Below are 72,089 nucleotides of genomic sequence, written 5' to 3'. Positions count from 1 at the left end.
ACAATTGCACGTACGCCACCGTTTACGGACGTCTCTCGTCCGTCTTCCCACCGACTTCTTGCGGCTATCTGAGCGTACGCCAGCTTGCACGGACGGGTCCCTATTGTTTTCAATAGAAAACTCAGCTTATGTCACCGCTCGTGAGAGTGAGTGTACGTCCGTGTACGCTGGCATACCCTTCACATATATGGACCTGCAAATCTTGCCTTTGAACTATAATTATGAAAATTAATTAATTGATTGAATTAATTAATGTGCAAAATAGTGGCCATGGGCTTAAAACATTGCTGAAACATCCTTTGTAGGTGTTAGATGTGGTTTATGTTATTGTATCATAAATACAAAACCTATGTTTGTATTAGAGTGAACACGTTGACACATGTCGACTTGTGTAGATTGAGTGTGCTACTGTGTAAAGTCTATGAAAGCACGTAGTGAATGTGTCTAACTGTTTAACAAATACCTACAGCATATATAAGCAGGTCTTAAAAAGATTCTTACCTTAAATTAAACAAACCTTTAAATGTAGAGAAGTATAGAAAGATAAGCTTCCAATGTGTTTGAGTGCTGTGTGTGGCTTGCAGGTAGTGAAATCATGGTTTGGACTTAATAGACTGCAGCATTGCTTATTACATTCAGGTGTATGTGTTTGAGTAGTAATCAGCGTAAATTAGCAAACCCAGGTGCACGCTGGCATGCGGTATCTGTAGGGGTGGTCTGAGATGGCGGTTGGCGGCCGCCTGTTTTGTGTCCGAAATGAACGGTGCTTTAGTCGATCGTGCGGTAGTAGCACCGCTCCTTTTTGGTGCACACCTCCGTGTACGCCCATGTTTACGCCCATTTTCCCTCATTATTTCGGCCGCTCCCCTCAACACGCCCCTATGCCGCCCCCAATGCCCGTACACTCGCGTACAGGTTTTTTCGCACGTAGAGACCCGTCCGTAAGCGTTGTGGAGTGTTCGCGCCTGCGCATTAGCGAATGTACGCATGCGCAGATTATAAAAAACCCCGGGACGTACGCGTACGGCCCGGCCGCACCAACCAGAATAAGGCCCCCAGTGTGTGCTCTGGCACTCCCCACCTGACACTAGACTTGCACTGAATCCTCTCTACTTCTATACTGTGGGCATTGAGGAGTCGGCGGGAAGGGAGCAGCGAGGAGCGAGCGGGTGACAAGGAGCGGGCTGCGGGGAGCTTGAAGCAAGGAGAGAGCAGTAGAGCAAGGAGCTGTAGGGCAGCAGCTGAACAGAAGCAGTCAGCAGACGTCCGCCTGTAGAACTGCACTGGAAATGCCTCAGTGACAATCGCATCTGCCTTAGTGACAGGGGGATGCTACGATATAAGCAGAAAGCACATCCCTGTCACTGAGGCACTTCTATGGGTGCTGCTTATATACCTTTTTTGAATTGGCTTTTACAGCCTGGTACTCTGCCCTGCCCACTGCCCAGCCTGGTACTCTGCCCTGCCCACTGCCCACCACCTGTTTCTGTTACTTTAACATTGAACTTTAACATTGACAGCGGGAGGCACTGCTCTTTGTGCCTCCTAAACCAATTTAAAAAATAATGGGGTAAAAAATGATTATAATAATATAAAGCATACAGTTATGCTCCCTGTGCGTTCGCAAGGGAAACCCATCTTTTGCGTCTGTGCATGCACAGACGCAGTTCTGCGCATCTGCAGACGCAGGGTGTGAGTGGGCACTGTGAACTACATGTACTCTGTCCCACTCGCACCTAGCAGTGCAGCAGGGGGGCATGGGGCGGCGGCAGGGGACACAGCCCATGGGAACACCCTGTGATACATGGGCGCTCCCATGCAAATCGGCTGTGATGCGGGAGGCAGGCAGCTGACATCCGCAGCACTTTACAGATTATAGTTGAACATTCACAGCAGTCCCTGCCCCAGTGGAGTTTACAATCTATATTCCCAATCACATGTACACACACACACACACACACACACACACACACACTCTAGGGTTAATTTTTGTTGGAAGCCAATTAACCTACCAGTATATGTTTGGCTTGTGTGAGTGCCCGCAGAAAACCCACGCAAGCACGGGGAGAATATATCAACTCTGCACCATTAGGGCCCTGGTTGGGAATTGACCCCATGACCTCAGTTCTGTGAGGCAGCAATGCTACCATTACACCGTCCGTGATGCCTGTTATGTCATACAGACAGAGGGGCAGTCTTCATTTCTGGATACCAAACGCAATGTGACATAAGAGAAAGTGAAGGGTGGCTTGGGAGAAAGTGGGCATGGTTGTATGAACAAGTACATGGTGTACAAATAAGAGGTGTGCCTGCATATGTCAGAGGCTAGCTAACAGTGGGGCAGATGTATTAAGCCTTAACAAGAGATAAATATAAAGGTGATAAAGAGAGATAAACGTCCAGCCAATCAGCTCCTTACTGACTTTTTTCAAACACAGCCTGTAACTGTCACAGCCTCCCGGACCGCGGTGATCACTTACCGGGTCCGGGGGCGTGGGTGGCGCGGGCGCTCCCTCCGGGGTCAGCGGCAATGGCGGCAGGGCTGGGGCGGCGTGCAGGGCTGGCCGCGTCAGTGTGCTGGAGTCCCCGCTTCCAGCAGTGGTTTCCCGGCGGTGCCGAGGAAACAGGAAGCGGGGCTCTGTCGGGCAGGCGGGCGTGCGCTCACTAGGGGCGCGCGCGCCGCTCTCATGAACTTTTAAAGGGACAGACAGGAAATTAGGGGGTTTTGCCTGCAGGGATAAAAGGAAGTCCCTGACAGGCAAACCCCGCCAGAGTATAGGCTCACACCTACTCCAGCGTTATTGTGCCTTAGTGCTTGTCCCTATTGCTACTATTTGATCCGGCTTGTTACTGACTACTCTTCCGCTTAACCCCTTGTACTCCGCCTGTGACCTCCCGTGTATGACCCCAGCTCGCTCTCGACTACTCTCCCGTCTCATCCCAGTGTACCGCAATCAGTGTCTCCCGTGTATGACCCGGCTTGTTTTGGACCTTCGTTGCCTCTCCCCTGGGCTCCTAACTGACCGTATAATACCGACCCGGCTAGACGACCGCTCCTCCATATTGCCTATCTCCCCGCCACCAGCTCATAAAGGGAAACCTAACCAGAGGACCGTGACCGACGTGTCGAGTGCCGCAGAAGCCCAAATCCCAATTGGAGGGGTCACTGGCAGAAAACCCTCGGCACGGTTAGACTCCACACCTCTGCGTTAGGTCGAGCCAATTCCCGAGCTGAATAGGCAGGGATCCTAGTAAACTTGTGACAGAATACTCTGGCCCTTAAATATGGATCCAGCGGCCGGTCCGTCTCCGAAGGAGCTTCTGGAACATCTGCTTACCAGGGTGAACAAACAGGAACAGGATCAGGCACAGATCATGCAGTGTCTGCAGACCCTGATGCAACGAATAGAAGCCCCCCCGGCGCCGCCGCCTCCGGCACCACTTCCTCCGGTGGTCGCAGCAAGTGCACCTTTGATTCGCATTCCGAATCCTGCCAAATTCGATGGAAATCCCAAAGAGTGTCGGGGATTTCTAAATCAGTGCCTCATCCAATTCGAAATACAGGCGGCATCCTTCCCGTCAGATAGGGCGAAGGTGGCCTACATGATTTCGCTACTCACAGGTCAAGCCCTGTCCTGGGCCTCTCCACTCTGGGAGAAGGATCACGCGGTGATTAATAACATCACTGAATTCATCACCGAGTTCCGTAAAGTGTTTGACGAGCCAGGTCGGGTGACGTCCGCCGCTTCGGCCATCCTCCGGCTGAGGCAGGGAACCCAGACTGTGGGACAATACACGGTTCAGTTCAGGACCCTCGCATCCGAGCTAGGGTGGAACGAGGAGGCCCTGATAGCTACCTTCACACAGGGGCTATCCGAGAAAATTAAGGATGAGTTGGCAGGTCGAGAGCCGTCGACTTCTTTGGACGACCTCATTTCTTTATGTACACGTGTGGACCTCCGTTACCAAGAGAGGGACAAGGAGAGGGAACAGTCCCGGAAGTACAGTTTCAAGTTGGCACCTCGATTTATTCCTCCAAGTAGCCCACCGTCGGCATCGGCCTCCGGGGCAAGTCAACAGTCAGAGGAACCCATGCAGATTGGGAAAGCTCGCCTTCCTTTCGCAGAAAGGGAGCGAAGATTCAAGAATCGACTGTGTCTGTACTGCGGGGAGTCAGGTCATCTCCTCTCCGCTTGCCCCAAGCGTCCGGGAAACGACAAGGCCTAACTGATTGTAAGGGGGTCAGGTTAGGCACATTATCGTATACCTCTTCTCAAGTATCCGCAATTGGGTTTACCATCGATGTAACCCTAACTTATAGAAACTCTTCCTTGATCCTCAAGGCATTTCTAGATTCCGGCGCAGATGGTAACTTCATCACCGCAGATACCGCCAAGCGCTTAGGAGTTCCGTGTCACGGACTGAAGAATCCCCTACACCAGTGGTTCCCAAACTTTTTTGAATCACGGCACCCTAGAGTATCAGAATTTTTTTCACGGCACCCCTAGGCCAAAAGTTAGATACCATGAGCTTTAGAAAAAAATATTAAATTAAATAAGTTGCGCTTATATGTCATCCTTAGGTCCAGTTATGTGGTGATAAACATGATTCACTTCTGTTTACCCACATATTTTATCACAAGCACTGATTTTCCTTATTACATTAACTATATATAATTTGAATTTGTCCTGGACCACCAACCCAGGTCACCCCTGCAACTACTCCGTGGCACCCCTGGGAGCCACGGCACACAGTTTGGGAACCACTGCCCTACACATCATCGGAATAGATGGTAATAGACTGCCCTTTTCAAACATCTGTTCCAATACTGCAGCTGTACAGATGAGAGTAGGGATTCTCCATCAAGAGTCCATCCCCTTCTTCGTGCTTCCATCAGCAGAGAACCCTGTAATATTGGGGTTGCCATGGCTACAGTTGCATTCACCTGTTCTGGACTGGAAGCATCCTCAAGTATTGGCATGGGGGCAGGAATGTCAGGGGCGATGTCTTGAACAGATTAAACGTCATTCATGTTCTATATCCTCCTCTAAACTTGGAACCAGCCCCAAGCTTCCAATCGCTTACCAAGCCTTTGCGGATGTGTTCAGCAAGAAGGAAGCAGAGAAGCTACCAGCCCATAGAATTTGGGATTGTGCCATAGATTTAGTTCCTGGGAAATGTCCTCCTCGAGGTCGAGTGTTTCCATTGTCCATGGCAGAGTCTCAGTCAGTTTCCGAGTATATTAAGGATAATCTGGAGCGGGGTTTTATCAGGGAATCTAAGTCACCAGCGGGAGCGGGTCTGTTCTTTGTTAAAAAGAAAGACGGGGGTCTCAGGCCCTGTATTGATTATAGGGGTCTCAATGCCATCACGGTGAAGGATCGTTTCCCCCTTCCCCTCATCTCCGAACTCTTTGACAGGATCAAAGGGGCTCATTTTTTCACGAAACTCGATCTCCGCGGGGCATATAACTTGATCCGCATTAGGTCAGGAGACGAGTGGAAAACAGCCTTCAATACGCGAGACGGACACTTCGAGTATTTGGTGATGCCGTTCGGCCTGAGCAACGCCCCGGCAGTTTTCCAAAGATACATGAATCATATCTTCCAAGATCTTTTAAACAAGTTTGTAATTGTCTACCTGGACGACATCTTAATTTTTTCAAGAAACCTTCATGTACATCAGCAGCATGTTCAAGAAGTTCTAACTCGCCTTCGTAGGCACAGGTTGTACTGCAAACTGGAGAAATGCTCATTCGAACAACAAGAGATGCCTTTCTTGGGATTCATTGTTACTGGGTCAGAATTACGGATGGATCCAAAGAAGTTGTCTGCAATCTCTGACTGGCCACAACCAGTAGGGTTAAAGTCCATTCAACGTTTTTTGGGTTTTTGCAACTTCTACAGACAGTTCATAAAGGGTTATTCTTCTGTAGTAGCACCTATAACCAAGCTCACTCGCAAAGGCGAGAATACCAAAGAGTGGTCCGCTGAGGCTAAGCAGGCCTTTTCATTGCTCAAGCAACTCTTTCTTTCGGCACCCATTTTAAGGCAGCCCAACCCTGACAAACCCTTCTTTGTGGAGGTAGATGCATCTTCAGTAGGCGTAGGGGCAGTTCTTTCCCAAAAGGATGAGGCTAACAAATGGTACGCCTGTGGTTTCTTCTCCAAGAAGTTCCAACCTGCAGAAAGAAATTATGCTGTAGGGGACAAGGAGCTGTTAGCTATTAAACTAGCCTTACAGGAATGGCGTCATATATTGGAGGGCGCAAAATTCCCAGTAACAGTCTATACGGATCACAGAAACCTAATGTACCTCAAGACGGCTCATTGCCTAAATTATAGACAGGCTCGATGGTCCTTATTTTTTGACCGATTCGATCTGGTGCTAACTTATCGTCCAGGAGACAAGAACGTCAAGGCTGATGCACTTTCACGAGTATTTGGGCCAGCATCCTCAGAGGAGGTAGATGACCAGAAACCCATTCTAAAGTCTTCCTGTTTCATTGCATCCTCCAAAAAGTTCAAAATCCCCGTAGGGAAGACGTTTGTGCCATTAAAGTCTCGAACCAAACTGCTAAGTTGGTTCCACTCCTCTCAATTCACCGGACACGCCGGTGTCAAAAAGACTACTGAAGTCATTTGTCGCAGTTACTGGTGGCCTTCAGTCAAAACAGACGTTAAGAACTTTGTAGCTGCTTGCGATACTTGTGCTCAACACAAGTCCATACCTCGAGCTCCAGCTGGCTTACTTCAGCCCCTTCCAGTCCCAACTCACCCCTGGGTTGATATTTCGATGGACTTCATCACTGAACTCCCTGTTAGCCAAGGTTTTAATACTGTCTGGGTGGTGGTGGATCGTTTTTCCAAGGCGGCTCACTTCATTCCTCTCAAGGGCCTTCCATCTGCTTCTCAGCTGGCCGACAGTTTTATAAAAAATATCTTCAGACTACATGGATTCCCTCAAAGTATTGTGTCAGATAGGGGAGTCCAATTCACTTCCAAATTTTGGCGAGCTCTATGTTCTTCTTTTCATATCAAACTCAACCTCTCTTCGGCTTACCATCCCCAGAGCAATGGGCAGACCGAGAGGGTTAACCAGGATCTTGAAAAGTTTTTAAGGATGTACATATCAGCCAATCAAGACGATTGGGTGTCTTTGCTTCCCTGGGCAGAATTTGCCCACAACAATCTGTACCACGAGTCCACCGGTCAGTCTCCATTCTTCATTCAAAATGGATTCCATCCCAACCTTCCTGAAATTTTTCCCAAGTCTTCCAGTACTCTGCCAGCTGTCCAACACACGGTTGAGAAGTTTTTGAATATATGGTCTGAGGTAAGAAGAAACCTCACTAAAACCTCTGACCGCTACACACGTTTTGCCAATTACAAAAGGAAAGCGGCTCCTCAATTTAAACCCGGAGATAGGGTATGGCTCTCCACAAAACATTTAAGGCTCAAAGTCCCGTCTATGAAATTAGCTCAAAGGTTCATCGGTCCCTTTCATGTCCTTCAAGTAATTAACCCAGTGGCTGTAAGGCTCAAACTTCCCAGTTCTCTTAAGATTCCCAATGTCTTTCATGTATCACTCCTAAAGCCACTTATTCTCAACAAGTTTTCCTCTTTCAAACGCCCTCATACGCCTCTCCTTGTGGATGGTCAGGAGGAATATGAGGTAAAGCAGATTCTGGATTCAAGAATTTCCCGGGGTCGTGTTCAGTTCCTCATCGACTGGAAAGGATTCGGTCCTGAAGAGCGCTGCTGGGTTAAGGCCTCTGAGATTCACGCTCCACAGTTACTCCGCAAGTTCCATCAGAAATACCCCAAAAAACCTTTCATAGGGTGTTCGGTGCCCACCCCTAGGGTGGGGGGTAATGTCACAGCCTCCCGGACCGCGGTGATCACTTACCGGGTCCGGGGGCGTGGGTGGCGCGGGCGCTCCCTCCGGGGTCAGCGGCAATGGCGGCAGGGCTGGGGCGGCGTGCAGGGCTGGCCGCGTCAGTGTGCTGGAGTCCCCGCTTCCAGCAGTGGTTTCCCGGCGGTGCCGAGGAAACAGGAAGCGGGGCTCTGTCGGGCAGGCGGGCGCGCGCTCACTAGGGGCGCGCGCGCCGCTTTCATGAACTTTTAAAGGGACAGACAGGAAATTAGGGGGTTTTGCCTGCAGGGATAAAAGGAAGTCCCTGACAGGCAAACCCCGCCAGAGTATAGGCTCACACCTACTCCAGCGTTATTGTGCCTTAGTGCTTGTCCCTATTGCTACTATTTGATCCGGCTTGTTACTGACTACTCTTCCGCTTAACCCCTTGTACTCCGCCTGTGACCTCCCGTGTATGACCCCAGCTCGCTCTCGACTACTCTCCCGTCTCATCCCAGTGTACCGCAATCAGTGTCTCCCGTGTATGACCCGGCTTGTTTTGGACCTTCGTTGCCTCTCCCCTGGGCTCCTAACTGACCGTATAATACCGACCCGGCTAGACGACCGCTCCTCCATATTGCCTATCTCCCCGCCACCAGCTCATAAAGGGAAACCTAACCAGAGGACCGTGACCGACGTGTCGAGTGCCGCAGAAGCCCAAATCCCAATTGGAGGGGTCACTGGCAGAAAACCCTCGGCACGGTTAGACTCCACACCTCTGCGTTAGGTCGAGCCAATTCCCGAGCTGAATAGGCAGGGATCCTAGTAAACTTGTGACAGTAACACAGCAGTTAGCAGGTGATTGGCTGGATGTTTATCTCTCTCTATCACCTGTACATTTATCTCTTGTTAAGGCTTAATGCATCTGCCCCAGTGTCCTGAGTTTGTATGAGCAAGCCATGTAAGGTACAGTATGTAATATTATACTACTACCATAGGCGAATCTAGAATTATGGTAATGGGTGGTCCCAGATCTGGATATAAAAGCAGGGGGTCCTTTGCGCGGCGTAGCCGCGCGTCAAAAAGGGGGTGTGGCCTCATGGGAAGGAGGCGTGGCATCACAAAAAGGGGTGTGGTATTACACTTTAGACCATACACAGTAATGCCCATTACACATTTTAGCAAACTCCGTAATACCCATTACACATAAAGCCACACGCCATAATGCCAATTACACATAAGGCCACACACCATAATGCCCATTACACATTGTGCCACACATCATGATGCCCATTACATACTATATAACAAACCGTAATGCCCATTACATATTTGCCACATAAGTGCTGCTTACCTACGTGCTCCTTGCTAGGGGGTTCTTGCTTGATGGCACCATAGTACCCATTACACATGATGCCGCACACCATAGTACCCATTACACATGATGCCGCACACCATAGTACCCATAACACATGATGCCGCGCACCATAGTACCCATTACACATGATGCTGCACACATAATGCCCCTTCCACATGATGCTGCACACCGTCATGCCCCTTACACATTAAGCCGCACATTATGCGTAATGCCCCCACATACTGCCACTTGTAGCATCCCTTAAGCAATGCCCCCAAAAGTGCCACTTACTGTAAATTTTTATATGAGCCTTCGCTGCTGCTGCAGGGAGAGATGGAGAGCGGTGCAGCTGCATCTATGGGGAGAGGAGCAGAGCGCAGCGCAGAGCACGCTCCCACTCCCCTCCTAGTGTCCCCTCTAGCCGAGTGGACATTTGAAATATTGTGCGCGCTGTTGTTATGCGTGACGTCGGGGGAGCATGCCGGGCGTGGGCACCACATGATTAAAGGGGGGGCGGGCTGAGGTGAAAGCGGGGAGAAGAATTGGAGCGGAAGCTGCAGGGGTGACAGTCATTGACAGCTGGGCAGAGAGCAGGGGGCTGCCCAGCTGTATTCAGAGCACTGCAGGTCACGGCTGTTTGAAATAATACCCCTTTCACAACAGAAAATGCAGGGATTTACCCGGGTATATTGTCTCAGGATCATGCAGGGACATTCCCAGGCTGACCCCTTATACACCAGCCTAGTCCCTGCATTTTCTGGTGTGAGGGGGAGAGACTCTCCCTACCCCCCTTTAACCAACCAGCTCTATCTTCTGAACCAAATGACCCATTTACATGAGACCAGTATCATATTGAAGAACTTTTGAGTTGGCTTCGAATGATTTTGGTCCCGTGAATCTGGGCTGTTTGGTTCCAGAGAAATCTGCCCTCAAAGAACATAAACATGTCATGAAATTACATTTAAGAAATGAAAAAAAAAAAAAAACGGTTTAACCTCAATATCCCTGGAACCAATTTACCCATATGGATCCAGCCTGGTATCAGATTGAAGGCCCAGCGATTTGGGTTCGACTGAGATCAACCTCGAGCTTCAGTGATGCCGAAGGGGGAACTGTCAGCCGTTGAACTGGGTGGGGGTCGGAATTAAGGGGTCCCATGTTATCCTATAGGGAAAACGTTCCAGATTTGCCTGGCAGTATCTCCGGTTCCCAGGGGGCTAGAGACACGGGGCTGGACTCGTTGGAAAGCCCCATCCCTCAGCTACAAAATGGGCTAATGGGTGGTCCTGTGCACCCCCGGATCACCCCCTAGATTCGCCTATGACTACTACTAATGCCATGCAGGGGCTTATTGATGGAAGGGGCTTATTGATGAAATTTTACATTTACTGAGCATATTTCTAGAATATTAATATGAATTACATTACTCTATATTTTAGCTGATTGACATGGGACATATCTGGCTTTGTAATATAACGCTCTTCATCACTTTAAAGTGTGAGTTTTATAGCAGTTGCATATGATGAGGCTCCATTGAACCAGTATTATGTGTTATCATCCGAGGGTTATGGGGGAATGGGGTGGAACCGAGGGACTGATTCAGACCGTTTGTAACGTGCCGAATTCAACCCTGTCCTCGATGATCGGAGTTTGCGCATGCGCAGACCCCGGGAGCGAACAATCTCATCGAGTTTCACACTCGCCAGGCTATTCACTCCAGAAAGGGCGGGAAGTGGGTGGTCAGGGGGTGGAAGCAGGGAACGCCCAGTGTTTTATGGGCACCCGCCCCGAATCCAGTGGTCATATCAATAAAAGTCAGTTTAGACTGGGGCGGTGTTCACCTGTTCACTACACAGACTAGTGAACAGGTCTAAATCAGGCCCTGAGTTCCACCATCTGTAGTGGTGAGGTGGAACTAGATCAACCTCCACCATGGCCCTGCACAGTATTTCTACCAAAAAAGCATTATAGTGTGCAGGGGGTGCCAAAAAGTCTACCAATGGCCCTGGCTCTGCCTAACAGAGGAAAGGGAGGGGGAGGTATAAGGCGGCAGAGGGAAATGAGTTCCACCCCCTTTCCAGGACCACTTTAAACCATGTTTATCATTTAGCATAAGTGATCATTTTTTGCTTTTGATTCATGTTTCCATAGACAGTTTAGTAACTATGAGCACTCTGGAGAGAGACTTTGGGGGTATTCAATCCCCCGCCACTATTTCCGACGGGGGAAATAGCGACAGGGCCCTATTCACTGCCGTCTTTCCCAACAGCATTGAACAGGGATCTCGGCAGGACGGACCCGACTTTAGAAGCAGTCAGGCCCATTCTGCCGAGAACAGCTGTGGATTGTTGAGCTCCCAGCCGCAACTTGATGATCCACGGCCATATCTCAAAGCCATGCCCCGTTTTTGGCATTCAGCAGGCGGGACATGAATCCCACCTGCAGATTCTTAGTCGAGTCGGCCGAGAATGGGACAAGGTCACGGCTGTCGGGACAGCCCGACAGTCATGACCTGGGATTGAATATCCCCCTTATTTTTATGTCTGCACTGCCCTCTGGATTCTAGTAATAGCTTCTAAAAGGTTCTCTCTGTGGTACCAAATCTACTTTAGTACAACTGATTGCAATATGACCATTTTATGTTACATAAAGGGCTCTGTGTTGGTACAACATATTACTGTATAACTGCTGTGCTTTATGAACCAATAGTTCCTTTGATTGCTGCTGTATTTACCTCTTGAACAATAAGACAGAGATATCTAGAGCCAAGCAGTTGATTTCCGATGCCCATTTGGACAACCATGGGGCAGATTTACTAAAACCGCTAAAAATTCTTTCTATCGTTTTCTAATATGCAGTGCAGAAATGATTGTTTGAATCTGATTGGTTGCTATGGGCAACACTACTACTTTTCATTTTTAGAAGTTTTAGTAAAAATTTGCAACTATGTATCTATTAAACCTTTACAAGTTAAACAAGTCATGGTTTACCTTAATGTTGCATGATGTATTTTATATATACAGAATGCTACCTCTTGTATCATAGAGCCACTTGGCATTTGTTGTGTTTATGCAATTTTACTTCAAATTATAATTTAGATATACCCCTACTTTCTCAGATATTTGATTCGGCACAACTGTTATTTGAAATGAACCGTAGTTGTGAACATATAATAGCGTGGCACCAATTTGGCTGATCCTGGAGAAGTTTGGATCATGAGAGTTAGGGGTAAATCGTATATGCAGAATTAACTGATTCAGCGGTGATGCCGTTGCATTTGCAGCTGAGTTTTTTTGCATGCTAATGAGCAGGGGTGCTTTGCAGGGGTTGGGCTGCATCGCAATTGACAGTTCAAATAGCAAGCCAGTCCAATTGCTAGTAGACCTTGGCTGGCGATGTTTGGGGTGGCAGTTGGAATTTTAGACTGCTCTGGAGCCACCACTGCTAATGATGCAGCGGTATGTACAGAGACTAAAGGCCTATATGACCCATTGCTAGCATATAAAGACCATCAGTCCACTATGGGTGCTCAGAATGTCTGTCTATTACAACTGCGTACAAATTTGCAGGGTCAGATACTCTTTCAAAAGCCTTCTTGGCATACCTGGATTTTTATGACCACTCCTATTACCTTGTTCCAAACCTGTCACTCACTTTGTGACCAACATCTCCAATCACTTGCCAATCATGCGCAGTGCAAATCTGGTGCATGTGCTGTACAAAATATGTTTTTTAACCGCACAAACATCGGCATTGCATCTCTATCTGAATCAGGCTTCCTACCATAAAATGCCACTGAATCATAGACATGAATTTTTTTTTCTGTTTGTTTATTAAACAGCTTTAAGTAATAAAAATAATATTAATATACAAATATAATAGAAAATATAATACAACTTATTTTGTGCTCTAAAGTCTGGGAGAGCCATGAAAAAACATAAATCAGCACGGTAGTGACATTCAGTTTAGTGGCAGATAGAACAGTTCTCTAGAATGGAGGCAGTGCTCAAAATGTCTATGAAGACTCCAACGTTCTTTCCAGATATTTGGCTTGGCACTTTTAACACATCTCATGAACTCTGGAAACCTGGCTAGGCGTTTGACGTCCATGTCTTCATGTAGAGCCTAGTCTTTGGTAGTGTGCATTACATTTTATCATTGGAGGAATACCATACACATTCTTTATCCAGATGCATAGTGCTTTGGAACATGAAAACAAGAGTTCTGCAATGTTCTGGATTATTAGTCCATTAGCTATGCATACCAAATCAGCATTAGCAAGCTAGTTGCGAAATTATCCAGTGGTCAAGTAATGTGAAGCTGTATGGTGATCTCCAAAGAACCATATGTGTCTCTAAAGTCATTTCACTTCTTACTTCTACAAGTCCAGGATGCAAAAGAGACAAGCCAGCTTCTCTCTGTTTAATTTAAATGTGGAGGTAACCGGTGTCTCTTAGCTGCACCCACATGCTTCAACTATCATATCGGGAATGTCAGTCTTGACAATGTTGTTGTTTTTGTCGAAGTATAGTATGGACAGAGGTCTTCTCTTGGTGGGGACACAACAGGAACTTCCTGTTGTCTGGATATTGTTGGCTTTTATGAGATTTAAGACTGTAGTGTGAACTGAGGCAGCCATGCCAGGGGCACCAGCCACATGCATAGGACACAGACCCATGCAGTAATTTATTTGGTATCCGTCAGGACTTATAATCCAATCATTCCATCCAATTTCTTTAAATTTGATATAATAGTCTTTCCTGCAGCAAAGGTTAGAGTTTTGATCGCAGTTGAGGCTTCTCTTTGCCGCATGGTGGCTCTGCTCCCGGACCTTTGCTTGTGCTACAAGAAATGGCTGATGGGAGTCATTGGTGTTGACCATGACTGGCATATCCTTGCAGCCCTCACAATTAAGTTCTAGTCTTAAACTTTTATTTCCTTCATCAAAAAAAGTCTGCAGCATTTGTTTTAACGGAAGTGTTTGCCAACCAGTCCATCTCGGCTCTAGGTATTTTTCACAGATTAAAGTACGTTCACTATTGGTTCCTTGGACCAAATATAATCTAACAGTTTGATTGGCTTGATTTGTTCTGTTGGACTTAAAGAAGACCCAGAGGTGGGCTTGGAGAACATGAACATTTTGTTCTTTATCTCTGGCAAACTGGAATGACAATGTTGTGCTGGATTCATTGTTATATTCTGTAAGAAACAAAGAGAGAAGTTGTTTAGAATTAACATTTATATATCCAAATATCCATCCATATATCCAAGCTTCACATATTGATAGCACGGTTCCATTTCCAAAATGTTTGTCCCAAATTAAATATACACAGTTTTCTTTGTTTTTAATATTATTTATTTAACAATCGCAGGGGTTTGTGTTAGAGGGAAAGAGGTTTGGGGATGACCTAATGCCTCATAAGTATTAGCCACACCCCCAAGAACACAAACCACATGTACTGCATCTAAAAGGGATGTGTCTATGCCCCGTTTCAGTGCAGGTGTATCCACTTCCCGATTCAGAACAGGTGCAATAGCACAAAGCTGATGCATGATCTCACACGTCATGTGACTTTCAATCCAATGCTATATTATGACATGTACAGTAGGAGGGCCAAATGTAATAAGGTGTGAAAAGTGAAAGTGAGAGATATTGGGAGAGTTTTCCCATTTTGTTTTTAAAGCGGCACTCATTTACACAGGAAAAAAAAAAACAACAGATTGATTTTGCCATGTAATTGATTGCCGCTTTAACAAAAAATGGAAATACTCTCCAAAAATCTCTCACTTTCTGATTCTCACACCCCATTACATTTGGCCTATAACGTATTTGAAACTCTACCTGTGAAATTAACTTATGTCTTTTGAATTTTGTGATATTCTATCACATGGATATTTTTGAGTGGGTCTCACACTTTCAATTTAGTTAAACTAATGATTCAGCTATTGTTCCAATTGTTTCTTTCTATAATGTATGAGAAGTACAGCTCCTTAAACCTTGTAGTACAGTACGTAGGCACCTCATTTGTCCATTAGATGTCACTGCTGTTTCTTTGGGTACCAAACAAAAATGTATGAAACTACTTCTATTACTGGATTCAAAGTTTTCTATGTATAATTAAATGTAAGCGTTTGAATTATATTTCAAGCATGTTCTACATAAAAAGTGTGGCCATAAAGCCTTATAGCAGAAACATGCACCCATTGGCTCTTCAGATATTTGTTGAACTACAAGTCTCAACTGGCTTTGTGGTCATACAACAGCTGGAGAGCCTTCTGCTAAAGATGTGCAATTAAGTAATATCTTCTCATGCTGCCCATACACTTGTGAGATATTGTATACAATTCTGGCCAATAAATCGAATGATTGTATGCATTTTTAAGGGACTTTTCATTGCGATGTGCGGGCACGCCGTCCAATGTCGCGGTGACAGATATTATGTGCTGCACATAATATCTATGGAATTGTAGGAGCAGTTGCATGTAGTTTTGAACCACATGCAATCGCTTGAATACAATCCGGGGGTGGGGGGTGGAGGGGACGCATTCAGCGGTGTGGGGTTTGGGGAGAGTGGGCCCTAGGGACCGCTGGCGGCATACCTGCATTTCGTATCGGGGTGGAGGAGTAATGTAGGGCTAGAAGTAGCGCTTGCGGGCGGCGGGAGTCAGTGGTGGCAGGAGAATTGTTTGAAATACTGGGCTGCCCTGTGATTGATTGATTGAGAGAGCTCAGCCAATCACAGGGCAGCCCAGTGTTTTAAACAAATCTTCTGCCACCACTGACTCCCGCCGCCCGCAAGCGCTACTGCTAGCATACACTACTCCGCTGCCCCCTCCCGCCCTCTTCCAGCACCCGATGTGTCATCGGAAGATGGAATGCGACATTGTGTGCTGACTTTTGCACCCAAAATGTGATCAGATTCGATGGACATCGTACTTCGATGTCCCATCGAATCCCATCGCATAAGTGTATGGGCATCATAAGTTGTACGTATAGTGTAGGAGCTGCAGCCAGAACGTCTGCATGTCCTAGTCCTATGACCTGCACAGGGCACTGTTATGTCTGGATGTCTGGTGTCACAAGTCACTGTTCCATCTGATATGAATAGACTCAATGCTTCAGGTTAGCAGTTCATGCAGGCAGCATGGATGAGCACTGATTGACAGAACTAATACTATTATAACTGGGGTGCATTTAATACAGCAAATGTTTCTTCATATCTTCATATTCTAGTGATTATTTCCATGCAATGAATATTAAACATATAATAATATTAATAGCAATATAAATGTAATAACTAATGACGGGTTACTACATTAATAGTACCATGAGCAAATCTCTATATTCCATTAATGTACATTTGTTCAGTGATTTTGCAACATCATTAGCTAAAGAAACCATTGATTTTTAAGATGTAGATAAATTATCGATAGTATAGAATTGTATAAAACATACAATAGAACACACTCTTACCTGACTCTGCAAAACTTATTATCTCATAGCTTTGTTGCTCATTATCTTTATTGCTGTCCCAGTTTGAAGAACCAAACAGTCCTTCCATTCGTGGCTTTGCTAAATGCAGTCTGCGCAGAGCATTGACCACGGCACCCCTAGGAATGGGGTGTGTAATGTTTGGTCTCTCCTTCAGGTGTAGCTTCTGTAATATCTGTTGCTTGGCCACCTCCACCATCACTGCTTTGTCTTGGAGGCCACAAGATGGACATTCACTTTTTCTGCCCCCACCTTGGGTTGATGCAGCCCAAGTTGCACCTAGCAGGGTTAGCAAATAAAAACAGATGCCTTCTTTGTGGGATCGAGAAGCCTTCATAGCAAATGTCTTCAAACGTAAAGGCGTAGAAAAGGAGAAAGTTGTAAGGATGATGTGTGTGTTAGGTAGCTTTCACTAACACTTTCTTCAACTCCTCCGCAGCTGTGTGTCCTGCACTGCTAGCATCCTCCTTTTAATAGAGATCTGGTCCAGCATTAGCTGTCATGTGGCTACTGAGTCTGGGATTAACTCCAAGACACCCCCTGTCAGATGATAGGTCAAAGATGCAGAATCACAATAAGTATAACTCCAGGTGGATCCGAGAGGTTGGTCTTAGGTGAGGTTTGTCTCTTATTCTAACCTCACTGTCCTGTGATGATGAAGCCAAAGAGAGAGAAATGTCAGTTGTTGCAAACTTTAAGTTCTAGCATGCTTATATGCTATGTAGAGGTTTGCAGTAGATATACTGAAAAAGTCCCCAGTCTGAAAGACAAAATTCCTTCCTTGTTTTGCAGCTATTATAGCTGGACAGGTAATGAAAATCACTTTTGAATTCCACTAAGCCTCTCCCTGTTGTAACACTGCCCTATATACTGCAGCTGGGAATTATATTCTCCACCTCCTCCTCTGAATCTCTCATAAAGCTCCTGTACACGATGGGTGTTAAATGTTATGTGCCCTTTTGGCAGAGTCAGGCATTTGGAAAACACAGCCTTCTCTTATCATAGATTGATTGCTTCACCCCTCCACTCTTATTTACACCCTCCCTCCTTTTTCAAAACCAATAGCCACGTGGAGAACAAGGTACTTGTCCCTGGACAGGGCTGTGGAATCCAGATTGATATAGATAAGACAAGAAAAAAAAAGGGATTTAATTCCTTTTAACTATAAATATGAATATACAAGTGATATCTCTCTGCCCTAGAAACACATACTTGCCTACTTTTGAAAACTAGTTTCAGGGAGATTGTAGTTGGTAATAGAATTTTGCAAAGCCCCCCATTGAGGGGGCGTGTCATGCTCCCCCAAAGGGCGTGTCTAGTTCCATATATGGAGAGATTTGTGAAAAGAGATTGTGAATGTGGCACCTAGAAGCGCGGGTGTGTACTGCTACATCTGAGAGGAATATTTTAAAATGACTTATATCCAAATGTAGATGAGCCCCAGAGCAGTTAGTAAGAGATACTATACTTGGTAAAGTGCTGGGGAATGGTGCTGATGATTCAATGTAAATGTATCTCTCTCTCATTCCTTTTTTCCCAAAAAATGTAACAGTGTAATGTGGGCTAGGTGAAATGAGGGAGATTGCTAGACTAATGAGGGAGAGAGGGAGATGCTGCTATTTCAGGGAGTCTCCTGCAGAATGCAGGAGGGTAGGCAAATTTGTAGTAACAGCCATTCTCAACTCCCCTTTATATTGACACCATGCAGACTCCTCAGGTGCAGTAAGTTATGTGTGCTTGTTGCTAGGCAAAAAGCTCCTCATTATTGTTATTTCTGTATTATAGTAAGTCTGTGAAAGTTATGATTGCAAATCTTTAACATTATGGACAAGAGGTGTTAATATTGTGCATGCAGAGGGTGCCATTGCTATGGGCCTGGAGGCAAAGATACAGGGCCACCATCCGGGTGGGACTGCAGGGACTCCTGTCCCAGGCTCAGACAGAAAGGGGCCCAGGATTGGAATCTATCAAGTATAATTTGTCATAAACAGAGTTCATATTTCCCTTGAAGCAATGTAGAGGTTAAGTAGTATGGTTAGTGTTATGGACACTGGAGGTATCGCCAGGCAGCTGAGGGTTTAATAATTGGAATGGGGGCGCTGCCTATTTGGTCAGACCCAAGCCCCACAATTTCTGATGGCAGTCCTGCCTCCACAGAACCAAGCTCACATCAGCATCAGTCCTAAATGATTATGGTAGAACAATGGACACTACTGAATATTCTGTAGAGAGAGACAGACTACAAACTGCTCACCATAGTATTACTGTATTTAACACTGTAGATTGTACTGTAGGGGGCAATGCAATGTGGAATGATGTGACTTGGGGACACTCAGTGTGGCATAGAGTAAATTAGGGGAATTACAAAGTGGCATATTGTGAGTTGGGGCATTTCAATGTGGCATAATGTGAACTAGCCTTTAATATGGTAAAAGGTAACTACTATGGGGCATAAAGTGTACCAGTTCACTTGTATTGGGCATATCCTGTGAATTAGAGCATTTGGGGGGGGGGGGTGATATAAAATGAACTCGCTACAGAGAGATGCCTCTTTGTAGAAGCATTGGGAGCTGCTCCAAGATGTTGCTATGGGGCCCACAAGTTCGAGTTTATCCCCTAATTGGGAGGTATGGTTATGACCTCGTTTTACACAATTCTCAAGTGCTAAGGTATGGTTGATGATTATGTGGGACATGGACATAATATAGACAAAAGAAAATTCAGACAGTGTAAATATATATGGGTCATAATGTTGACGGGTATAAATCTATGCCGGCTGTTGTAGGCATACACAGCATAGTTTGGCAAATATAAACCACCGAATAAACATTGATGCATGTTTGATCAACATATAAACATTGACACAAGAAAATCCTTTCTAGCGGTGTATAACAAAATAACAACACCCAAAGGTCAGTTTCCTTGTTGTACACACTGTACAGGCCAGAGGATCCAGATGGTGGTGACATATAGGGCAGTATTCAATGAGGCTGATTCGCCATGTTTTATGGCGATTTTGTGCTATTTTCGTGCTGTACGGCGATTTTTTGACTAAAACGGTGAATCACCCTATTCAATGACCAGATGGCGAATACATTTCAAGGTTTTTATAGCCTTGATTCACCGAGTAGCAATCGCTATCTTTTTATGGTGAAGTGGAATGTGAACTTTTAAAATAAAGTGTTTTGTTTTTTACATTTGGTGTAAAAAAATCAGGAATTTTATTCTGAGGAGGGGCATGCTATTTTTATTCATGTGCTGTAAGCACATGAATATATATTTAATTTAAAAAAATATATATATATTTTTCTACACAGCAGCCAGCAGGGGGCCGGGAGCCGAGCCGCTCATTAGATATTCATATATTCACTGCACCCGATCATTACATATGCACAATCGGGTGTAGTGAATACCCGGTCCCCTGTTGGCTATCCCGGGGGGCAGCCTGTGCTGCCTGGCTCCCGAGGAGCCCACCTCCCCCCCACAAACGTTCTGGGGCAGGCAGGGAGACTTCCATCTCCCTGCCTGCCGCCGTCCTCAGGCTCCCTGCGGCATCGCCTCAGGAGTTAAAATTCGCCGGTCAGGGGCAGTAAGCCCATGACTCGTTGAATACTGGAGCCGGCGAGGCTCCGGAACGCGGCGGGCAGTGGCGAATGTGCAGCGAATCCTAAACAGGATTCGCTGCACATCGTCATAATTCTCATTGAATACTGCCCATAGAGGACTGTTGAGGCTAATAATGCCAGTCTGCTGATGCAATGCACTGTGATGCACTGACAGGTGCGAGTGCTACACGGGGAAAATCATCAGAAGATATATGCATTATTATCAGTCTCTACATTCTTCAATACATTGGCAGAAGTTATCTTTTGATGCCTCATTCTCATTCCACTATCCGGATCCTCCAGCCTATTCATTGTGTACTACAAGGCAACCAGCAATTCAGTTTTGTAATATACCACTAAAATGGAATAAAAGTCTCTACATGCACTGGTAACTATTTACCCTTTGCTGGACTTAAATCATCAGGCACCATTACACAGTACTAATGCACATTATCGGAACTACCATGGTGGCAGGGATACACCTGCTATAGGGCCTGGACTGCATTCCCTGCACCCAGTCACACTGAATATCCCCCAATAGTAGCAGCCCTGCCCCAGGCCCATGCAGGGGAAAGTCTGATGGGCCAAGAGCCACAGGAGCCCCGTATCCCCAGCTAATTACTCTGGATCACCACTCCACATATCACCATCAGGTGATGCCAGACAGTTTATCACTTCACTGAGCTTAATAAATCTGCCCCCAGTTACACTCCCCACAACTCTTTTCTCCTCTGGAGCTAACTGCATCAGCTTCAGCCCAGCCTAGAGGAGGCCTATGGTGAGGTAAGTGGTGGGGGTTCCAAGCCAGGCATAGAGCTCACTAAGCAATTACATAGCCTCATGGTACCGCCCAGCCTGGGGCATGTCTGAGTGATCTAAGGACACCATGCTGAACTGTGCCCGGGAACTGGAGGCCAAGCTCTGCTATCCCCTCATTGGGTGGCAGCTGGAGGAAGGAGGGTGCTGAGGCTGGATGGAGAGTGAAACATCTCTGGCATCACCTGATGGTGATATGTGGAGTGGTGATCCAGAGTAATTAGCTGGGGATATGGGGCTCCTGTGGCTCTTGGCCCATCAGACTTTCCCCTGCATGGGCCTGGGGCAGGGCTGCTACTATTGGGGGATATTCAGTGTGACTGGGTGCAGGGAATGCAGTCCAGGCCCTATAGCAGGTGTATCCCTGCCACCATGGTAGTTCCGATAATGTGCATTAGTACTGTGTAATGGTGCCTGATCTGATGATTTAAATCCAGCAAAGGGTAAATAGTTACCAGTGCATGTAGAGACTTTTATTCCATTTTAGTGGAATATTACAAAACTGAATTGCTGGTTGCCTTGCACAACAGTCTCCCTCACAACAACCAGCTCACCTGAGGGGGATTGGAGCAGTGAGTGTATGGGGAGCCCTGTACTCCTTTACCCCCGCATGTCTGGCACCCTGTACCACCTACCCTACCTTTGTTTGTGTGACACCCTGTACACCTCTAACCCTGTGTGTGTCTGTGTATGTGTGAGAGACTGACACCCTGTACCCCTCTATCCATGTGTGTGACACCATGTACTCCCCTCCTCCTCCTCCGTCTATGACACTATGTAGCCCCCCTGGTATTTGACACCCTGTACCCCCTACCCCTTTGTGTATGACACCCTGAAGCCCCAACAACTCCCTGTGTATGATACACTGTGCACCCAGACTCTGTATATATATGTGTGTGTGTGTGTGTTTGATACCCTGTACCCCTCCTGTGTATGACACAGTGTACACCCCCTACCCATGTATGTGGGAAACGGGACTGGTGCAGAAACTGCTTGGCAGGCAGATAGAGGAGTCTTCTGTTATCACAGGTACATCTCTATTCAGTCATCAAAAACATAGGGAAAATGTATGGATACAATTTACAAAGACCCGTACATGTAAACACCATACAGTACCATAACAAAGCGACTGGAGTTTTCTGGTGTAAGAGCGTGTACTGTCACATTAAAGAGAAACTACCCAGTGATACCTTAGGAAACAGTGCCACCTACAGTACTGCACAGAATAGCCTCTCCAACATCTGCCTCACATTCAGGACTTATTAAGTTTATTGTTGTGTATAAATAAACCCTAAAATTTGGTTGAATATTTATGGGTAAAACAAGGGGTTAAAGTGTGTGTTGGGGGGATGGGGTGGAACTGAGTTCCACCACCTCTGATGGTGAGATAGAACAAGTCCAGGTCTGCATTGGCTCTGGCACAGTAATTCTGGCAGAAAAGCATTATAGTTTGCATGAGGGTTTCCGAAAACCCTGCCACTGGCCCTGGCTCTGCCTGGTGGTTGGATGGGAGGGGGTGTAATTAGGTGGCAGATGGAATTGCCCCCACCTCTCCAGGACCACTTTTAGCCCTGGGTAAAACTCACTATCGCTTCTAAAAATGAAAGGGGTGATGTTGCTCATAGCAACCAAACAGCTTTTGTATTTCATTTCTATTTTGCATTACAGAAAATGATAGACATATATATCGCACAAACACCTACCCCATGCGAAAGTTCCCACATGCACTGTTGTACAGGGGCAAACGCAGGATTTTCAGAAGGGGGTTTCCAGAGGGAGCGGAGCAAAGCACAGAGATGGACACTTAGGTGACCCAGTATAAGCCGGGTCAGTTAAAGTATTATAGATAGACCAAATGTATATAAATAATAATAATAAATATATATATATATATATATATATATATATATATATATATATAAATATATATATACATAACAGCAGTGTAGACCCCTGGGCATAGCAATGTATTGAGGCCCCTACCTATCCTCCAGTGGTAGGGGTGGGGGGTGCTATGAGCGGAAGCTTTGATGTCCCGCGGGTGGTAGGTGGTATTATATCAACCGCTCAGCATGTAGGCCCTGGATCAGTAATTTCCACTAATTACCCCTTTACTGCACAGATGGTGAGAGATGAGGTGGGAGAAGGTGGCATTGGGCTGAATGAAGGGGCCCTGATACATAACTTCCAGGGTGGTAGAGGATGTTTAATATGCAGAGGATTGGTGTATAGTGGAGTGGGCTTATTATTCATAATTTTCTGGTGGGAGGACAGCTTGCTTGACTGCAGATATCTCCAGTTCGCAGAGATAGATTTCTTAGCTTTTAATGGAATTAGAGAATCCCACATACCAAATGGTATTGGGGACTAGGGGATCAGAGTTCAGGAGGCAAAACAATCTGCCAACAAGAATATAAAACTACATACCAGGTGTGTGGAGCTGGAGCAGTAACCAGCTGCTGGAAGGGTGATATCTCTGGTTCTGGGAACAGTAGAGACAAGCTACAAGTGTCCATCAGAGTGGGAGAGCCCAGCTTATGGAATATACCCTCGGAAAAACTATATGTCAGACAGAACCTGAAATATCTGACTGGGAAGAGCAATTAATAGGCTTGGATGGGGACCACTGCTTTGAAGTCAGATATCTCCAGTTCCCCAGGGCCGATTTTTAAAATTCTTGTACCTATGGAAAGAGGGGACCCTCAGCTTTCAGACTATGACCCTCAGATTCCTGGGGGGGGGGGGTTCTGGGTACTCAGAAACAACCCCCCTGCCCTGCGTGCGCTACTGCTGTAGGAACACGCTGGGTAGCGAATCAATCTCAATGACCTATTAAGTGTGATGGCAAATAATTACATACAGTAAACATTTAAATGGAGCTATTGATGCCATTTGGGGTCTCACTTAAAATGTGAGGACTAATAATTTATTATCAGAGCTGTTGGGACCATATAGGACTATTTCCTAGGTTTGAATTATATTAATTTTTATATTGGGACTTGTTTGGAATTGCGAGTTTATTTATTAAATACAAAGAATAATTATTTAACATACTACTGTTATTACTGTTATGTCATTTGCATATTAGGGTCTCATTTACAATTAGCAGCAAACCCAGCTAAATGTTGCAATTTTGCAGTTGGACAAACTACGTTCTTGCGTCCAAGGGAAAAACTTGATAATGTACAAGTAGCTTTGGTTTTACACTGTCACGCTGCATTGAGATAAGATGCCTCTGTGTCACAACTGGAAATCACGTTTGAAATAATAATGAAGTGTCCAGCTATTATTGCAATTTTATAGGTAACTCCACCGTTACACTTATCAATACATTTTATATATATATATATATATATATATATCTATATATATATATAGTCCAGAGATCTGCACACTGTGGGGCAGAACGGCGAGCATTGGCGAGTGCTCGCCGTTCTGCCCCACAGTGTGCAGATCTCTGGACTATTTTTGAGTGTACACCCTCCTGGGCCTACACTCTTGGTTGGGCACCCCATTGTTGTTTCCTTCTGGGTGAGAGTGCGGTCTTTCTCTGTATTTATATATATATATAGATATATATATATATATATATATATATATATATATATATGGACGAAAGAGCCGCACAGCACGGGACTGTTCTCCACTTTCAATAAATCAATAGGCAACAGCCAATGTTCTGCAACGTTTCGGGAACTTTTATTATCCCGTCCTCAGGCTAGGTAACAAATACAAAGAATGATAAAAAACATTTACCTTATATTGCCTCTCGTCTTGCGTGCAGCGTGCAGCGTCCTCCTCCTGCCTCCAACTCCCTTCCGGGTACAGGGTCACTGCGTCCACGTACTGGGATGTCGGTGACGTCAGAGGGGGCAGGTCAGCTGTCACAGACGTTTGATTACACAGAGTGCGCTACAATACATAACATACAAACGATTAGTTACATTATAAACGATCAAGGTGAAGTACTGATGGGAATGTGGATCAATTAGAGCCAAAGATGTAGGTACATGCATCCCTGAAACATTACTGTATACAAAAACACGTTAAATACTGCGGGCAATATATGTGGATGTTTTAAAGAAAAATATTCAAATTAAGCTGATCGTTTAAACCTTTTGGTCTGACAGTATCAAGCGTAAAAATCCACTTCGCCTCGCACTTAAGTAACTTAAGGTGTCTGTCACCCCCTCTCCCATCGTCCGGTACATAGTCAATGACCATATGGCGAAAGCTTGCCAAGTTATGCTTAGCTTCTGCAAAATGCTTAGCTAGTGGTTGGTCCACGCTTTTACCCTTAATGGCAGCACTAATAGCAGAGCGATGCAAGGCCATACGCTCCTTAAAGGTGCGCATGGTCTTGCCTACGTAGTTTAAGCCGCAAGGGCATTTTGCCAGATAAACCACATAGGAACTGGAACATGACAGGTTATGATTGATATAGTACTTCTGCCCTGTATATGAATGACAGAAATATTTTCCTGATATCATGTGGCTGCATGTTTTACAGCCCGTACACTTATGGCATCCATTTGTTTTTCTGGTTACCATGGTGGTCTCCTTAAGCTGATTCGTGATATCGCTGTGTACCACCCAGTCACGGATATTTTTTCCTCTTTCTGTCTTACTTCTGCTCTCTTCAGGCTTCTGAACTCTTGTTGTATTACTGGCCAGTTATTTCTCACTGTTTTCTTGACAGTGTGGGATGAGGTATTAAATTTCTGAACCCAATTTACATTGGGATTAGAAGTTTTTTTGGCAGCAGATTTTAATGTATCTTCTCTGGGAATGGTTTTTATTCTCTCCCTTGCTGCACTGATGGTCATCTCACTATATCCCCTCTCCCTAAATTTGTCTGCCATATCATCCAGGGTGGCCTCTAGTACATCTGGTTCACTCGTAATTCGTTTGGCCCTTAAAAATTGAGAGAAGGGGAGGCTGCTAATGGTGGATTTGGGATGGAAACTATCCGCCCTCAAAATGGTATTTTTATCAGTTAGTTTAGAAAAAACACTGGTTTGAATTTTGTTATTACACAGCTTAATATTGACGTCTAAATAGTGTATCTCTTCCAGGCTCATGGAGAACGTGTATTTTATGGGACAATTTGCATTGTTAACCCCTTCCATCAAAATGTGGAATTCCTCATACGTTCCACGCCAGAAGAGGATGACGTCATCTATATAACGTTTGTAGTAGAGAATCTTGTCTCTATTTTCACGATTAAGGAAGAACCTGTAATCAATGTGTGACATGTAACCATTCGCATATGTGGGGGATACATTCGATCCCATAGACACCCCGGTCCGTTGTATATAATATTTGCCATTGAAGAAAAAATAATTTCTTTCCAAAATTAACTTCTTTCTCACATTATTGAAGTTAATTTTGGAAAGAAATTATTTTTTCTTCAATGGCAAATATTATATACAACGGACCGGGGTGTCTATGGGATCGAATGTATCCCCCACATATGCGAATGGTTACATGTCACACATTGATTACAGGTTCTTCCTTAATCGTGAAAATAGAGACAAGATTCTCTACTACAAACGTTTTATAGATGACGTCATCCTCTTCTGGCGTGGAACGTATGAGGAATTCCACATTTTGATGGAAGGGGTTAACAATGCAAATTGTCCCATAAAATACACGTTCTCCATGAGCCTGGAAGAGATACACTATTTAGACGTCAATATTAAGCTGTGTAATAACAAAATTCAAACCAGTGTTTTTTCTAAACTAACTGATAAAAATACCATTTTGAGGGTGGATAGTTTCCATCCCAAATCCACCATTAGCAGCCTCCCCTTCTCTCAATTTTTAAGGGCCAAAAGAATTACGAGTGAACCAGATGTACTAGAGGCCACCCTGGATGATATGGCAGACAAATTTAGGGAGAGGGGATATAGGCCCTTATTCTGGTTGGTGCGGATATTCCCGCTTGCGTACGGGCCGCCGATGTTTATCTTCTGCGCATGTGCAGAGGTCACTCTGCGCATGTGCAGGCGATTTCGCCGCAAGGATTCTCTATACGCCGCACAGGGGGCGTAGAGGGGCGTGAGGGGCTACTTATCCTCATTACCCTATGCATACGCCCCGCGTTTCATGGGCGTTCCCATGCAAACGCGGGGCGTATGCATGGTAATGAGGCCGTGACGCGTGGGTACGGGGCGGGCATCTGACATCGCCGGATGTCAGCTGCCCGCCCCCATACAAGATTTCACACGGACAAGTGTCCGTGTGGTCTTGTGTTGCGGGACCTGGTGGAGCGTGCGGCCCTGCATTCGATGTTCGGCGACCATCGAATGCAGGGGCTGCTCCCACCATGGAGGAGGCGTATCCCCGTCCAATTTCATGCGGATCGCCACATATCCGCGTACGGACGGCCGTGGCGATCCGTATGGAAGGCGGGGATTCGCCTGCACGGTCGGAGCCGCATATGCGGCTCCGGCCGCACCAACCAGAATAAGGGCCATAGTGAGATGACCATCAGTGCAGCAAGGGAGAGAATAAAAACCATTCCCAGAGAAGATACATTAAAATCTACTGCCAAAAAAACTTCTAATCCCAATGTAAATTGGGTTCAGAAATTGAATACCTCATCCCACACTGTCAAGAAAACAGTGAGAAATAACTGGCCAGTAATACAACAAGAGTTCAGAAGCCTGAAGAGAGCAGAAGTAAGACACTGCTATGAAAGAGGAAAAAATATCCGTGACTGGGTGGTACACAGCGATATCACGAATCAGCTTAAGGAGACCACCATGGTAACCAGAAAAACAAATGGATGCCATAAGTGTACGGGCTGTAAAACATGCAGCCACATGATATCAGGAAAATATTTCTGTCATTCATATACAGGGCAGAAGTACTATATCAATCATAACCTGTCATGTTCCAGTTCCTATGTGGTTTATCTGGCAAAATGCCCTTGCGGCTTAAACTACATAGGCAAGACCATGCGCACCTTTAAGGAGCGCATGGCCTTGCATCGCTCTGCTATTAGTGCTGCCATTAAGGGTAAAAGCGTGGACCAACCACTAGCTAAGCATTTTGCAGAAGCTAAGCATAACTTGGCAAGCTTTCGCCATATGGTCATTGACCATGTACCGGACGATGGGAGAGGGGGTGACAGACACCTTAAGTTACTTAAGTGCGAGGCGAAGTGGATTTTTACGCTTGATACTGTCAGACCAAAAGGTTTAAACGATCAGCTTAATTTGAATATTTTTCTTTAAAACATCCACATATATTGCCCGCAGTATTTAACGTGTTTTTGTATACAGTAATGTACCTACATCTTTGGCTCTAATTGATCCACATTCCCATCAGTACTTCACCTTGATCGTTTTTAATGTAACTAATCGTTTGTATGTTATGTATTGTAGCGCACTCTGTGTAATCAAACGTCTGTGACAGCTGACCTGCCCCCTCTGACGTCACCGACATCCCAGTACGTGGACGCAGTGACCCTGTACCCGGAAGGGAGTTGGAGGCAGGAGGAGGACGCTGCACGCTGCACGCAAGACGAGAGGCAATATAAGGTAAATGTTTTTTATCATTCTTTGTATTTGTTACCTAGCCTGAGGACGGGATAATAAAAGTTCCCGAAACGTTGCAGAACATTGGCTGTTGCCTATTGATTTATTGAAAGTGGAGAACAGTCCCGTGCTGTGCGGCTCTTTCGTCCATATATATGAAAATACAATTGCCGGCACCCGGGCAGACGCAACCAGAGGGGAGTGTGCCAGCATATCGTGCAGTATATATATATATATATATATATATATATATATATATATAAAATGTATTGATAAGTGTAACGGTGGAGTTACCTATAAAATTCCAATAGTAGCTGGACACTTCATTATTATTTAAAACATTGATTTGATACTGAACAAGCAGCCAACCTTTTCAGTGTATTCCATAAGGAGAGCAGAGCTTGTGTCAGTGCACAGGTCAGTAGGCACATTGCTGACTTATGTGCTGCTCTCTGCATGCTGATGTCACTCTGTTGTGGTTACAAAAATGCTGATTAGTGTCTGTTATTTGCAATGATCAAACTGAAACGTGCTGTGTAAATCGTCTTCACTGAACTTAAGTACAATTCTATCTGATTTAGGGCCAGATGTACTAAGCTTGAAAAGTGTTAAAATGGAGAGTTAAAAACAGCCGGCCAATCAGCTCCTGCCTGTCATTTTTTAAAGCACAGCCTGTGACATAGCAGGTAGGACCTGATTGGCTGGCTGTTTATCACAATCTACATTTTATCACTTTTCAAGCTTAGTACATCTGGCCCTTAAGGAGGAGATGCACAGCCTAATGCTGTGTACACACTTGTACAATCTGCATGAGATCCATATCTGCATACAATTTAGACTATCTGAATACAATTTAGACTATATAGTGCAGATCTGCACTATATAGTCTATGCAGCCAAGACTTTCTGTCTGAGATATGGGAGCGAGCATCTTGAATGCATCTGGATCGCTTGGGATAAAACCCATACAATCTGCATGAGATCCAGATGAGATTTTGACTATGTAGATGTCTGGATCTCATGCAGATTGTACAAGTGTGTACACAGCATTAGAGAGTGTTAAAGCAGAGAGAAATAAAGGGGCTATGTACTAAGCCTTGTAACAATGTATAGCAATGTAGAAATCCATGGAGAGCGATGAAGAGGAGAGAGATACAGTACCAGCCAATCTGCTTCTAACGGTCATGTGAACGGCTGTTTTTCAAAAATGATAGTTACAGATGGAGCCGGCCTCATTCAGTGGGGTCTAACGGTCGGATCGCCATCCGCTAGCCCCCACCAGCTGCCGGAAAGGGGACAAGAGCGCACGAGACGCACGTGCGTCCCCTTCTGACGGAGCTCCCTGTCAGTCCCCGCCACCTCCCCATTGCTGTCCACCAGTCCCCGCTGCCTCCCCACACCCCCCTAACCCTGCCCGTCTGCCTGAAGTGGAGACAGGCAGCATTCCTGTCCCCTGCCACCGGAAAACTGTGACGCTCGCGCGTCCTAGTCAGATGGAGTGCGATCCCCAGCAGGGACATTCTGGTGCTGGCTGGTGCTCCATCTGTAAGAGCTGATTGGTTGGCAGTTTATCTATCTACCTCGCTCCAAGGATTACTACATTTAAAGTCCCCCCCATACTTGTTCTATTAGCTCCATAATGTCTTATTGTACAGCTGCTGGACTACTGCAGTATGGGTGCCGGACGTCTCACCGACAGTCGGGATTCCGACAGTCATTACTCCGACGTCGGAATCCCGACTGCTCCCTCGTGGGGGTCCACGACCCCTATAGAGGGAGAATAAAATAGGTGGCCACCGTGCCCGCAGCGTGGCGTGCGCAGCGCGCCCGCAAGGGGCTTCATTGCGCTACCCCAGCTGTCCAGTCAGGATTCTGATATCACGCTAATGACTGTCGGAATCCCGACTGTCGGTGTGTTATACCACACACTGCAGTATAGCAGGGCTTCAGCGTACAGGGCTCACATCAGAAATTGTGGGGCCTGGGACTGAAAAAATAGGCAGGGCCCCTTCTCGAATACCTCTACTGTCCATCTGGGCCTGTAATTGAGTCCTGACAGTTTCTACCCTGAAGCCAGACCTGTCAGTGTATATGTTTTTGCTGTGCCTGAAAAGGTAGTTACCATACAATAGGATAACTCATATATGTTTACAGTATAAAGCCATAAAATGATTCCATTAATTGCAATATAAGGTACTTTTATATTTTGCATGGTTATCATACCTATAGTAAATCTATAGACACATAGGGGGAAATTTACTAAAAGAAATTTGTAAAAAATAGGTGTATTTGTATCCAGAAATACACTTATTTTTGACATTTACTGTCCCGAAAATACGGCATTATATCATATTTATATTGATCTGCTATCAATACGAATACAAATTGCCGTATTTTCGGGATAGTAAATGTAAAAAATAAGTGTATTTCTGGATACAAATACACCTATTTTTTACAAATTTCCTTTAGTAAATTTCCCCCATAGCGTCATTCTTCTGTTCTGTTTATGTGTTACGCAGGTGGAGTTGCACAGGTTCTAGCACATGAGGAGCAGCTACTTCCAGGTAGTGCATACACAGGTCACGCTGAAGCCATATGTGGAGAACAGATGTGTTGGGTTTTTACATCCTTGAAACGCTGACGATCATGTAAAGGGATCGAGTACCACCGCTGACAAAACTCTTCATGATGTTGCAGTTCTGTGCACTTGAGTCATTCCAGGACACAATAGGTGAGATTGCTGAGATGTAAAATACTCAGTTGCAGAAGCAAGTGAATCCTGCTTTCCTGCCATGGCTCAAAGTGACTCATTAATTTCCCATTGGATGAGGACAAATATGCAGCATTGGTCAATTTCTGCATGTATCACCGGTATAGAACATGATAATGTTTTGCAATCAATAATCAATCAATAATCAGGTTAATTGTTATTTGTCTCAGCAAATCTGTAGCCTAGTTGCCACATTTCCTAAGTTTGTGTATGACTCCTTCATAATGGTTTAATCATATGTCTTTGGTTTTAATTACAGTCAGAAGCGGATTAAAGACAAGGTGGCACAGATGACCAATTAGAGACCGGCAAGGTGGGGTGGAGGTGATCATGGGGTCATTTTGCTGAACTAAGTATTGATTCAAGGAAAGATTGTGGTGGCTATCGACAGGTCTACCATTAAAGTTCTCCATTGATGGTGCCATTGGTGTTTTGCATGGATAGAAGTAAACTATCAATGGTTTAAATTATTGACAGACATCGGCGTAGTGCTTGCTTGTGGGGCTCTGGGGGTGACAAGTCAATTGGGGAAGACTCAGGACTTCATGGGTCACATTGGGGGTGTAGTTGCACTCCATTCACCCTGGTTCCGGGGGTAATCATTGGATGTCAGCTGCCCGCCCACGTCCTTCAGAGTGCACACGCACATCTAAGATTGCTCTGAGCAATCTTAGATGTGCGTGTGCCTTCCACATCATTCGATGGTCGGCAACCATCGAATGATGTGGGTGTTCCCCCGTAGGCTGTGAACGGATATTTGTGTCAAACATCCATTTGCAGCCAGTGCATGCGAACACAATGCAGCCAGGCCACCATTCGCAAGGCGGAGTTCGGTGGACTCGCGTATTTGCAGCCTTGCGAATCAATTAGAATAACCCCCTTAATGCAGAAGACAGTGCTTACCTTCTGTGATAGTGGGTCTGAGTAACCATTGGCAAACTATTCTGCACGTTCCCACCAGATCTTTCCACCTGAAAGGTCAAATTATTTTCCAAATCTGTCTGACCCGCATACAGTACGTGTACCATATATATTTTTGGTACTCTTTACTTAGATGGGCGCCCGTCGCGGGCATCGCGGGTACATTTATGTATGGCCGCGACGCGACCGACGCGATGCCCGCGATTTCCCATTGAAACCCATGTTAAACATGGAAATCGTGTCGGTCGCGTCGCGGCCGGCCATAAATGCACCCGCGATGCCCGCGACGCGATGCTCCCGATTTGCCATAGGAATCAATGTTAAAAGACCCGATGGACACGATTTTACTGTTAAATGCCTCAATGGACCCGATTTGGCCATAGGAATCAATGTTAAATGGGCCACAGAGCCCATTAACCCTTAAATGTCCCCCCAAATTTTTAACGCCACCCCACGATCCACGCCAACCCGAAGCGTGGCGAGCGCAGCGAGCCCGCGAGGGGCGGCGGTACGCGTCCTCCGACCTTTTCATGCCCTACTATCCACTAGGGCGTGGAGTGAGAATAGAATAGTGTGGCGAGCGCAGCGAGCCACCGAGCCCGAAGCGTGGCGAGCGCAGCGAGCCCCGCGAGGGGACGCGGATACCTTCACAGTTATACGCGTCCCCTCGCGGGCTTCACAGGTGTCCGTGGCGACGCGGACACCTGTGAAGCCCGCGAGGGGACGCGTCTACCTGTGAAGGTATCCGCGTCCCCTCGCGGGGCTCGCTGCGCTCGCCACGCTTCGGGCTCGGTGGCTCGCTGCGCTCGCCACACTATTCTATTCTCACTCCACGCCCTAGTGGATAGTAGGGCATGAAAAGGTCGGAGGACGCGTACCGCCGCCCCTCGCGGGCTCGCTGCGCTCGCCACGCTTCGGGTTGGCGTGGATTGTGGGGTGGCGTTAAAAATTGGGGGGGACATTTAAGGGTTAATTGTGCCTATTTGGGCTCTGTGGCCCATTTAACATTGATTCCTATGGGCAAATCGGGTCCATTGAGGCATTTAACAGTAAAATCGCGGTCAATCAGCCTTTTTAACATTGTTCCCTATGGGAAAATCGCGGTCATCGCGGGCATCGCGGCCATCCCGATTTACCCGCGATGCCCGCGATGACCGCGATTTTTACCCCCCACGCCCGCGATTTCAATCGCTGGCGCCCATCTAAGTAAAGAGTACCATATTTTTTTTATAACATTCATAACAGGATATCTAAGGATAAGGAAGTGATATTTACTAAGGAGGACTTTGATAATTAACCTGAATCTGCTAGCCAGCAATACTTCTGTTATCAGTACATCATAAAATTACACACACTGAGGCAGTTGTATTAAGCCTTAAAAAGAGATAAATGTCCAGCCAAGCAGCTCCTAACTGACATATTTCAATGACAACCTGTAACGCGACGTTTATCTCTCTTTATCATATCTTTTTAAGACTTATTACCTTTGCTGCAGGATGAGGAAATGATCCTTAGTTTACAACAAATATATCTTCATACTGAAATATTGTGCTTCAATAGATCGACCTCAAATGGACATCAAGCAAATGGTGGACAGGGTCAAAAGGTCATCTTAATCAAAAGGTCAACATTGCACACATAGACAATAGAAGAGGTTGACATTTACAAAAAGGGATCAGGGTCAAAAAGTTGACAAGAAAATGGTCACCCCAAAAATGGAGGACAGTTTTGTTTGGTGTCATGAATTATGTTTTATGACATCTGAGGATAAATAGGGGAAACACGTGCCCTGGTGCACTCGTTTCAATCGTCTCACTTGTTTCTCTAGCGCTGTTCTCGGCAGAGGGTACAATTGAAGTGAACGTCAATGGTAAATGAAGAAAAAGTTGAAAACAAAATAGAATTAAAAAAATCTTGTGTCGACCATACGTATGGCGATTGTCATTTCAGCCTTTTATATGTCTACGTTTTATTTGCGACCTTTTGACTTCTCAACCTTTTGCATGTCGACAATGTAGGGTCGACCTACAGTATTGACTGTCTGAGTGAAATTTTATAGGATGAGAGATTCAAAAAGTGAGAGATTTGGTATGAAATCTCCAGGTTTTTTAAAGCGGCAATCATTTACACCTCAAAATCAAACTGGTTTTGCAGTGTAAATGATTGCCGCTTTAAAAAATTGAGATTTCTTACAGAATCTCTTACTTTCTGAATCTCTCATCCTATTAAATTCCCCCCTCTATCTTTTTACTGTAGATCTGGCAACCGAATACCAAAATATTTAAGGGTGTAACATTTTCAATGCAAGACAATTGATGAATGAATAAATAAATAGTAAGACCGACTGCCAATATAATGTATGCTGCGTACATTCACTATCACTAGGACTTGACCTGCTCTAAAATTTACCAAAAGCAATTATACTCTGGATGAAAATCTGTATTTAGTAATTAATCAATGTATTCAGTTTTATAAAATACTGTACTTGTACAAATAATATACAGATAATTACCAGAAAATGTATATATCTCACTGATGGCCTTGGTCTGTTTTTGGAAGTACAGTACAGTATACAATGACAGAGGTTTCTCTTGGTGGTGGTAATAAGAAGGTGCAGGATTCCAAACCCATTTCATTTGGGTGTGGTATAACCAGGGCTATTTTTTAACAGGCTCCAGTAGGAACTGGGGCCCTTATTCTAGTTCACTCTTTCTGACAAAGTATTTCTTAGATGGACAAAACCATGTGCATTGCAGGTGAGGCAGGTGTTACTTGTGAAGAGATAATTAGATTTGGGTGGGGTTTTACACCTGCCTCACCTGCAGTGCACATGGTTTTGTCCATCTAAGAAATATTTTGTCAGAAAGAGTGAACTAGAATAAGGGCCTCAGTTCCTGCTGGAGCCTGCTGAAAAATAGCCCTGGGTATAACACACCGATAGTTGGAATTCCGACAGTCATTAGCCCGACGTCGAAATCCCGACTGCCCGGACTCCGACAGCGGGGGGAGCGCAACAAAGCCACTTGCGGGCTCACTGCACTCGCCACGCTACGGGCATAGTTGCTCTCTGTGTTCGCCACCTATTTTATTCTCCCTCTATGGGGGTCATGGAGCCCCACGAGGGAGAATACCCGCTGCCCGTGTCTCGGGCTTTTAGCAGTCGGGATTCTGACGACGGGGTAATGACTGGCAGTGAGTCCTCCAGCACCCTTTAATTTTGTGGCTTCCATTTGTTTAAAACATTTCTGACTTTTCAAATAAGGAAACTGTAGACTATTTAGTTGTTTGAAATATTTCGTTTTTGATTTTTAGCTACACAATACTACAGAGCTTAGGTTTTATGTAGTTAAACTAAGGAAATAGAAGCAATTTAATCTTATTTTTATTAACATGTTCATGATGTAATGACTTTTCTTTCTTTCACACAGCGGTTGTTCAAGGTACACAAGCTTGGTGTTATGCAATCCAGGCCTCTGATTGAGTAAGCCGACAGCTTGCTGCATGGCATAACGTCACTCTGGAATCCTGTCAAATGTATGTGTGCTAGTTAACCTATGATCCTATAGTGTAACAAGACATTGGACACAGTGGACTCCTGTCAGTGTGTCAAGCAAGTTGCGATGAAAAGGAATCTTAACTTTATGTCAGTTATTAAATTTTTGTAAGTTTGTTAGTACTCCTCTGGATCCGCATAAACACTCTAACAGCTGATGTGTGACCTTAGTGTGCATTAAGATAATAATAACTTGACACAATAAATTGAGACACCTGAAATAAAGACTCGGAGACATAGGTTTGGCAGAATAATGTCAGCTGAAATTTATTTAAAAGGATTTTAAGCTAATTTTTAGTTTTGTTTAATTATTTAATTTTTATTTTATTTTATTTTATTTTTAATTTAATTAAATTTTTGGTGGCCAGAAAGAACGGCACTAAAACTAAGCCCACCCCAAAACTATTCTGCATGATTCAGCAAACTCATCAAACAGCGGTCTCCACTCAACCTACCATTGACTCCCCACCCAGCCGGGTGGGGTCGCAGCTCCCGAGCGGGTGGTCCAGCGAAGGCCTAAGCCAATGAGAGGCGAGCGCACCGAAAACAAGCCAAATCTGCAGTAAACATAACTTACATCAAGCCTTCAAATCTATGAAATTGCAGTTCTTTCCCGCCTTCAGCCAACGCGCTTAGATAAACCAGAAAACCCACCCAAAAAACCCATTGATATAATAGGGAAGGGAGGGTGGGAAACTTCACAGGAAGAAGAGGCAGACTCCTCCCACTCCTGCAGTATTACCTCAGCTAACTTGCTTTCACCTATGCCCTTATTGGTCACTCCGAGTCACATGCAAACTACAGGCACACACACAGCTTGGACTGTTTAAGCCACTGCATGCCTATGCAGCCATTCCGTTGTTCTAAACACTCTAACAGCTGATGTGTGACCTTAGTGTGCATTAAGATAATAATAACTTGACACAATAAATTGAGACACCTGAAATAAAGACTCGGAGACATAGGTTTGGCAGAATAATGTCAGCTGAAATTTATTTAAAAGGATTTTAAGCTAATTTTTAGTTTTGTTTAATTATTTAATTTTTATTTTATTTTATTTTATTTTTAATTTAATTAAATTTTTGGTGGCCAGAAAGAACGGCACTAAAACTAAGCCCACCCCAAAACTATTCTGCATGATTCAGCAAACTCATCAAACAGCGGTCTCCACTCAACCTACCATTGACTCCCCACCCAGCCGGGTGGGGTCGCAGCTCCCGAGCGGGTGGTCCAGCGAAGGCCTAAGCCAATGAGAGGCGAGCGCACCGAAAACAAGCCAAATCTGCAGTAAACATAACTTACATCAAGCCTTCAAATCTATGAAATTGCCGTTCTTTCCCGCCAAAGCGGAGACTCCGACGCCGGAGGCTCCGCCCGCCACCAAACTAACGTAATGAGGCAACTACTGTCAACAGATCCTCCACAAAGAAGAATAATCCAGCCCTCGTGAGGTGAACCCCATCGGGTCTGTACAGCTGGTGGAACCTATATCGAATGCGCTCGTGTGGGACCACAGCCCCACCAGCCTGCAGAACCCAACGAGCAACTGCAGTGTTCAGCTTTTTTCTAGCCTCATCTATAGCTTTACAATCCCTAGCATCCCTCCAGGACAGGCGTGGGACAATAAATGACCAGATCAACTTACATGTAGGCCATTCTCCCTTTATGGCCGCCAGATCCTCCAATATCATGGCCCTCAGCTCCAACTGGGAAATTTTCCCGAGGTCGTTTCCTCCCAAATGTATGACCAACACCTCAGGTAAGCCATACGACCTCACATTATCGAGAAGAAATGACCTTAGCTTGCGCCAGGACATACCTCGAACTCCAAGCCAACGCACAAGATGGCAACCTTCAAATACAGGACCACACCCTGAAGCCATCAATTTTGCTGACCAAAATATGAAAGAATGACCTACTACCCACACCTTTAGGTTGTCGAAGCCCACACCTGGGGAAGAGAATGAATGAAGTGGGATTAGTCTTTGCTTAATTAGGACCGGTATAATCATATTAATAGGAGGATCTGCCAAAAAGAAAAAATTTATAATGATGCACAAATTTGGTGCTTGATAATGCTTCAATGCCAATTGAAGCCACTCCTAGACACAAAAGGTAAGATGACAAACCAGGGGAGGTAAGGGTAATGGACGGGAATATAGGTAAACCGGGGATTACTCGGCCGGAGGAAAAAACGTCTGAACCTGCTGAGGGACTCTTAATTGGTGCCTAATTAGCCGAATTATAATTGAGCCGAATTCAGTCCGTCAGGTCAGGCAAAAAAGCGTGAAAACTCCGGACGCTGGCCCAACAACAGAGCGTGGCTAATCCCCGAGTAGGAAACAGGCGGTATGGGGTAACAAAGGAGTACAACCAAACAACTGGAAACCAAACATTCACATATAAATCAGGACAAAAGATGCGGTCTGATGTATTTCTTGTAGCTAGCAGAGCGCCATCTACCTAGTGTCTTTATCTCCTGAACTGGCCAGCCTGCCCTAGCTGCTGATGTAGCCGCGCCTATCCTGAAGGAATGGGTGCCAAACTCCTCCGGTGCCAGACCCATATCGCTCAGACAACGCCGCATCATCCAGGTAAATTGGTACCTTGTTAAGGGCAACCCATTATAATGCAGCAGCCAAGACCCACCAACTTCTGGTCTCACTAGGGCATACTGACCGGCCAGCGTGACCGGGCAAACTGATGCTGGCGAAACGGGGGACATTGGCACCCATGTACCTTTAGCTTGCTGATCTGTCTTTGACCGCCTGATTCTGCACCAAAGCGCCTGATCATCAATGCGAATATCTGACGCCAGCAAGGTCGCATTCTTATGTTTGGAGGGGGCAACTAACTCCAAAACCCTCAGAGCTCCATGAAACGCCATGGAAAAAGCTAATCTAAACAACAAAGACTCAAACTCTGAGTCTGCATGGTTGGATACCAAACCTAACAAAGGAGGAAGCATGGTGCTGTCTATCGGGCGCCTACCGTCGGGAGCAGGGGGAGCAGTCCGCAGCCATCCCTTCATAGCTTTCCGCACTAAAAAACCCTTAGTAAAATCGCTAAGTCCCTTTAGCTGCGCAAAGAAGGATATGCCTGCTAGATACCGAACAGCTAGCGCCCTGGATTTGCCTGACTTGTAGATTGACCAGAGGAAAGATAACAAGAGCTGCTGCCCCTGCCTACCTGGCTGCGCTGACCCTCCGGAAAAATTTTCCCATTCCGACCAAGCCTGGCGGTAAGATCTAAGCGTAGCCGGCGCCAACGACAGTTCGGCTAACCCCTCCATTCCGGCCTGATGACCTGCCAAATATAAAGTGGGCACGAAACCCCGATAGTATCAGCACCCGGAGCCAACGATCTAAAACGCTCCCATTGGAATCGCGACAACGCATCAGCCACATCATTCTTCACGCCAGGAACATGCTTAGCCTTGAACAGTATATTAAACCGCAAGCACTGTAAGTATAGCTGCGACAAAACCCTTAGTACCAACAGTGACTTCGCCTTTTGGTTGTTAATCGCGTGCACTGCGCTATAGTTGTCACACCAAAACAGCACGTTGCGGTTTGCCAACTGGGAGCCCCAGATTTCCATTGCCACCATAATGGGAAATAGCTCAAGAAGCAACATATCCCTAATGAGGCCTTCCTGCACCCAGCTATCTGGCCAAGCCTGCGCACACCAGCTGCCGTCGAGGTAACAACCAAAACCAGTAGATCCCGCCGCGTCCGTGTAAAGCTGCAGTCTGGAGCTGTCAACCACGGGAGCCAGCCAAATGCGTACCCCATTGAAATCCTCCAAGAAGGAGGACCATACTACAAGGTCCCGCCGAATTTCGGCAGACAGACGCACAAAATGGTGAGGTCTGGCCACTCCCGCGGTTGCACGCTCCAACCTGCGACAGAACAACCTACCCATAGGGATCACACGACAGGCAAAGTTTAGCTGGCCCAAGAGTGATTGAGCCTGGCGCAGTGTTACCTTCCGCGCAGACTGAAAGGCTGTGATCGTCTCCTTCAGCTTAGCCACCTTATCCTGAGGTAAACTGCAGCATCCCGAGCTTGAGTCAATCTGGATCCCCAGAAATGACAAGCAAGTGACTGGACCCTCCGTTTTCTCCTCGGCAATTGGGACCCCAAACTGACCGAAGAGAGCACGGACGGTTGCCAGCAGCTCCATGCATTGGTCCGTGTTTGACGGACCAACACATAGGAAGTCGTCGAGGTAGTGGGCAATGCCCACCACACCAGCCGACCTCTCTACACACCAATGAAGAAAAGTACTGAACTTCTCAAAAAGGGCACAAGAAACCGAACACCCCATCGGCAAGCACTTGTCGATGAAGTATTCGTTCCCAATGCGGAAGCCCATGTACTTAAATGCTTCAGGGTGCAGAGGCAATAGACGGAAAGCTGACTCTACGTCAATCTTGGCCATCAGTGCTTCCCTCCCGAATGCCTGCACCATTGCCAGTGCATCATCAAATGACTGGTACGCAACCGAACAGCATTCGTCAGGGATGGCGTCGTTAACCGACAAACCTGCAGGATAAGACAGGTGTTGGATCAATCTGAATTTACCTGGAGCCTTTTTCGGCACCACCCCCACCGGTGAGATAACCAGGTCTGGAAGTGGAGGCTCCGAAAAAGGCCCTGCCATGCGACCCAACTGAACTTCCTTCACAACCTTCTCCTTTAGAACTGCCGCAAATGAACGAGCGGATAACAAATTTCTATAAGCTCCTCCAACAACCTCACCCCGTATAGGTAGGTGAAAACCTTCGCTAAAACCTTTGTACAAAAACTCGGCAACCTCTCTATCAGGGTACAACTGCAGCCATGGTCCCATGGCTGCCACCTGTACCGGGGTGGATGCTCTAGCGAGCGGGGCCTGGAGTGGGGTTTCTAGAGGCCGCCGAGGTAGCCGCCCCTCTGCCGGGGCGGCATCCCCGAAAGCAACCAGATGCCGGGTGATTGCCTGAACAGTTTATACAAACGTGTTTGTACCTACAACGGTTGCCCAAGTTACAAGAAGAATTATTAAAGGCATAGCATTTACCCCTAGCTGTGCCCGGGGTGAATGACCTACCCCCAGGTGTGAAACGTTTCTGTGGAACACTGTCGGTAATGGCCCGCTGTGGCTGTTGGGGTGCGGAAGGAAGGGGGGCAGCTGTGCGAACCGACTCCAAGCCCTCCGCATGAGTCCTTGCTACCTCCATCCAAACCTCAACATCCTTGCACCCGAAGTCAATCACATGCAAGCAGTCCTGCTTCCGCCTGAACTGGTCATCATAATTTCTCCATGCTACACCCCCGTACCTTCTGTACATGTCATGGACCATATGAATATACCTAATAATATTCATATGCTCCTCGGGCCTATCCTCCAAGTAACAGGCTGCGAATACGCAGAATCCTGCCAGCCAGTTATCATATGATCTGTATGCTTCGGCCCCTATGCCCCCTTTTCCCTTAGCCGCTTTGTAGGCCTTTTTGGATTCATCTGTCAGCCCAAATAGGTCCACAAAATCACCCTTCTTAATCTTGGACCTACAACTCTCCCTCAGGCCTCTGAGAACCCGAGTATAGTCACAATGCACGACACCCGGCAAGTTCCTCCTCTTTCTCTCCCTTCGTGAGACTGCAACCGCCCGCTTACGTTTACTGCTGCGGGTGTGCTTACTCGCCTCCTTCTTGGCATATTTGGCTGCCCTCTTACGAGCCTTAGCCTTGCTGCCCGTGTCAGAACCCCCAACCGAGGAGGAGGAAGAGGAGGACGAGTAATGAGATGAACCTTAACCATCAGAACTGGAACCCTCAACTGACGTATTCTCCTCCTTTGAGGTATTCTCACCTGACGACTCCGCCTTTTCGACCCAAGTCTCGTCGTCGTCGTCATCATCATCCACATCTGGCATATCTTCATACCAATCATCACCTTCCATGTCCTCCGGGACCTCATCTGTACCTGCAGGAACATTAGGAGGGGGCCTAGGGACCTGCGCTGCTCTACGTCTAGTCCCAGCTAACGGGACATTAGAATGCTCTTCTTCCGCCTCTGGTTGGAATGCGGAGCCACTGGGCCCCCCAAAAGCCCTCACAAACTCCGCGCACCCAGGGATGGGTTCCCTGCTCACTCTCCCTGACCTGCGACCTCTCCTGCCAGAACTACTTACTGCACCCCGTCCACCAGTGGGGCCAGCGCGCCTGCCACAGAGGACAGCGCCGCAGACAACAGTGCCGGGTCAAAAGCTGGGGCGTGCGGAGCATCCCTGCCGGCCCCCCTGGGTGCAGTAGCAGCCCCATGGTGGCCTCCCCGGGACGACCGCCTCCTACCAGCTGCAACCCTGGCAGCAGCCGCTGCCGACTCACCGCCCTCCATTTCATTCACTGCGCCCTGCCGTTCCCAAGATGGTAAATAACCATACATGGGAGTCTCAGGATCAGGCGCAGGGTCACCTAACACAGCACCCCCTTGAAATTCAGCGTGCAGACCTCTGCTAAGCCTGCCAGATCTGCCTCTGCCTAGCGCAGCACTTCCGCCCCGCCCCCTCTGCTGCCCGGGCCTCGCCGCCATTCCAGGCCGTCTGCTGCTCCTTCCTGAAACACCAGCGGCTAATGGCCGCCGCCCGGAGTCAGGGGACACCAGCGGAGACCCGCCGCTGCCTCCCACAGTCCCTCCGCGGTGAGCGCGTCCTAAGGACGAGCGCCCACCGCGTGACATCATCCTCCCCCGCCCGGCTGCAGTGACCGGCGTCACAGGCCTAGCCGCAGCAGCCACCCGAGCCGTACCAGCGCGAACAGCGCGCCCGGCTCTAGCAGCTACTACCGCCGCCCGGACCACCCTGGGAGCAGCAACAAGGACCGGGGGCTGGACAGTGAGACTGGGTAAGTCCAGCTCAGCGCGGTCAGCGCCATCTTCCAGAAACCTAGCTGGGGGCCTGGTGGAGCGCCTCGGACGCTGGGGGGTGGCTCTGGGCATTTTGTGAGGAAAAATTCTCTAGCACCACCTCTAAACAACTAAGCAACGCTACCTAGCTGTGCTTGACAAACGAATTTTACCCTCAAAAAACTAAAATCACAAGCTGAAAGAGCAGAGCGCAGGGACACAGCTACTCACCACAAACTTCACAGGAAGAAGAGGCAGACTCCTCCCACTCCTGCAGTATTACCTCAGCTAACTTGCTTTCACCTATGCCCTTATTGGTCACTTCGAGTCACATGCAAACTACAGGCACACACACAGCTTGGACTGTTTAAGCCACTGCATGCCTATGCAGCCATTCCGTTGTTCTATTTGCAAATGATATCATTAAGCATTGCATTTGCCTTGAAATGCTAATTTATATGTACATTCTCACTTATATAGGGGATTTAGGAAATTATTCAGGTTGGTTTGCAAGAGCCAAAACCATGTGCACTGCAGGTGGGGCTGATTTAACATGTGCAGAGAGAGAGGTACATTTCAGTGGGATCTGTTCAAAGCAAACTGACATCTAAATTGTAGTGTAAGAATAAAGCAGCCAGTACAGGAACAGAAACAAAATAACTCACCAAAATGTAACTCTCTCTGCAGTGCACACGAGCCCTTATTCAGATCTGACCGCAGTACAAATTTGTTCTCAAAATGGGCAAAACCATTTGCACTGCAGGTGGGGCAGATGTAACATGGATAGAGAGTTACATTTAGGTGGGGTGTGTTGAAACTGAAATATAAATTGCAGTGTAAAAATAATGCAGCCAGTATTTACCCTGCACAGAAACAAAATAACTCACCCAAATCTAACTCTGCCCCCTGCAGTGCAGATGATTTTGCCCATTTTGAGAACAAATTTGTACTGCGATCAGATCTGAATAAGGGCCATAGTTTTGTCCATGATAGAAGGAGTTTGCTTTTGCAAACCAGGCTGAGTCACCCATTTCGTTTTGTGGAATAATGAAAATGGATCACCAGGTTCATATTTGACATTTGTCTAGATAACGGTGTGTGAAATGTTAAAGGGAGATATAGTTATTTTGAAATCACTTCTGTCAGACACAGAACCTGGCACGTAGCATATTCACTGCTGTTAAACAGTAATTTGAAGCTTCTAATTTTCTTTGCATCATAAGCTCAATAGTTCAACACAAATTGGCTGAAACTTGCTGAGTACATTTTTGAAAATTATTTTTTTACTGTGGAGATTTAAAGTTAAAAATCCCCAGTTTTACATTACCGTGGCGCACTTAGCCCCTTTGCAACTGAGGGTACTCTCACTACTGTGCTGAGCACATCTTTCTATGGTTCATGATGGTAGAGATATTATTTATTTATTAACAGTTTCTTATATAGTGCAGCATATTCCATTGAACTGTACAAAAGGAGACAGTGATACAACAAACTGGAAATTTACAGTCAATGGTATGAGGGCCCTGCTCGCAAGCTTACAATCTATAGGGAAATAGGCATTAGTTCCACCAGAATGCAAAGGTTCCTGGGCTGCTGTATGATACGGTAACTGAGCAGTTAGGCCACGGGTCAGGAGGATGGAAAATGTCAAAAAGAAAGAGAGTGGATATGTGTGGATTGTACAGTGGGGATGTGATTAGATAGGATCGGTATATGAAGGTTAGGTGGCTGGTTCTGGAATTTGGTGAGCTTGCCTGAAGAGGAGAGTTTTCAGGGAACGCTTGTAGATTTGGATATGGGGAAGTACAGTCCCTCGCCCTATTCCTCAACATTACTTTTTAAAATGATGTCTTTACATAGTTGTCATCATCATCATCACGCATGCATCTCTTGGCTTCCTTTTTCCCGGACTGTGGCAAGTGCCCACCGAGGTAGACTTGGAATTAAAAGAAAAGATTCTGCAAGTGGCTTTATGTGGAAGTTGAAGCCAAATTGTCACCAGATACTGTAGGTCAAATTAACAGTAGGTGGGCAAAACTAGTGGCATAACAGGACTCGAGAGCGCCCTCTGTGACCCCTGCCCCCTAAGCTCATGACATCATAATGGCTTAGGTTTATGGGTTAGGGGCAGTGCTCTATTCAGTTAAGTGGTGTATCTAATTTAATGTTGGTAATGTAGGTATAGGTTATACAGGCAGTCAAAATACATAGGCGGGGGAAGAATAACAGGTTTCAGGAAAGTATAGTTAGATTTCCACTGCCCCCCTCTAACCTTGGCCCTCCCTTTCCACAAGGGAGGGACCCCCCTAAGGCCCTATCAACCATAACCTGCCCACGGCCTAGCAAAAACCTCCTTACCCCTGCCCCCCCCTCCCAGCATAAGCCTGGGTTGCCCCCTAGTGCCCAAACCTTCATAATACTAACCTGCCCCGGTTATTCACCATTCAGCATCCCGGCAGCCTGGAACGCATCCCGTTTGAGCAAGGTATGAATATTATCATCCCACAAACTGACAAAGAAGCTGGAGATGGTGCCATTCTTCCTGCTCTTTCTGCATATCAATAGGGGATTTTCCCAAACTGTGCAAATACTGGCAGATTGATTTTCAGCAAATCTCAGCTAGACATGTCGGTCTCTCCCAAGCATTATTTCACTCGCAGTGAACCGAAATCAGCCCCTGCCCCAATGGTTGCTGGGCCATTCACAAGGAGCAGTGTGGGCCAGGGGCATGGGGCGGCGGTCTCGAGTAGCACCCATGGGAATGCCCAGCATTTCATGTGCATCCCCATGAAAACACTGGGCATTCCCATTGGATTGCGGGGGGGGCGTTCCCATTGGATTGTGCCGGGGGCGGGCGGCTGACATAACGTGATGTCAGCCGCCCGCCCTGTCTTCATCCTGCTGCTCGACTATAAAAGTCAGTCACCACTGACAATTATTTGCAAAGGCAGATTAAATCATTCGATGGTAGCCAACAATCGAATGATTTCTCCCGCTGCGGGCACATGCGAGGGATGTTTCTTTGTGACATCCCCTCGTATGGTTGCAAGGGGAAATGGCAGCAGGGGGGCGTGCATTTGCCGGGGCGGCATTACAAGGATTCGGTAAGAGGCGAGTTTTTCAGCTTACCAAGAAAACCAGAGTCACCGCCATACTTCAGTTGGTTTACACCATTACTGTTATGTTATGTACTCAGTATAGTAAATAAGATAAAAAAACTGATTTCAAGTTTGTTTTAAAGTGACAAATGTTCTTATTGTGGTGCAGAACAATGGTTTTCTTGATTTTACAGACATACAATTACTTGGTTGGCATGAAGCAGTTAATATGTCTATAGCTATCATCTCTGCTTAACCTCTGCTGTCTCCATAAACATTGATTTATGATTGCTGATAACAGGAGCTACAGACTTTGATGCAAGGCACAGACAGCTTTTCCAACCATGTGTGACAATTGCTGACACTCATACTATGCTACTGTGCAAGGGTGGCAGCCACGTCTAATGCGGTGACATGGTCATTAGAGAGAACTGCAGGAACACACGTGATGTGGCCAGAGTCTTACGTTCGTACTTTGTAGTCTCATTGCCATATTGTCAGTTACCGCACCTTTTGCTGACACTCCGGTTTATCATTAATTGCTTTAGGCCAACCAATCAGAATCTACTGCTTATTTATTAGCACCTTCTAGAAGATAATAGATAGTATCTGGTTGATTGCCCATAGCAACATCCCATGTGAAATAAAACTCCCATCTTAGTAAATTTCCACCACAGTCCTTTGTGTCCTCTCTGTGGGAGAAAATGCATACAGTAGATACACTACTTTTTTTCCTGAATTATCACTAAGGCCCTTATTCTGATTGAGTAGGGCGGCTGCACGTGCGGACAGACGGCAATGTTTTGTGTGTGCGCATATGCAGAGGTGCTTCTGCGCATGTGCGTACGGCTCGCACGTCCGAACACAGTGTGAATTCCGTGTGGAAAACAATCGTACAGGACCATCTGGAGGTGGAGAGGGGCGTGAAGGGCTGTTTAGGCTCATTACCATATGTATACACCCCGCGTTTCATGGGCGTTCCCATGAAAACGCTGGGCGTGCGTATAGAAATATGGCCATGATGCACGTGTGGGGGGCGAACAGCTGACATAGCCGGATGTCAGCTGCCCGCCCATATCCCTGCTTTCACATGGATAACTGTCCGAGTGGTCTGGAGCACTCATGGCTGCCTGACCGCTCGGTCCATCATTCGATAGTCGGCGACAATCGGAGGATGGGGGAGGTTCCCACAGGCCAGTGAGTGGGTATTCACATGAAACATCCACTCGCGGTCCATTCGCTTGGCGTCCTACCGCATTCGGACGGCGTGAGCGATCCGTGCGATATGCAGGGTTAAGAACACTCGTGCCCTTCCGAAATATGCAATGGTCCAACTCAATCAGAATAAGGGCCTAAGGGTGCACAATGTTATGAAGATACTACACTATCTTTTATTTTTCACGGGTCTTCTTTAAGCATTTTTTCAATATACAAATTGTGATAATATGACCCATAGTTTTTAAGGGAGTTTTCCTAGAGCAGGGGTACTCAAGCTATTTTTCTCTAGGACCCCAACAATCAATAAGAATAATGAGGGGACCCCAACAGACAATAAAAATAATGACAGGACCCCAGCAATCTACTGCAGAAGGTCATCACATCACACGTGTAGTCAGCAGACAGCACATACATGGCAGCATTGTGGAGGCACAACATGATGGGAGGAGTCTAAAATAACAGACAATTCAACAGTTTTTTCAGACTCCTTCAATCACTGACTGAGATTAGAAAAGTCATCAGCCTGATGGTCAGCAACATGGAGTCGCGACCCCATACCGAGAAGATAGGGACCCACTTTGGGGTCAGGATCCACAGTTTGAGAACCGCTGCCCTAGAGCATTTACAGATTCAATCATAGACTTTAACCCTTTGAGGTCCACGACACAAATAAAGCAAAGGAAAAAAAATTATTTGCATTTTTTTATTCACTGAGGATAATATTAACAACAACCAACAACAATCAATATTTTTTTTAAATGAGACCCCACAGTTTTTGAGATATAGGCCTCAGAAATGCGTTTATAATAAACTTTCTTTTCGGTGCGGACCTCAAAGGGTTAATGTACAACATGCAGAGCAGCGCTCTTATCCACTTCACACCTGATAAGAGTTGTCTATCTACAGTACTGAACAGTACAGTAGTAGCAAAGTAGTTCCTGCGCTACAGAGCTTTTTAATACTGTAGTCACTTCATGCACACGCTACAGCACACATTTCACGCATGCATAGTGAAGATTTAAAAAAAGTGACATCTGGTGGATGATCACTGATATTGCACTCATCCAGCAACACCACCGCTAATTGTTGCCAAGCTGTTAAAATGTATTGCGGTGCCGTGGGCCGCCATGGCGGGCTGGTGTTATAACCGCCATTGGTAGGCTGAATAAGCAGCCCTACATCTGTATAAACTCTTGATGGGGATTGTGTGTAGTAGCAAGCCCCCACCTCTAAAAAGTGCACCCCCACTATCCACTTGCAGGCAAGCAGGTCCCTCACAGTGGTCAGTTCAATTAGGCGCAATCATCTCCCACCTGGGTGCATATGCAGGTATACTGTATACTGCGCTAACAATCCCACCGGATTCACCAATTTTTATTCACAGCCCCATAAGTTTGCTTACATATCAGAGTCCAGAGCAAGATCAGGCTGCTAGAAGGACAGATATGGAGATAAGTGACAGACACCAATTGGTATCTGTCACTTTAAGAAGCGCGGTCCTGCTCAGTAAATTGAATATCCTGACCAATGGATTTTGGCAAAATAGAAATATTTATTAAAAATGTACATATAATAATTCATACAAGTAGACATTTGTGCACAATGATTTTAACAGACAGACAGGACACACAACACATAACATATATACAGTATAAAGGATTGCAGCTTTTTAGAAGCAGTCATTTGAGGCTATGTTTGAAGTTCGGAATACATTTATAGTTACCAGTCCTGCACTTGGGTTTTCAACCTTATCATGGGTATTTCGCTTGTGGGATAGATGTATTAGGGTAAGTCTCTCCAATTACCAGATTTGTATCCGGAGGTTCTTGTATAGGGAAAGCTTGCTCCTGTTAACAGCACCCAATTGGGTATTTGTAATCCACATACAGCGCTATGCAGAATATTATAGCAGAGTTGCAGGACCAGGCACAATGGGGCTCACTCCAAAACGCGTTTCTCCGCCTTTAGTAACACTTGGCGGCTTCCTCAGTCAGCTAGAAGGACAAGTTTGTGTGCCATTGGTGTCGTTTCTACGCTCTTACAAAAGCAACTCGCCACTGTTGCTCCTAGTTGAAATTGCGCACGCAGTGACAATTATTTTACAACTCCACATATAGAAACACTTCATGAAACCATTATGGTGCATGTGTTACACAGAGTGGACACACAAAGATGCTGTTGAGTTTGAGATAGACGGCATTAGAAATGGGGCGGAAGAAGCTATCAGCTAGGGAAGCCAATATGACCACGTCATGTGCGCAGAGCCACACAGCCAGGAATGGGAGAAGCCGGGCAGCGTCTGAGCGGGTGCTCGGATGCTGCCCGGCATTAGACTGTGCATGCGCAATATAATCCCCAAATCTCAGGATTGGAGTTTCCAATCCCAGGGTTGAAATCCTGACAATTTTGGGGCCAAACCCCAGGATCCCGCCAATCCCGATCCCAGAATTGGCCACCCTAATATAAGCGAGCAGACGCGGAAGCATTTACCTCTGAATCAGGCCACTATAGTGTATTTTGGCCACAAATATATGTTACAAAATATTTCTACGAATATTGTTTTTTAAAATCACAATATAATAATATAATATTATTATGAGTTACCAAAATATGGAATTTATTTAAAATATTTAACCTAAGAGGAATATGAACTGTGAGGAATATTAATTATTCCCTTCTGTGTTACATACAGAAGTATTGCCTATACTACTGTATAAAGAAATTATGATAATAATAATAATAATAATAATAATAATAATAATGATGATGATGATTGTATTCTCAGAATGCTGAAGATCTGTTTTCCAGTGGCACTGTATGCCTGGCTACAACATGATGAGGATGAGAGAGACCCATGTACTGTGCGCTGACTCATTACATTCTGACATGGAACCTGGCAGGAAGCAAAGTTCAGATGCACTTTGGATAGAACGCTGCTTGATTTTTTGGCCTGAGAATGAAGCAACATATAAATAAGAGAGCCACAGGTACACCTGTCTGGGTAACTAGTTAATGTTGTTTAGTTTCTGGAAACAAAGTTTTGCTTGATTGGATTCCAGTTCCAAGACCTGCCAAGTGGAACTTCATTTGTTAGCTTATCATTCTGTTCTGTATATTTAATACCTGGAGCTTAAAAGTATAGGTACTTGTGTATTTTGGCGGCGCCCGTCGCGGGCATCGTGTGCCTTAACTTTAAGGCACACGACGCGACGCGATGGACGCGATTTCTCCATAGGATTCAATGTTAAAATATTTTTAACATTGAACCCGATGGAGAAATCGGGTCCATCGCGTTGCGTCGTGTGCCTTAAAGTTAAGGCACACGACGCGACCGACGCGATTTCTCCATAGGCTTCAATGTTAAAATATTTTTAACATTGAAATACTGTCGGTCGCGTCGGACTTGTGCCATTATAATGGCACAAGATCAAATGTAGTTGATAAAGTCCATCTAACATAGAAAACAATGGGAAATGGGCCAATATGGCCCATTTCTCATTGTATATGGCCCCGTCATGTCCAAATATAAATGCCCCCCATTGTCAGCGGCACCCCAGTATTGACGCCAACCCGAAGCGTGGCGAGCGTAGCGAGCCCGCGAGGGGCGGCGGTACGCGTCCTACGACCTTTTCATACCCCTACTATCCACGTCGGCGTGGAGTTGAGAATAGAATAGTGTGGCGAGCGCAGCGAGCCACCGAGCCCGAAGCGTGGCGAGCGCAGCGAGCCCCGCGAGGGGATGCGGATACCTTCACAGGTATCCGCGTCCCCACGCGGGCTTCACAGGTGTCCGCGTCCCCTCGCGGGGCTCGCTGCGCTCGCCACGCTTCAGGCTCGGTGGCTCGCTGCGCTCGCCACACTATTCTATTCTCAACTCCACGCCGACGTGGATAGTAGGGGTATGAAAAGGTCGGAGGACGCGCACCGCCGCCCCTCGCGGGCTCGCTGCGCTCGCCACGCTTCGGGTTGACGTCAATACTGGGGTGCCGCTCACAATGGGGGGGGCAGTTATATTTGGACATGACGGGGACATATACAATGAGAAATGGGCCATATTGGCCCATTTCCCATTTTATTCCATGTAAAATGGACTTTATCAAGTCCATCTTATCTTGTGCCATTATAATGGCACAAGACCGACGCGACCGACACGATATCAATGTTTAAATATTTTAACATTGAAGCCTATGGAGAAATCGCGTCCATCGCGTCGGTCGCGTCGTGTGCCATGTTAATGCACACGACGCGACGCGATGGACGCGATGGACCCGATTTTTCACACACGATGGACGCGATCCTCATCGTGGGCGCCGCCAAAATACACAAGTACCAAAGTATAGACTGCAATATATAAAAATGATTTCTAAAATGTCTTTAATACATGAAATCACCCATTATATCCCATGACCAAATGCAGGACAGTTTTTTTAAACTGATTCGGAGAGACAAGCTGACTTTATATTTCTTTTGATTTCCTGGGGGTCTCACGGTACAGGAGAACCAGCTTGTGAGAAGAGAGCTGTGATGCCCCAAATATTTGCCCATCCATTATGATGTCATAAAGTGAGAACTGGAACCAGGAAGGAGAGTTCCAGATGTATACAGTACATATTACAGCCAGTTGTATAAAGTAGAAACTACCCACGTTCTGTACAAGGATGAGCCCAGCATACACTATAGGTGCCTATTTGATTGAGATCAGACTGAGAACTGGCAGTGGTAAAAATTCTGGAAGTAGCCTCATGTAGACGCAACCATGTAAAACATAGATGGGTAACAATAAAGTAAATAGGTAAAGCCTATGCAATTTGTGTGGGTAAGAGGAGTCCCAGCAATGGAAGGTGGAGACAGTAGAAGAAGCAATACATTGGTAGGAGGAGTATGTACAAACAGATGGGGAGTGCACACATTGGTTATGTGTGAGGAGTAACAGGAGTTACCATGTTTAGCATTCATGTAATTTGAGTTGGATTTGGGAAGTGATTGGCTTTCTTCTTCAATATATGATCCCCTGTGCTGTAACACCTTTCTCACCAATTATATAGTTCAACAGAAGTGATGGCAATCATAAATTACAGTAAAAGTCCAGGGGGGGTATATTATAGTGGCATGGATTGTGCCGCTGTAGGACTTCCTGCTTCACCTCATTATGAAGGCAAAGCGGGAAGGTACACCGACAAGCTGGAGCATGGGAGTGAAACCTTTGCTTTCCGGTGCTCCCTTCTAGAGTGCACAACGCATCAGATTAATGCTGATGCAATGTGTTTCTTCCCCAGGCCAGGTCGCATACGTGATGTTTCGTTTCTCTTGCAAGATCTTCTGTGCAGCCTGGAGCCCACATCCGCTGCAGGTGGAAGATGTGGTATCGGCAGAAATAACATAGCCGCTAATCTTATATCTATCCCAAGTTATCTACTCTGCGTATCCAGGGGCTTTTGAGCTACAGGGGCATTTTTGATTGAAAGCCATTGGATCGGTATATTAGTTACTGTTACGTTAAGGATCAAATCAGAACATACAGATGTGTCCACGTACATCTTGGTTTTACTGCACCATGTATGGCACAATATGGCACACCTTGGACTCTGCAAAAGTCACGTGATTTTTCTAAAAATTTGCTTCTCTAATCTATTACTTTATACAAGTTCTACTGCTTCAAAAAATTTTTTAGACTCTATGTAATTGCTACATTGGGAAAAACAGCTAAGCCGTGTTTTACATGTTGTGACAAATTGAGAAAAAAAGCCAAGATGTATGTGGACACATCTGTATGCCTGAATTGCTTTCTGCAATGAACTCGGTTTATTTCGCATTGCTAACCTTATGGTTAACTCAAACCTTATTTGGTCCTTATTTATTTGTATGGTACAGTATGTATGTCTATTCCTTGCATGTTAAAATTGCTTTACTGCCTTAGCCTCTACCAGCCTTCTGGTCAGTATACCGACCCTATGTTTAATCCTAATTCATGGTCCTCCCACTAGTGCCTTAAGACCTTATTCTGGTCCACATGCAACGCTGCAAATTTTGCTTAGGATGCAGAACAGAGAGCATCCTAGTGACCGGCATACAATACAGACAGCATGTTAATTATATAAAATACAAATTGCTTCTTAGTGGCCGGTACACAATAGAATATCCTAATGACCTAACGAAGTTACAGAAGTATTTAAGAGATACTTAGGGGTAAATTTACTAAAGCTTCTAATCATGAAAAGTGGGGATGTTGCCCATAGCAACCAAACAAATTGATATTAATACAGTATATGACCTGATTCTAATTTGTATGGTATTGAATAGCCACATGGAAGCATTAGGGTTAGACTAAATGAGCATAGGGTTACGGTTAGGGTTAGGCTGTGGTAGCATGCCATTGGTGGAGGACCAGGCACTAAGGGGGGAGCTTATGATTAGCTGTCTTAGTCACCACTGGATGATGTATACAAAACAAATGGACTTGAAATTCTGTTGCCCAATTAAAAGTGCTGCTGGTCTCCTCAACCAGTGTTATCAAACTGGTTAAAAACTACCATATATCACAGACAAAATTTTGGGAGTACAGCGCTCTACTGGGGATATAATAGACAACAGGATCACCTCGTGTCAGGATATATGAATCGCTTACACTCTGCTTACATAAAAAGGGTTAGAACCCCGTATATAACGGTTTCTTTTTCTTTATGGTAATCGACAAACGGTGCTTACTTATAGCTTACAAGTATCAGGGTGATGGAACTCTCATCAAGGTTTCTTTATGTAAAAGACATCTCCAACTCCATTTTGAATAAAAAACTTTTTTTCCTTTTATTATAAAACAATTATAAAAAAACGGTGCCAGATAGACTCCAAAAACCAGAAAACACAACAGTGGCCAGATGGAAGCCCGGGAAGCACACTCACGGTTATACTGGTATGGGGGGCAGCTCGGTCACACACACAAACAAGAACTTCAGTGGTAGTGGCACCCCACCAACGCGTTTCGACTTGTGGAAACTTGTGGAGTCTCATATTGCGGTGGAGAAAAAATGTTGTTTATTCCAACATGTTTCGAGCCTATCAGCTCGTCATCAGGGACAACATGATAATAATTAGTGTATACATTTATACCAACCAACATCAGTGAGACATCCCCCCAATTAAGAAACATACCATACCTGCACCCGGGATAATCCCTGCGCATCTTGTCTCTGCACGGAGCTCCCAACACGCAGACCGATGACGCATGCGGGCTTCCGGTGCGGCTGATGGCTGTGTTACTCAATCACCATAGCAACCCTGCACAGAACAGAGGGGCAGATTTATTAATCTTGGCGAAGAGATAAACTGGAGATAAAGCGGAGAAAAGGAAAAAGGTGATAAAGCACCAGCCAATCAACTCCCAACTGTCTTTTTCAAACACAGTTGATTGGCTGGTGCTTTATCTCCTTTTACCTTTTCTCCGCTTTATCTCCAGTTTATCTCTTCTCCAAGCTTAATAAATCTGCCCCAGAGTGTGATACATTAATAAAAGTACACAAAACGACAACAATTACAATACTTTCAAAACAGCAGCAACATTTCAATAAGCTTAAGGGTATAATACTTCTGTATGTGCTATACATATATAACATAAAAAGATTCTTATTGATAGATTATCAAAATGATAAGAAGCAGTATAATCTCAAATTCTTATTCAATCCCCTAGGCGAGATGGTATCAAGCCGATAGATCTATCTACGTCCTAGTTGAAGCAACATGCGGCCCCGATCACCACCTCGCCTAGGAGGGGGGATGTGATCAATAATTTTTGAACGAAGGCTGGCAGCGGAATGTCCAGCTGCCAGCCAGTGCTTGGCTACAGGTTGCTCCGCCACTCCTTTGGTGAGTGCCTGACAGATTGCCAGCCTGTGATTATATCGCCTATATCTATATATATATATATGCAGATTGCATCCCTAGGTGAACACACATCCCTCATTAATAGGGGATAAAATCATCATTCTGGGAGTATAGTACCACAGAATTTTTATATTGGATTGTCACCAGACTCTACCCCACTAGGCTTCCAACCAAGGTTTTACCAAGGTAAAACACTCCCTCATTAGGGTTGTTAAGTGTTTCAATATAGAGATTTAAAGAAGATATTGAATCACCTACTCATTGAATTGTGGCTCTTTATCCCTGGACCCAGAAGGGTTTCAATAAATTATATGAGAGGATTTACAGACAAGCCCCTCCCCAAACTATACAGTTTTTGCCTCATTCTCCATTGTAGTTAAAGCCAGGTAATTTAAAATCTGGTCGGTTCGGGAACCTTAGAGGAACCAGACCTGTTCAATTTGAAGCCTTCTTTTATCGAGTCTTTTTTGCACCCCTGATGAAGTCCAAGTGAAATGCGTCGGGTTATTGTGATGACTGCTATCTGATTCTACATTAATTTATTGGATGAAATAATGCCGCAATTCTGCATATTCTGCTAATTTTTAATAAATTGTATAATTTTATCTGACATTGAGCATATTGATAATTACCATCAAAATCTAAGGTGGTGGTGGTGATACACGAGGAGGCGCACTCTATATTTCCTTTGTGTATTCTGTTCTCTCTTAGGGGCAGATTTATTAAGCTTGGAGAAGAGATAAACTGGAGATAAAGCAGAGAAAAGGTAAAAGGAGATAAAGCACCAGCCAATCAGCTGTGTTTGAAAAAGACAGTTGGGAGTTGATTGGCTGGTGCTTTATTTCCTTTTACCTTTTCTCCGCTTTATCTCCAGTTTATCTCTTCTCCAAGCTTAAAAAATCTGCCCCACAGTTAGTTAGTGGGAGTTCCCCCCACTAACAGGGGGGACTCATAGAGTTGCTGTCACAGACACGTTCCTAGCACAGTGAAAGGGTTATTCTCTCTCTCTCTCTTCCTCTCTCTCTCCCTCTCTGTATATATATATATATATATATATATATATATATATATATATATACAGAGAGAGAGAGAGAGAGAGAGAGAGAGAGAGAGAGAGAGAGAGAGAGAGAGAGAAGCTAAGACCATGTGATTGCTTCTGTGTTTTTGTATGTGGGAAAGAGATGTAGGGGGACATTTACCAAAATGTAGAAAAGAGGGGGGTATGTGCCAGCGCTGGCTGTAATAATTGGATAATACACGGTTCTCAAAAAGTATAACAATTTATTTATAAATTAAAACAATGTTAAATCAATGTTAAATGAATCACTTTAAAAGCAAACAGTCCATAGCAATGAGAAAATACTATCTCAGAGGATAATATGTCTTGATGATTTGTAGCTGCTTGGAAAGTAAAATAGAAATAAAATGCTGTATATTACCATCCCATTTGTGCCTGGTCGGTTGTGAAAGCCAGGGTCTGTGACGAGGTGTCCATAGAGTATGTCCTATAATTTCAAGGACTCAGGATGTCCCAGTGTATGTGTCCTCTTAGATAGTAGCTGGATGATTAGGAATAAGGCTGTATCCCATAAGAATTTTTGAATCCAGAAGATTTGTGGAGGACCAACTGTGGGAGGGTGGACACGTCACTTGGCAATGGTGGGTGGAAGGTTTCACAGCAGCATGAATCGCTTGTGCTCAACGCGTTTCCCCGGATATCCCGGCTTCATCAGGAGCAGGTATGTATGTTTGCAAGCTTTCAGGCATGGTTTTTATACCTGGTGGTTGATTGCTTAGGTGATTCACCTGTGCGTTAATTAGTATCTAAAAACTATTTTACATATGAGAACCGTGTAAATAATAAGACCACTTATTTATTAAACTATATAGGAGGCAATCGCTTGTATCAGAATCTGATTTATCATAAATGCGTTTAGAAAAAACAAGGGAAAAATAAATTATGATCCCGTTTGTATAGGTCACATGACCCGGAAGTAATACTGGTGCTGTCAGAAGACATGAAATAACGAATGCATATATATACACACACATAGATGTTGTCCATGTGAACATGGAACAAAGTATACATGGTCACAGCACTAGGTGCGCCTCACCTTCAAGTGCCGATTGCCGGTATCGGCAGTGTCGACGGCGTGTGCGCCCCCAGACTGCGGGCATGTATCTAGCGCGTTGCTAGGTGACAGACATGGTCACGTGATGTCACGTGACCCGCGTCATGTCTAGCAACAGAGTGGACGCCTCCCATGCCATCCAGACGCCAGAGAAGGACGTTTGCACGTCTCTCTGTCACGTACCACGTACCCGGGCGAATCAGACAACGTGGGAGGACGTCCACCGCGCTGTCATGACAACAACCACAAATGCTGTCATGTCAGCACCCGATAGTCCAATCTCCGTGCTGGGAAATCGGAACATTGTCCAGTGAGAACATTGGAAGGATAAGAGGTGTACGATGAGTCAGATGACAATATTTTAAAATTACATACATATGAAGAACATTTGAACATTCAAATGGTTCAATAGATGAACTCCGGATGTTTTATAATTACATATACATAGAAAAAACATTTAGATGATCGATGATGAAAATACAAGTGTACAAAGTTTTTACAGAAGTAGGTTTAGTATTATGCTCATATATAGATCACGGAAGACATAAATTCAACAGTGAGAAATGGAAAGGATGACACAAGGGGCTGGAAGGGTGTGAAGGAGTTATAAGACTGTATTAAGCTCTATAGTCTCATTTAATCCATCTGGGTGTAGTGAATTAAATTTCAGGGTCCAGTATATTTCTCTCTTGCAAAGCAGGTTGAAACGATCTCCACCTCGTGGGGTACATGCTATATGTTCTAAAGCTGTTATAGACAGACATGTAGGGTTAGAATTATGCTGAATTCTATAGTGTCTAGACACACTGTGCTTTTCAAAACCTTTTAGTATATTACGTCTATGTTCCATAAACCTAGTTCGCAAACATCTCGTTGTTCTTCCAACATAGGGAAGATTACAGCCACATTTTAAAAGATAGATTATATATGTGGATTCACAGTTTATGAAAGTTTTTGGTGTGGAGGGGAGCTGTTCTGACGTTGTTATAGTAGGTTGTTGTTTAATAATGTGTTTGCACATTATGCATTTGGGTTTCCCACATTTAAAAAAACCTTTAGGTTTATCTGGAAGCCATGACAGATGATCATTGATTTTAGGAGTTTTTTGTAACATATCTTTTTTTAGATGACTGGGTGCAAGAATGTTTTTTAGAGTCTTATTCTTTTTATATATAATTCTCGGTTTTTCTGGGATAATATTGGATAGAATTTTATCCTGATGTAACACTCTATAGTTTTTTGTAACTATATTTCTTATGTCGTTAGAGCAGTTGTTATATTTGCTAATAAAAGCAAGCTCTTTTTCATTCGATTCTAAATCAATTTTGGTTTTATTTTTATTTTGATTTGGATTTTCTTTTTTCAATAAATCATTTCTATTCATTTTGAGTGTTTCGTGTAATGCTTTTTTCAGTAATTGATCGGGATATTCTCTTTCCAGAAAAGATTCGGACATTGTATTAGCCTGTATTAGAAATTGTTCAGTTTCGGTGCAATTTCGCCTAAGGCGCATGAATTGACCCTTCGGGATATTAGTTTTCCATGGCATATAATGTACACTTTTAAAGTGCACATAAGAATTGGTATTTACAGGTTTTACATAATTAGATGTTATAATTTTATTGTCTTTGATTTCGAGAGTCACGTCCAAGAAGTTGACAAAAGACTCACTAAAAGTGTGGGTGAAGGTTAGATTATATCTATTTTGATTAAGTGAATGAACAAATTGGGTGGCGGAAAGTGAATTCTTAGTCCAGACGTCGAGGAGGCAACATCTCTCCAGCTCTGAAAGTCCCGACAGCCGGCAGCGTAAACAAAGAAGAAGACAGAAGACAGAAGAGAAAGAATAAAGTCCTGGAAAAGAAGAGAGAAGACAGAAGACCATCCATGGAGGACCTGGTGAGTAGGATTTACTTCCACAGGTCCAACATGGATTTTCTTCAGACAGGACGCCGACCTCGGAGCCGCCGACCCGGAGCCGCCGACACTGGAGCCGTCGACACCGGAGCCGCCGACACCGGAGCCAGCGACCTACCGACGGGATCAAGATAGGTAAGTATCAGTGTGTTTGTGATGTGTGTATTAAACTTTTATTTCAAATGTGTGTCAGTGTGTTTTGTGCACTATTTTTTTAACTGTGGAACTACAAGTGCCAGCGGGCCCTTTAATGCCCAGCAGGCTGGGACTTGTGGTTCTCCAAGTCCCAGCTTGCTGGCACTTGTAGTGCCACAGTAAAAAACAATAGTTTTATCTTTTTTTTTACACCATAATCAGCCCGATGCCCACCGCCCAGGGGCATCGGGGACAGTACCAGGCTTCAGCCTGGTCAGGTAAGTCCTGGAGGGGGGGGACCCCTTCATTGGGGGGGTCCCCACTCCCCCAGGGCCCTTGGCCAGGCTGACTGGTCGGTAGGGATGAATGCTTTGGCCAGGGGGACTTGCATAAAAAGTCTCCCCCCGGCTGTGGCATTACCCTGCTGGCTGGTTTTGCCTGGGGCTGGTTCTTAAAATACGGGGGACCCCTAGTCATTTTGTCCCCCGTATTTTGGGAACCAGCCCCAGAGCAGGAGCCTGGGGCTGGTTGTTAAAAATCGGGGAACCCCTATTTGTCGGGTTCCCTGATTTTTAATTACCGGCTCCAGGCTCTGTCAGCCTGGTGCTGGTTTCGGCTGTGGGGGGGACCCCACGCCGATTTTTTTTCCATTTATTTATTTTTTAAAAAAAATTTTACACTCTGCAGCCTGCACGGATCTGACTGATCCGTGCAGACTGCTAGAAATAATTCGTATTAGCAGCCGTATATACGGCCGCTAATACGAATTGTTACACCATCGGAGGGTTACAAAGCAGTCGTATCTGACTGCTTTGTAATTTCCCCTCCGTAACACGACTTTGCATACGACTAAAACAGTCGTATGCAGTCGGAGGGGAAATACCAATACGAAAAACTAGGTTTTTCATATTGGTAAATTTCCCACGTAGTTTCACTCGCTGCCAGCAGATGGGAGTGTTTTGGTTACACACGGACATAGACATATATACAGTTATACTCATGTTTACATACCCTAGCAGAATTTATGATTTTCTAGCCATTTGTCAGAGAATATGAATGATCACTCACAAACTTTACTTTCACTCATGGTTAGTGGTTGGGTAAAGCCAGTGCTATTTTTCAGCAGGAACCAGCAGGAACTCAGTTCCTGAACCTCTAATTAAATATGACATCATCAGGAACTGAAAATCTACTTTCCATAAGATAAGTTGTATTTTAAAGTCACTTGTGAGTGCCTTTGTTTCTAAATACAATGGGCGGTATTCAATGAGCCTGATTCGCCATGTTTTTATGGCGAATTTGTGCTGTTTGGCGAATTTTTGACTAAAACGGTGAATCACCCTATTCAATGACCACATGGCGAATACATTTGAATGTTTTTTTCGCCATGATTCACCGAGTAGCAATCGCTATCTTTTTATGGTGAAGTGAAATGTGAACTTTTAAAATAAAGTGTTTTGTTTTTTACATTTGGTGTCAAAAAATCAGGAATTTTATTCTAAAGAGGGGCATGCTATTTTTATTCATGTGCTGTAAGCACATGAATATATATTTAATTTTAAATTTTACACAGCAGCCAGCAGGGGGCGCCGGAGCCGAGCCGCTCATTACATATTCATATATTCACTGCACCCGATCGTTACGATCGGTTATAGTGAATATACGGTCCCCTGCTGGCACCCCCGGGGGCAGCCTGTGCTGCCTGGCACCCGGGGAGCCCACCTCCCCCCACAAACGTTCTGGGGCAGGCAGAGAGACTTCCATCTCTCTGCCTGACACCGTCCTCAGGCTCCCTGCGGCATTCGCCGCAGGAGATCCTATTCGCCAGTCAGGGGCAGCCCCTGACACGTTGAATACCGGAGCCCGCCGACTCCGGAACGTGGCGAATGTGCAGCGAATCCTAAAAAGGATTCGCTGCACCTCGCAGGTATTCTCATTGAATACCGCCCAATATATAGATCTATCTCTCTCTCCCTCTCTCTATTATATATATATATTTTTTTTATTGAATTGATCCGCCCCCAGACCTGGATTTCTTGGACCTATTTTTCCAGAAAAATAGTACTGGGTGAAGCCATTTATTGTCAAATAACTGTGTTTACTCTTTTTAAATCATAATGACAACAGAAACTACCCAAATTACCCTGATCTAGATATAAAATTATCCACAGAGACAATTTAGCAGTTGCTCGTGCCATAAAATAAAGCAAAGTGGGCTGGCTACCATTAGGCATTAATTAAAATCACCAGGCAATTCAGCAAACATCGGGCTAGTAAATCCTACCACCATCCCCGTAGGCGTGAACATGCTGGAATGCGCTGCCACCTCCTGGAGGCCGGTATAGGAGCTGCTGCCGGGTTGATGAGCAAGGTGTCGAGCGTCACAAGCCAGACCCTGACATGTTTCATCCGAAGACTTCGTCAGGGGGTGTGAAGTTTTTGGACAAAATTCAATGCAAGTTCATAGTAAGATCATGATGTACTTATCATATCTGTTTGAGGGAGCCGCTGACGCAGCTTATCCCCATCCAGCCCGACAGCGGTTTCGGTGTGCTTGCACCTTCCTCATGGGCACAAACAACATTGTATGCATTGAGATTTTTTTCAATACACTATAGCGTTTTTTCAAATGGTGGTGTGCTTTATATACATGGGCTGGCCATTGTTTTATACCTGGCCCTGCATTTAAACACTGAAATTAGGAACTAGAGATATGCAGACTCTGATTTACTCTGATTTACTCTGATTTCAAAGCAGGATCTTATTGGCTATCAACTGTCAACAACTGTCATGTGATTTGGGATAGCCAATAAGATCCTGCTTTGAAATCAGAGGAAATCAGAATCTGCCCATCTCTATTAGGAACGTGACTGTATTTGGGTATTAGATAATCATGTCATCTTCTTCTTCTGTCACTTTTATCTTTAGATTGATGTGATTGTGTTGATAACTGATTTGCACCATTAAAAATATCAGTATTTAATTTGTTTACCTCCTGTCACTTCATTTCAGCACCTGTTGCTGTTACCCAGAACTCACTGGACTTTCCCACAGGACAACACTGCATAAGGACTGACTGCATCTTTCTACAGCAGAGGTGAATAGCAGGGATGCGGTTAGGATACCGGCGACGGGATACCAGCAGTCAGAATTACAAAGCCAGCATTACAGCTAGTGGCCAGAAGAAGACCGGTGCAGAAATGAAGACATTAATGAGGATGACGACACCATAATCCTGACTAGTGGAATCACTTTTGTAGGTATTAGGGGTGTGTACGGGGGGGGGGGGGGGTTAGTTTTATGCACTAGCGAGGGATGTAGGATTAGGCTGAGGGTGGGGTTAGGGTTATAGGAGTAGGCAGCAGGGAAGAGGGTTTGGGAAAGGCATTAGCCGGGGGAGGGCTGGAGATGTTATGGGTAAGCTCTGGGTAAGGAGAGTTAGAAGATGACAGGGGGATGGTAAGTATATTTACCTTAATTATGTAAGGTTTCCCTGAGTCAGGATGGCGGCGTCATTATTCTAACTGCCGACATCTGATTCGCCGGTTCTCGTATGTATTCTGGGTACTTGTGTATTTTCACGGTGCCCAGTATGCATTTTGCGTACTGGGCTATTCTCCGTAGTGAAATTGCATCGCATGCCGCGTTATAGTAGGATGTGATGCGATGTCCATAGAAAGTGTAGAGGATTACTTCTATAATGAAATATCGGATCCAATCTTATCCCATCTGAGTACACTGAGTGTACCAAATGCAATGCGATATTTCATTGTACAAGCACCGTGATGGGTGCTTACAATGTGATGTGATGGGTGCTTGGAATTTTAAGCACCTATGCCATATTTTAGTGTCACCCCCATTATCCACACCACCCCAAAGCGTGGCGAGCGCAGCGAGGGGTGGTGGAACGCGTCCTCCGACCTTTTCATACCCCCACTATCCACGTCGACGTGGAGTTGATTTTATATAGTGTGGCGAGCGCAGCGTGCACCATGAGGGGACGCGGAATACATGTAAAGTAATCCACGTCCCCTCGCGGGGCTCGGTGGCTCACTGCGCTCGCCACACTATATAAAATCAACTCCACACCGACGTGGATAGTGGGGATATGAAAAGGTCGGGAGGATGCGTAACGCGTCCACTTGCGGGGTGCGCTGCGCTCGCCACGCTTCGGGATGATGTGGCTAATGGGGGTGTGTTCTGGACACATTCACACCAGCGAAATCATTTATCTGACACAGTAATGACAACGTGTCACTAAGAACAATAACGATAGGAGTAAAATAAGAAGAGTAAAAGAACAGTCAATCTGCCTTTGGCAGCAGCGTCAGGGCATGTAACATTCTTTCAAATGGCTTATCTGCCGCCAAACATTTGCACCAAATAAACACTTGTAAATAAGATTCTAAATGATGGCGTGCTGTTCCACGTTGCCGCTTGTTCCGCCATTTTGCGGACCCCCAAAGACGTTCTATTGTTTGTGTGTGCACACCAGTTTCGGGGTCATCAAAATTATATTTATGGTTTACACGGGCATGATGGTATACTGCCCGTTCCAACTCCTCCGTGCTATATGCCTGCCAACAATCGCTGTAAATGGTGGTTCCGGCTCGATAAAACTGTTAATAGCGACCATAACAGTGCTGGCATCCTGTTTTGGCACAGCGGTGATGAAGCACTGACCACTTTCACGTGCAATGCCTCCAAACACCCATTGCTGCGGTAAAACGTGCCCAACATTACTTTGTCTTTTCGCAAACAGACTTTCGTCTACCTCGACGAACTATCCCGGGCCACCAATACGGTGCTGCGGCTGTGCCATCAAGTCCATGGTACTGGCCTACCGCATCCATGCATTGTACAGCACCACAGTCTTAATAGACATCTTCAGCTCACGCTGGCAATACTCTATTGAGGTCAGCTCCTCTGCCCAGGAATAAATAAACCTCACAAGAGTCAGGAATGACAAGCGGTACCCCGGGAACAAATGGGCTCACCTTTTGTCGGCATGCTTTTATGTAGCACCTCCACCTACACTCCTTGATGGACAAGCGCATGGTGTGGCCATTTGTGCAAGTCACCGTCACTGGCAGCAGGTGATGCTCCTGAAAAAATTGGACTGCAACCTCCTCAGTCTGAGGGAGCGTGACCATGCTCATTGATGATGCTGCCATCGCAAAAAAATTAATGGAAATCATAGTCGAAATAACTGGAAAACACTGGAAAATCACGAGCTCTGAAATATACCTCTTGTCACCACAGAAAATCCCCTTTAGAGTGAATTTCTGACAAGATGTGACAGGGGCCAGAATGACATGGAGCGGGAAGGGTAAAATCGCATCGCATCACATGCTACTATAACATTATGCGATTTCACTAAGTTAACGTACGTATCAAAACTGGGCGCCGTGATAATACACAAGAACCGTATTCTGAATAGGAGCAGGACAGTAAACATGACTTTAATCTACCCTATGATAAGACTACCATACAGTATAAGACCTTTTGTAGGTAGATCAGCGGTTCCCAACCGGGGGTAATTGTACCTCTGGGGGTACTCTGAAGACCGGTTGGGGGTACTTGAAAATAATATTGGTAATGGCGGCAGAAGAATTCTCCCAAAGGCAGAAATCTCCCACTGCCACGGAGAAGAACCAAGTTGCGTCAATTTTGGCTCATCAGCGTCTCCGCGTGCTTTTGCCCAACTAGTAATCCACTGAGAGCTACCCGCGCTGCCCTCAGACATCAGCGATCATCTGGCATGGGTGGAGGAAGCAGTGGCATTAAACCTACAGGCGTTAAGGGGAACCCTAGAGACAGTACACAGCCAACAGCCAGACAAAAAGCCACACATCACTCCTTATCAGTACACGCATACCGCTCACTTCCACTCAAGTACAATGGAAATTTATAATTGAGAGTAGGGGTACTCATAAATGAGGGGGTATGGGAGAATAAGATAGTTGGGAACCAGTGCACTAGATAAAAAAAGAGAAATCGCTATTTCCTCAGTTTTCCACAGCCCCAAAGATCTTTATGGAAGCGGATACAAGGAAGATTTTCCAAGCATGGCCCATCTTAAGATGATATTACCCCATTGTATCCTATTTCTTTACAGGAAATAAACTGAAGGTGCCCTCTCCATCCGCACCACTTACACAGGCACAGGCCATGAATTCACAGTATGCAGGCTGACGGTGAACTTAGCAGCAGAGTGCTAGCGGTACTCATCACTGTGCATCTAAGCATTCACCAGGACACCAACTTTTCCAGAAGCTCTGTCCCAACACCCCAAATTTAGTAAATGCAGGTGGCCACTTTCAGGACTACATTGCGAGTTGGGAGGACATTTTCATACCACAACCACATTTTATATATAGTTGTAGGCATATATATATATATATATATATATATATATATATATATATATATATATATATATATATATATATATTAGGCTTTCTGTTCTACAAAATCAATAAAACATATAATTTAAAAATAATATTTAGGATTGTAATGCTTTATTTATTTAATTGAGATGACGACAGCAGAAGAAAGAGTGTCAGGGGAGCTGTATGCCACACAGGACAGCAGGATTGTCAGGTATTTGTTTCCAGCCGCATAGGACTGCGCACACAAATCCACAAGTCAGGGGGCGAGATCGGACCACGAAGGGGGAAAGGTCATCTGCCACCAGCTACCCGCCCCCTCTCTTACCTTATAGAATTGACCCAAAAGGGGGAGATAGGGATTACTCTATTGGTAAATAGATCCACTTTGTGCCATGCAAGATGTTATTATAGACTTATGATGCTGTAAATACTTTTCTAATCATGCCTACATTTGTATTAAACTACAGTATGTGTTTCTGTTCAGCATGACTTAATAAAAATCCAGTTGGTCAGGGTAACTCATGTTATGCAACCCCTGCAGCTGCTGCTTTCCATTGAGCCTTTCCAATGCTGTCATCATTAAGTAACAATTCACTTGGAGGTAGTTGTTTACCTATAATAGACCCTTGTTTTGACATAAATTGAGGTGGACACATCCAGGCCTGACCCAGGAATACTCTGGAAGCACGTAAACAAACGCTAAACCATTTTAAGTATTGACACATATAATGCCATACTTAGTCACTATCACTAAGTTATCTGCCCTACATTTACGTGTGATTGGCCAATTTCTCTGCTGAGGACTAATGAAACTGGGTCAGATAATTGCATAGAGTGACTGCTTTTAGCATTAATTCCTTTAAGCCTTGCTTACCTCATTTCCTTACCAATACATCAGGTCACAGAAGTAAACTGTCCAGTCCAAAACCTCTTGTGAACCAACCTCCTTTCTTAGCACCTTTAATACGTGATGCCCCAATAAAGTGAATCCCATTTTCATTGTAATTACAGATTATTTCTGAGTGGAGCTGTACTAGCCAGGCAGTTAGTTTACTCACTAAAACTGTGCTGATTTATTATCATCATCATTATTATAAGTATTACTATCATTTAAATGTGATAGTCTTATTTATTCCAAGTGCACCATTGTTCAATCAGTATTAATGACAATGGTATCACATAATGCAAACTGAGGAGTGGAATGTGAAGCTGGGTGTCAGATGGAGAATTTTAATAATGTCATACAGGTACACCAACGACAATCCGGCATCCTTGGTGCCAGCAGTGTGCCAGATTATCAGATTTATCCACACCCCATGCCAACTCCTCCCTACACCTGTTTTACTCCCGCCGCCATCGCATCCCCTGCAGCCTGTCTTTTTAATGCAGTGCAACCTCCCCATCGCAATCTGTCACCCCAACAATGAGACTTCTTCCACAGCCCGTCTCTACACTAGCAGCACAGATTCCGCCCTACACAGGGCAACTCCCCCACCTGCAGTGTAGTATGACTCTCTCCCCTCCGGTTGCCCCTATAAACCACCCTGAAGCCTATTTTCCACTGTACCCGATGTATCTAAAAAGAGGTGCCACACCAACGTGTGGTGTACCTGTATATTCATTTTGTCACCCTAAGAGGGAATGTATGCCTTTGACATGTGGGGGCTCTCTTTTGTGCATGAACACCTCTGTTTATACCATTTTGCTTGCACGTGAGAAGGATAAAAGATAGGACAACTGGCTTTGTAAGTACCAGTTCTCAGAGAAGATGTGACTCATAAAAGAGCTCCAGTGAATGGTGTGTGGGCAAAGCACTGAATAGCAGACAGGTTAGTAGTTCTACCACAAACAGTGAGTGAAGAACTGGTAAGAAACAGGCACAGTAGTAGATGCTAGAGCCACTGAGATGCATGACTGGTCATGGTGCTAGAGTAGGTGTGGCCAAACATGGGGTGGACACACCCACTTTGCATAACTTTATTTTAAATTACTGTGTTTTTTTGTAGCATGCAACAAGAATGTGGGATTTTGCTGGATTATGCCCCCTCCAGGCCCCTCAGACAATCCCAGTCCTGTGTAATCAGTGACTTGCCCTGTCCCTATCTTGGTGCCCCTGATAGGAGTAGGTCAAACCCTGCCATACACCAGGGTCTAGAACCCTGGAGCAGGTTCGGACTGTTGTACAGGTGAGACCATGTCCCAACACTGTGAACTCAAATTGTACATTGTTACTTTATTTGAGGGTCAGTTATGTGGTGAAGCTGAACAAATGATGAACATGTGTGCTTGGTTCATTTCTTCCAAAGAAGATGAACTTCCACCAGCCGCCAATCTGACAAGGACCTCCCAACTCCTGTGCACCTATGACTCTTCATGCAGTGTGTGGCAATCACAGCTGGTTTCAGTGAATAGGCAGTTCAGTAGCACCCGCCACCATAGGGACACAGAGACACACTGCCTGTTTTATGTACAGTACCTGGTGGTCACAGATAGGAGCACCCTCCACCAGGGGGACACAGGGAGATACACTGCTCATTGTTTTTACCTAAAGTCAGGTCTGTTCTGCCAAGATCCCTGTTCAATGCTGTCAGGAAAGACAGCATTTAATAGGGCCCCGCCACTATTTGCCCACTATTTCCCCAGTCAGGAATAGCGGCGGGAGATTAAATACCCCCCTGAGTGTTTAAAGTTCAGACCTATGTTAATATTCACTACAGTACATCTCTATTGTAAATCTGATTAATTTTTGGTGGTGTACTCGGGACCTGGGCGCTTTCCTCACGGAATCGGAGGGTTCCAATTTAAATTCTCTAAAGGTATATATAAAAGAATTGTTTGGTTGATATAAATTTTATATGATGTATGGAAGGTATACTCCAAGGATAATCACTTATGTCTCCCCTCGGTTGGCATATAGGATGAGCAGGGACGTGCAGTCAGGGGAGGCAGGGGAGGCAGAGCCTCCCCTGTCATAAATGGTTAAAATAACTAAAAAATACAAAGAAAATACTTATGACACATATTCTGTGTTATAAGTATTTGCTTTATATTATTTTAACCCCTTCCTGACGGAGCCTGTTTTTGCCTTCCTGACAGAGCCCTTTTTTTCAAATCTGGCATGTATCACTTAAGTGGGGATAACTTTTTTTTGCTTTTACTTATCCCAGTGATTTTGAGATTGTTTTCTCGTGACACATTGTACTTCAAGTTAGTGGTAAATTTTGGTCGAAACAGTCTGTGTTTTTTTGTGAAAAATACCAAAATGTCGTAAAAAAATGGAAAATTTTGCGATTTGCAAAATGTTAAATTTTCTGCTTGTGAGACAAATAATCTTACCACTCAAAATAGTTAATAACTAACATAGACCATATGTATACTTTATGTTGCCATCATTATTTCAACCTCATTTTCATTTTTTTGGACACTAGGGGGCTTAAAATATGAATAGCAAATTCTCAAATTTTCAAGAAAATTTCAAACACTGATTTTTTTAGGGACCAGTTCAGTTCTGATGTGACTTTGAGGGACTTGTATGTGAGACACCCCCATAAATGATGCCATTTCAAAAACTGCACCCCTCACAGTATTCAAAACAGCATTTTGGAAGTTTGTTAACCCTTTAGGTGTTTCACAGGAATTAAAACAAAGTGTAGGTGAAATTTCAAAATTTCATTTTTTTTGCAGATTTTCAATTTTAATACATTTTTCTAAGGAACACAGCAGATTTTACTAGAGAAATGTGACTAAAAATTGATTCCCCCAATTCTTTGGTTTTCATAAATATCCTATATGTGGCCCTAGTGTGCACGGTGACCAAACCACAGGCTTCATAATAGAAGGAGCACCTACTTGATTTTGGAGCCTCCTTTTTATGAGATTATTTTTTAGGCACCATGTAGGTTTCTAGGCACCATAAGATGCTAAAAGTTAGGAACCCCCCCACAAGTGACCCCATTTTGCAAACTACACCCTTCAGGGAATTCATCTAGGGGTATAGTGTACATTTCAAACCCCCAGGGGTTTCACCAATTGTGGTACAACTGGGCAGTGAAAATGAAAAAAAATAATTTTTCATTTTCACAGCTCAGTTGTATCAAAATTGGTGAAACCCCTGGGGGTTTGAAATGTACACTATACCCCTTGATGAATTCCCTGAAGGGTGTAGTTTGCAAAATGGGGTCACTTGTGGGGGGGTTCCACTGTATGGGTGTTTCGGGGGTCATTCAACCAGAATCTGTGCTGCAAAATCCAAATATCACTCCTTCCCTTCTGAGTCCTGCCATGCACCCAACTGGTATTTTTTGGTCACATGTGAGGCATTGCCATACTCGGGAGAAATTGGGGCACAGATTTTGGGGTGCTTTGTCTCCTTCATTCCTTGTGAAAATGAAAAATTTTGAGCCAGATCTGCATTTTTGTGTAAAAAAATGTAATTTTTTACAGAAAAATGCAGTTCTGGCTCAAAATTTTTCATTTTCACAAGGAATGAAGGAGACAAAGCACCCCAAAATCTGTGCCCCAATTTCTCCCGAGTACGGCAATGCCTCACATGTGACCAAAAAATACCAGTTGGGTGCATGGCAGGACTAAGAAGGGAAGGAGTGATATTTGGTGGTGGAATGAATGGTGGGTGCTATGTCGCATTAGCAAGACCCCCGAAGCACCAATACAGTGGAACCCCCCCACAAGTGACCCCATTTTGGTCACCAGCTTTGGGAGGGGGGCTGGCGCTGCGGCTGGCGGGGGGGTGGGAGGGGTGCTGGCGCTGCGGCAGCCGGGTGGGTGGGAGGGAGGGGGGCTGCCGGGTGGGAGGGGGGGGGGGCTGGCGATCGGTGGTGATCGGTGCTGTACTTAACAGCACCGATCACCACCGATCACTGTGTTACCGAGCGGCTTAGCCGCCGGTAACACAGAAAACGCTGCAATTGGCTGTTCACATTTGAACAGCCAATCGCAGCGATCGCCGCGAGGGGGGATGTCTGCTGTCAGGGACAGCAGACATCTCCAAACTGTCACCGCGTCTATAGACGCGGTGACAGTTTAAAACCATGACGTATATATACGTCTTCGGTCGGGAAGTACCTCCCGACCATGACGTATATATACGTCATATGTCGGGAATATCTTTATATATATATATATATATATAGGAGAGGAATCCGGTGGCCGGAGGGGGGGGAGCGGCACTCAATGGACGAAGTAAGTTCAGGAAAAGCAGCAACAACGTGCGATCAACGTTTCGGTTTATTAAACAGGAAGATCAAATCGTTTTGGCCCATGGTAACCTCCGATAGGGATATTAGAGCCCTCCGAGAGTATAGCATCATGCCCAGTTATGCACGCACCCACAATCTGAAAGATTGGTTAGTGCATAACGATATATCTGCCTTTAAAGCCACCCAGCCCAGTAACTTTCTCACGAAAAAGCCAGGTTGCTACAGGTGCACAGGCTGTACCTGTTGCAGCTTCATGGAAGTGGGTGAGACTTTTAACCACCCGCACTCAGGCACAAAAATTCCCATTAGGCAAGTGGTGACTTGTACCTCGACACACGTCGTCTATTTCCTACGCTGTCCTTGTGGTCTTTACTATATTGGTAAGACCACAAGGCAGTTTAAGGAAAGGATGGCGATGCATCGCTCGTCGATCCGCCAATCCCTAAGTGGCAAAAAAATTGATTCAGAACAGCCTGTGGCACGCCACTTTCGTGAGTGTGGCCACGGCTTATCCACTCTCCGATATAAAATCATCGAACAGGTCCCCAAAAAAATCAGAGGAGGAAATAGGCCCAAAATCCTTTTACAACACGAATCCAGGTGGATATTTAAGTTGAGAACAGTAGCCCCCGAGGGTCTTAATGAGAATTTACCCTTATCTTGCTTTTTGTAATTTTGACCCACTCTGCATGTTTACTGTGATTCATGCTTTATTTTTTATTTTTTACTTTATTTTCCCTTCTTCCGCTGAGATTTTGCATATTGTACATTTTGCTTGCATACGTTGGGCTATTTGCTTCGATTAGTCCTATTTAATGATTTTTGGCCTTTACCATTACCATTACTTTTTTCATGCTTTTTTGTAGAATGCTGCCGGTTAGGCACATTACGTGTAGCATGGGCAGGGCTGGGCCCTTACAATAGGCATTCCTTCACTTGGATGCCTGGTCAGTTTTTTTGTTTGCACATAGGACAGTGCCAGCACCCTGTTATGAGGTACTGGATATTACGTTTATATTTATATCTTTTCGGTAGCACACTGACTGCTCTCCATATAACAGTGTTGTTCCGTCTTTCCAGTGTTACCGGCCACCCGATTGATTATATTGGCCCATTTACTGTGATTTAATTTTGTCCTCTAGTGCAGTTCCATGTTTTGGATATTGTATTTTTCATGTATTTTAAATGTACGTATTCACGCACTATTTGTCTATTTGTTTTAGTGTGGTTGCTTGGCAACCGGTCACCTGACTCCGGCAGCCACTGTCTGTGTTTCTACACAACAGTGTGCGTCATCA

The 72,089-nt window shown here is 45.2% G+C and overlaps 1 protein-coding gene and 1 long non-coding RNA gene across 2 annotated transcripts; one reads left to right on the top strand and one right to left on the bottom strand.

The window, feature by feature from the left end:
• Positions 1 to 13,061: 13,061 nt before the first annotated feature.
• LOC146059110 (inhibin beta C chain-like) lies at positions 13,062 to 17,518 on the bottom strand. The gene is made up of 2 exons (XM_083171232.1): positions 16,686 to 17,518; positions 13,062 to 14,410 (listed from the first exon to the last, which is right to left on the bottom strand). The coding sequence occupies exons 1-2, from the start codon at positions 17,038 to 17,040 to the stop codon at positions 13,665 to 13,667; spliced, it is 1,101 nt and encodes a 366-aa protein (XP_083027358.1). The 5' UTR covers positions 17,041 to 17,518; the 3' UTR covers positions 13,062 to 13,664.
• Positions 17,519 to 31,190: 13,672 nt separating this feature from the next.
• LOC146059109 (uncharacterized) lies at positions 31,191 to 62,423 on the top strand. The gene is made up of 5 exons (XR_014470152.1): positions 31,191 to 31,398; positions 31,697 to 31,750; positions 35,787 to 35,892; positions 49,907 to 50,108; positions 62,196 to 62,423. It is a non-coding gene; the product is annotated as an uncharacterized LOC146059109 (long non-coding RNA).
• Positions 62,424 to 72,089: the final 9,666 nt, after the last annotated feature.

The sequence above is a fragment of the Crinia signifera genome, chromosome 2 (assembly GCF_055691185.1).
Source record: "Crinia signifera chromosome 2, ASM5569118v1, whole genome shotgun sequence".
NCBI lineage: Eukaryota > Metazoa > Chordata > Amphibia > Anura > Myobatrachidae > Crinia > Crinia signifera.
This window is presented reverse-complemented; position numbering and strand designations above follow the sequence as displayed.

What these genes read in the sequence shown, in the direction of transcription:
- LOC146059110 (XM_083171232.1), bottom strand. Translation starts at nt 17,040, where the DNA reads ATGAAGGCTTCTCGATCCCACAAAGAAGGCATCTGTTTTTATTTGCTA. An exon ending in AATAAGTTTTGCAGAGTCAG is followed by an intron (nt 14,411 to 16,685) that starts GTAAGAGTGTGT and finishes TGTTTCTTACAG; the next exon opens with AATATAACAATGAATCCAGC.